The sequence below is a fragment of the Hemitrygon akajei genome, chromosome 13 (assembly GCF_048418815.1).
Source record: "Hemitrygon akajei chromosome 13, sHemAka1.3, whole genome shotgun sequence".
Lineage (NCBI taxonomy): Eukaryota > Metazoa > Chordata > Chondrichthyes > Myliobatiformes > Dasyatidae > Hemitrygon > Hemitrygon akajei.
The window spans coordinates 97,552,512-97,624,600 of record NC_133136.1 but is presented as its reverse complement, the minus strand read 5'-3'; the positions used below and the strand labels follow the sequence as shown (position 1 = coordinate 97,624,600).

At 41.7% G+C, this 72,089-nt stretch overlaps 1 long non-coding RNA gene across 1 annotated transcript; it reads left to right on the top strand.

Annotated features, from left to right (window-relative positions):
• Window positions 1–13,228: 13,228 nt before the first annotated feature.
• On the top strand, window positions 13,229–41,051 carry LOC140737526 (uncharacterized). The gene is made up of 3 exons (XR_012101188.1): window positions 13,229–13,314; window positions 36,101–36,204; window positions 39,585–41,051. It is a non-coding gene; the product is annotated as an uncharacterized lncRNA (long non-coding RNA).
• The last annotated feature ends 31,038 nt before the right edge of the window (window positions 41,052–72,089 follow it).

Genomic DNA, 72,089 nt, shown 5'->3' with positions numbered 1-72,089 from the left:
ACCTCAGATAAATACTATGTGGAGATTTGTGATATATATGATTATATGATGTATATGTACAATGTCTGAAATACATCTTATGGAAATGTTTGTTTGATGAACTTCAATAAAAAATAAATTACACAAATTACAAGGGTATCTTGATCAGCTAGGTAAATAAGCCAAGGAATGGCAAATGGTGTTCAATCCAGATAAATGATGTGTTGCATTTTGGAAAACCAAACTCTCACTGTGAACTGTAGGGCCCTGGGGAGAGTTATAGAACAGAATGACTTGTAGAACTAGGAGTATAAGTACATGCTTCCCTGAAAGTGGCACAACAGGTAGACAGGGTGGTGAGGAAGGCATTAACATACTGGTCAACATCAACTAAGGCACTGAGAATAGGAGTTGAGGTATTATGGTGCAATCATACAAGATATTGAATTGAATTGAATTGACTTTATTTCTTACATCCTTCACATACATGAGGAGTAAAAATCTTTACGTTACATCTTCATCTAAATGTGCAATCATAGTAATTTATAATAATTTATAATAAATAGAACAGTCAATGTAATATAGAGTACACTCAAGTCAGCGTGAGTTCATCAGTCTGATGGCCTGGTGGAAGAAGCTGTCCCGGAGCCTGTTGGTCCTGGCTTTTATGCTGTGGTTCCGCTTCCTGGATGGTAGCAGCTGGAACAGTTTGTGGTTGGGGTGACTCATGTTCCCAGTGATCTTACAGGCCCTTTTTTCACACCTGTCCTTGTAAATGTCCTGAATCATGGGAAGTTCACAACTATAGATGCGCTGGGCTGTCCGCACCACTCTCTGCAGAGTCCTGCGACTAAGGGAGGTCCAGTTTCCATACCAGGCAGTGATGCAGCCAGTCAGGATGCTCTCAATTGTGCCCCTGTAGAAAGTTCTTAGGATTTGGGGGCCCATAACAAACTTCCTCAACCGTCTGAGGTGAAAGAGGCACTGTTGTGCCTTTTTCCCCACACAGCTGAGGTCCTTGGTGATGTGGATGCTGTGGAGCTTGAAGCTGTTTACCCTCTCAACTACAGATCCATTGATGTTAATAGGGGTTAGCACATCTCCATTCCTTCTGTAATCCACAACCAGCTGCTTTGTTTTTGCAACATTGAGGAAGAGTTTGATGCTGCAGCTGGGGGACTGTGCATTGTTTTGTTTACCCTGTGATGATAAAGACTCAACTAAGCCTGAAAGAGTACAAAGAAGGTTCTTAAGAGTATTGTCAGGTCTTGAGGGCTTGAGTTATAGGGAGAAGTTGAGCAGGTTTGGAGTGTAGGACGCTGAGCAGTGACCATATAGAAGCATAAGATGCACAAGCTATTGACTGTAGATAGGTCAAATTCTCAGGGAAAGGGTGGAAGAAAACTAGAGGACATAAGTTTAGGTAAGAAAGGAAAGATCTAAAGAGGACTTGGCCTCTTCACATTCCGGGTGCTGTATATATGGAACAAGATGCTAGAGGAAATGGTTGAGGCAGGTGCAGATGGCACCAAGCTGCAACCTCTGTTTTAGTTTTGTTCCAAGTTTTTTTGGGTTCATGGGGATAATTTTGGGGACAGAGGGGTTTTAGGGTCAGCTTAGGGTTTTTAGGACAGGAATATGTGGGGATTAGAGAAATTAAGAGGTCAAGCCAGAGTCTTAATTCTTAAGTCTCCACTCATCATTCAAAGGACAGCAAGGTGTATGAGGGATATCTGGGGACCAGCCGGGTTGTCTGACCAACAGACCAGTGTGGATGAATGCCAATGGGTTTACCGGGTTTAGTGAGGTTTCAGTGGTTTCCAGGGTCCGAATTCCTTGCAACCAGAAGGAACAAGGTCCACTGGCATTCTGAATGTACAAATTGGTGAGATTGGAGCTCAAGGCCTAGTGTTGGTGCTCAATGAGTTCCGTAGTCAATGCCGAAGATCGAACCCCAAGGTCAAATCAGAACTCCGAAAGTCGAGATGTGTTTGTTGGCCAGAGCCTCAGGCCTGTGAATCTCCACAGGGGCAATCAAAGGCCAAATGCCTGCATGTCCACGTCTGGATACGAGTTCAAATCTGGGTCTGCTGAGGGGTGGAGGCCGAAAAATATGGACTGCCTTGTGGTCAGAGTGTATGTGCATGGGTGGGAGGAAGGAACAGAGGCTGGTTTTCCTGTTGTTGTTTTGAGGCTTGTTCATCTGCCAGGCATTGTGAGCGGGCTATGTTGGTGCCGGACTGTGTGGCGACGCTTGTGGGCTTCCCCCAGCACACTCTTGTGTTTGTTGGCCGCTCGTGCATTGATTAAATGAGGGGCATACGGGAAGGAGATAAGATCAGTGGGTTGAGTGGTGTTACTCAGTGTCAGAAAGACCAAGCGATTCATTGTGAACTTCAGAAAGGGGAAACTGGGAGAAAACACAACAGTTCTCATTGAGGAGTCAGCAGTGAAAAGGGTGTCAACATCTTTGAGAGTCTCTCCTGGCCCAAACGTATTGATGCAGCTACGAAGAAGGAATGCCAGTGGCTATTTTTCATTGGGAGTTAAAGTATATTTAGTACATTAGCAAAAACTCAGGCAAATTTCCATAGATGTACTTTGGAGAGCATTTTGACTGGTCTGGTATGGAACCATTGAAGAACAGGATTGGGAAAAACCTGCAGAGAATTGTAAACTCAGCCATCTCCATCGTGGACACACGCCTCCCCTCCATCACCAACATTTTCAAAATGCGATGCTTCAGAAAGGCAGCATCCATCGTGATGCCCTCACCATCCAGAATACACCATATTCCTATTTCTACCCTCAGGGAGAAGCTACACAGACTGATTTCTGGAACTTGCTTCCAGAGGAGATGGTAGAGTCATTGGCAATCATAATGTTTAAGGGACATTTGGAAAGCACTCAATTAGAGAAGGCATAGAATAATACAGATCTAATATGGGCAGATGAGATTAGTATGTATGGGTTAAAGGGCTGTGGAGGCGATTGGTTGAAGGTTCAGCTTCTATGTAGCACATCTCTATGACCCTGTGACTCTGGCATCTTCCACTTCATACAGAAAATATAATGTATAGCTTAGTTATTATAAAGAAACAGGGTGACAGACTCACCTACTTCATGGATATTGTTATTAGTAGCAATACTTCAATACAGTTATTCCACATTTTGACAGAATTATAGATACACAGGTTACATGCTGAATAAAATGAACACATCAGTGAATCTAGAGGATTCCTCATTTCATCCTCCTGTGTTAGAACAATGGCAATACAGGACAAATAATATATTACTTTTTTTCTCGTACTTTCCAGGCTACATTTTATCTATTCTTCTCAAAGGACGAAAGTTATCTATAAAATTAGTTTAAATTTGCCACTTTGGTTTTACTTGCTGCAGAGCAATCCATTGTAGTATGTGTTTCTTAGCTGCGTTTCTTTCAAAATTTGAAATTGTTGTTGCTTAGTAAAAATCATTATAAATCATGATATTCTGGATTATGGATGTGAAACCTGAGGTGTTTATTTAGGTGGTCTATTGTCTAATATTCAAACTTTTGAAATCCAAAATTTATTTTAAAATCTCACCTTTTCAATTTTCTCTTGTATGTCTACTAACTAAAAAATGAATTTATGGCAGAAAATTTGCCTTCTCTGCACTGTGGCAAAGGTAAATCAGCAAATTGAAGAAGTGGAATTCATGTTACCTGTCTGCTCTTGAGAATTGCAGTTCATGCACTGTGATAACACGAACCTCATTAGCCCATGTAATTTCTGATTTCATGGAATTTTGGAGAAGAACCTTGTTATCCAAGTGATTCTGAAACTTTCTATCACAAATACAGAAATATTGGAGATGACCTTTAGTACCTGAAGCAGACCTCACTGCCACAGATACTAATTCATTGGTGGTTGTCCTTAACTATTACTACCAGATCTTTTGTGTAGTTTAATAGTTGTCTTTTATGTTTTTTTTCTTTTGCTTACTTAACATCATACTTATATTGCTTGGAACTTGCACTCGATTGATTGATTACAAGCCTGTTTCTTGACATTTAAAGGGTGGTGACATCATTTTGGTGATGGATTTTCCCATTTTCAGATGTTTTCTATGTTGAACTGAGCTGTACTCAATATGGCCTCCTGTGCTTTTCCTATATTGTGTTCCATTTGTGACAAGAGAAACAGTTAATGTTTTAGGTTCTGGTGAAGGATACTAGGCTTAAGGTGTTAATTATTTTTCTTCCCACCGTTGCTGCCTGGCCTGCAGGGTATATCCAGCATTTGGGTTTCCTTTTTTATTGCTGACTCCTGCTGTCACTGCCCCAACCGTCACCAAGTAAATGATTGCAGTTCCAGTTTACTTTCTATTCATTGACAGTGAAATACACCAGGCATTTTCTCAAATCAGGATCTGTATCTGTCAGCATTAGTGCTCCACACAAATTCCAATTAACAAGCTGCAAGACCTTGACCTTGAATTGCAGGGATTAATAGGACTGAACTGCCAGATCTTCTGTAATGAGTAGTACATGACTGGCATGGACGTCAATACCAGCAACGGAAAATCACCACCGGTTAAGACATATTCCTGAACTCCCGAACAAAATATAAAAACCGTAAGGAGAATAATATTGTGAAAATACTCTGGCCAAAATATTTCCTTTAATAGTTAGAAAAATGCTGAAGAGTTGCTTTTATTACTTAAAAAGACACAGGTTTATAAGGGAGTTTAAAACACCTTCAAACATATCTCCTTTGTTCTATAACCTCTTAAAAAAAGTCTGTGATATATCATGACATCAGCTTTGGGTTGTTAAAGTACAGAAGATTGCCTATTTCTGGGAATCTTGCAGGTTGTAAGCAGATCCAGTGTGAATTAGGCAAGGAAAATCCTATTTTGTCATTTGAAGCAATCTGCTAAACATGCAAAAGATGCCAAGAAAGGAAGCAATGCTTGTAATATATCTGCTCCGAAAACAAAAAGAAAAATTGTCGCAGGCAGAGTTGGCCTATTTAAAATCCTTGTTATGCACCAAATGACAACATTCGAAAAAGGACATTGTTGTTCACTGCTCACTCTTACTTTCCACTTGAGAAGAACCAATTTTGAAATCTCTATCAATTATTTCTGTAAATACTTACATCAGCTGCATAGTTGAAACAAAATTTATTCCAACCTATCAAATATTCAAAATTAGAATCAGAATCAAGTTTATTATCCGTGACATATGCCATGAAATTTGTCACTTTGTGGAACAGTACAGTACAATACATGAAATACACTATAAATTATAATAAGAAATATTTTAAAAAATAAATAAGTAGAGCAAATAGCAATAATAGTGAGGTAGTGTTCATGGGTTCATTTTTCATTCAGAAATCTGATGGCAGAGGGGAAGGAGCTATCCCTAAAACACTGAGTGTGTATCTTTGGGCTCCCTTGCCTCCTCTCCGGTGTAGTAATGAGAGGGCATCCAGGGTGCTGGGGGTCCATAATGATGGATGTAGCCTTCCTGAGGTGCACATTTTGAAAACGTCCTTGATGATGGATAGGCTAGTGCCCATGATGGAGCTGACTGAGTTTACAGTGTTCTGCAGATTTTTCAGAATTTCAGAATTTATTCTAGAGTTTCTTGAAGGATGCTGCCTTTTAAAATCTGCTTATTTCCTACAACCACCACAGAGGAGGCCCCTGAACCCAAGACTGTAATCAATTGAACTATCATATGTAGAAAATGTAATGATCACATATGAGGAGTTTGGCCTCTTTTAACAAACCAGATGCCAATGCAAAAAATTTGTACTCATTAACAGCCCTTTCTGGCATTGACATGAAATGAGATTTTGACCAGCAGTATGTTAATTTGTAAGCATGCAAGATTAAAATGGGCTTCCTAAATTTTGAGTTTCAGATGGGACATACTGATAAATTGGACAAATCCCTCTGCCCAGATACTAAATACTTACAATAACTAGATGAATGGCTTGCTGTATGAATACAGATGAGGTTTGGGAGAGTCACGTCTCCTGAGATTGACTAATTTGAGCCATGCTTGCAGTCACAATTGCCTATCACTTGTTTTCGTTGCAGAAGCAGCAGTTGCCTTGCCTGTTTCTCAACTCAACTCAACCCAAATGAGGTTTGTTATGTTTTAGGACTCCAAAGCATAAAGCTAATTGAAAGGAAAAAGACAGGAGCCCAGGAGAATAGTTGTTTTTACTTCTAGGGAGATGCACACTTATCATGAGGTCATGACATATGCTATTTACATACTTTTATATATAACCCACAGTGTAAACAACAAAAGATTCATAAACAATATAGTTACAATAATGCTCAAATATTACTGAAATATTAAATACACAACACTCCTCCCTGATAAACTATAAACTCCAAGTCATTATAGAATACATATCACCTATATACATAATATACTATTTAATACAACTAATATACAAATATCCACAGCATAGTACATTTTAAATTGTCCCATTCGATCTATAGATTTAATCAGTGTAGAGGATTTCTTACACATTTGGGATAATGTCTTTCCTGACAAGGGATTCACTTTGCTTAGTAGGAAAGACAAACTAAATGATCTCTCAGTCAATGTTCCCCCTAAGTGTGCAAAAATCTTGTACTGTGGAATTTTTTGCTCAGCGACAACCAGTGTACACTGAATTTTATATAGCAAGGTGTTCATTTTAACAGCTAGCAAAACACTGTCAATAAGAACTTTGATCTCCTCTGGGTTTGATTGTTTTTGTTCTTGTTCATTTGCACTCTCACAAAACATACGTAGCAAGCTTGTAGTGAATAATGAAAGAATATTCTCACTGGAGATCTTGCACACCGTCCATGTGTGATTTGCTTGCTAAATGAGCTTTAAAAAGTCAAATTTCCAAATATCACTTTGCTTGTTCCCACTTTCGAATTCTCCAGCAACTTTTGCATCACGACGATACACATAGCTAACACCAGTTTCTGTATTGCACATAAATACTTCTTGTAGTTGCATATTCCTGACCTCATGAGCTTTTGATGTAGCAAATTCTACTGTTTCATTAAGCCATTCTGCTTTAAATGAACTAAAAGTTCTTTTGCACTTCGCAGCCTATGCTTCTTTGGAATTCAACATAGTGAATCAATAATTCCTTCAATTAAAAACAGAATAAAATACCCAACTCTAAAATCTGCAGACAACTTTGCATCAGAAACCAGAAAAGAAAATGTGATTGTGGCAACTTTTTGTGCACAGTTTCAATTCTTTTGTGTGCTAGTAGCAAAAGATGTGCGTGCACACACACACACACACACACACACACACACACACACACACACACACACACACACACACACACACACACACACACACACACACACACACCCTCCCCCGCTCCTTTACAGGGAACATTACACTCAGTACATCATAAACAACCTCAGGTTCTGGACCCTCTTCCATAGTGGTTGTAGGAGTTGACTCTCTCTGAGAATGCAGGAAATGGTTCTGACAGTGGTAGCCACCTTTCTTCTCCTTCCGTTTTGTTTGTCTAGTTTGTGCATCTTGATCTTGAGAAGGTGCATTAAGTTCACTGGTGTATTCTTTTATTAATCCTTCTACTGCTCCCTTTACAATCTGATCTCTCCTCTTGGTTTCCTCATGCACAACATCATCTAAGGAATCATCTGTTTTCATATCTCCACTCACTCCTTTCTTTTTAGCTTTTCATTCATCCAGCTGGGTTTTGGTCTTTGCATCTACTTTTACAAGCAGCTTTTTGTCTCCCACTTGAACATCATTCAATAACCTTAATGCACACACAGTAGATTCTGGTACTTCATACTCACAGAACCTGAAGGCTTGCAACTTTCCTGAAGCTCCTGGATCTCCTTTCCAGCCTAAATCCAAGCCAAGTTTTACAAGAGTATATTAATGAGGGCCTGATTAACAGATCAGAGGCTTTCTCAGATACGTTGCCTTCTAAAACTGTTGTTGTGGACCACTGCTTTTGTCACTTTCACTATTCCTCTGAGCAGCATGGTCCTTCTTTGCCCAAATGTGCTTTCCAGCCAGAGGCACAGAGGTGGGCCCTAACACCTGTTTACCTCTGTTGGGCAAGAGTTCATACTGTACAGTGTAGAGCCAGTTGTGGCATATTCCAATACCTTTCTTAATTCTCTTGCAGTTAACTCTATGACAGGAGATGTGGTATACAAATGGTAGCTGGATCTCTAATCAAGTTGTTGTTGCCTCAAACACTCATGTCTACACAATGCTGGACCTCCTGTTTTTACTATATACAAGCCCAATGCAGCTTATTGGTTGTTGTATTTCACTGTTACAAATATCATTCCCACAGGAGTTATCTTTTCTCCAGTATAAGTTCTTAGTTGGATATCTGCAGGCTTTAGTTTAGTATCCTTGAAGTACCATTCCAACTCATTTCATGGAATGATTGAAACAGCTGAGCCAGTGTCCCAATTCCATTTTAATTTATTTGTTATCCACTTCTAGTGGAGCCATATTACTCATCTTTTGTTAGTTTTCACATTGTAAGTCTCGAGGCTACCCAGTCTTGAGTTACTCTCATCGTTATCAGATTTTTAAATCAACAGCACCATTTGTGCTCTGTTTGTAACTTCAACTTGACTTTTTATCATTTTCTCTTCACTGTGTAGTCCATTTATTTTTGTCTGCCAACATGTTCTTTGTATGTGTCCTATTTTGTTGCATTTTCTGCAAGTTGTGCCTTTAAATCTGCATTGGGTCTGTTGCAATGAGCCCCTGCGGCAACAGTAACACAATTTGTTCAGCCAGGCAGGCCTCCAGTCTGCAATTTTGTTTGCTCGCTTTCATTCCTGACTGCAACCCAAATGCCTTATCCATTGATAGAGCTATTTTAACTGCTCTTTTAAATGTAAGTTGTGTTTCAGTTTGGAGTCATTTTTGAATGCTTTCTTGTAAGATTCCACAAACTAAATGATCTCTCAGTGCATTATTAAGTCTATCACTGAATTGACAATGCTAAGACAATCTCTTCAATTCAGCCATGTAGGCCAATATTGACTCCCCTTCATTTTGATTCTGCTTATGAAACCTAAAGCGTTCTGCAATCAACAATGGCTTTGGCTCTAAGTTTTCCTGTATTACTTTCATAATTCCAACAAGGCTCATTTCAGCTGGTTTGGTTAGAGCAGTTAAATTTCTAAGCAAACTGTATACTTTTAAACCCAATGCACTAAGTAAAACTGGCACTTGTTTCTCATTGCTTATTTCATTTGTTTTAAAATGCTGCTCAATCAGCTCATTATACAGTTATTTATCGAGCAATCAAATGTAGCCATCTTTCTGATGTGGCCAGTCATATCTGCCCTTTTTATTTATGATCACTATCACCTGGAACTCACTGTTTATAAACCTGTGAACTCATCCACTTTCTGTCTTTTTTAAAAACTCAACCGTTCTCCCTTGTGAAGAAAGCACACTGCACTTCACCAGGTAGGTAGTCATCCAGTGTTGGTTTAAAACTTACTTGTTGCAACTGTTATGTTTTGTAACTCTAAAGCAGAAAGCGAACTGAAAGGAAAAAGATGCAAGCCCAGGAGAACAGGTCTTAGTTTGTTTTTACTTTTAGTGAGGCACGCACTGATCACGTGGTAGTGTCATGACATATGCTGTTTAGAAACTTGTACATGTAACCCAAAATGCATTATGTAAACAAAGAGTGCTTCATCTGATAATATAATCACAATATTACCAAAATATTAAATACATTACAGGGTTTAGTCAGGCACTAACTGCTAAAACTGTGAAGTCTGATGGAAAATGGCTTTTGAAAATCATTGTCAGTGGGCTGAGTTAAGCTCAAAGGAATGTGAATGAACTCAAAACTCAGCAGGAAGAAAAGCTACAAATGGTTTAAACCAAACTCAGGAACTGTCACATCAACTGATAATTGGCTTCAATCAGGCCTTACAAACAAAATCATGTAAAAAAAAAAGCAAGATTTAATGTGCTAGGAACAGACTTTGCATGTAGGTATATTAAATTTTGCTCATTGTGTGGGAAACATTTTCTGTCCTATATAGTTTTTGGTGTCTGTCTATGTTTGAGTAAAATAAGCCTCAGTGACATCACACAAAATACTCGTGAGCTTACATTAAATGCAAAAATGCACGTTAAATATAATTTTTCTTCAGAAAATGCATTCTTCATATGGGTTAGCACCCATATCAGTGCCATCTGAGGGTAAATCTGCAGATGGGACTTAGCTGCATCTGTCAAAGACTCCATACTGAAAGAAGGCTTTAACCGCACATTTATGATAATAGGACTAAAGAGTCTGATTATTTTGCAGATGTTGGTGATAAGTGTCCGGTTAGTATTCATGCAAGGGAATCTCTTTGTATAAATCAAGAAGTACCCAGGAATTGCCTTCACTTGACAGTCTGCTGCTGGTCCTCTTGAGCTCCCTAGAAGTGCAAAATCCGGAATCACTTGTATTCAGCTACCAACAAGTTTGGGATTCACTCATTCATACAGGTGGAGAAATTCTTCAGTTTTCTGTGATTTATGAAGTGAAATGCCTAAAGCTACATGCAAAATTGCCATTATTTTCTGCACAAAGCCTCAATATTGCAAGTTCAATATTCTTTATACTGTATAACCATATCTTAATTTTTCCTAAAATGGTGTGGAATGAATTCCTCAGAAGTTAGAATCAGAGTTTGTGATAATCTGCTACATCAATCAAATCAAATTCAAATTTAATTATCAATTAACTATATATGAATAGAACCGAATGAAACAGCGTTCCTCTGGGGCCAAGGTATAAAACATACAATAAAGCAAGCACACATACAGTCTCGCAAAAATATGTATATACAGTCCCTGAGTGCCTTGTCCCGCACATTGATGGTGAGGTTCCCAGCAGTCTGTGGACAAACACAAGCATACAATCCAGCTTATCATTCCATTGAGGGCAGTACTGACAGGAGATGTCAGCCCCCAACCTGAGCACGGATGCCACGCTACACTGCTTCCAGCATCTCCTCATCCCAACTGCAGCAGCAGGCAAGCTCGTGGCTTGGGGCCTAATCCTCACTACAGCTGAGGTCACACAGCTCCCCTGCCATCTGTCATTCCATCAAACAGGAGAAACAGGCCTGCAGTATCTTACATTATCAATGTCCAGTGGAGACTTGCTCTTGCAAGAGCAACATCTAAGACAATCACCTGAAGTTACACTGCACACTGCCTTCACGCATCAACTACGATGCCTTTGATGTCTTGCTGCAGCAGGGAGCAACACGGTCTGCACCAAGTCCAGCTCCTCCGCCAATGAACAGCTCACTGATGGGCTACACCTGCAGTACCTGAAGTTCTTGGAGTCCAGCATTGTCTTGCAATCGCAAGGAAAAACATTTAAAAAACAAAAAGTACCTTTGGTTGGCTCTGAGAGGTCACTGCATCTGAATGTGCCACTATCTTGATGGAATTGTAACACAGATAATTGTTGTATTCACCAGCTTTCACCAGGAACATCTAACTCTAGATCTCATCACATCCATGTTCCTAAAATGAAGAAAATGGTTTAATTCCATCAATGAGATGAATCCTTTGCTTCATCTGCACAGGTGGGATTTCCTGGTGGCCACCATTTCAATTTGACTTCACATTCTCATTACAATAAGTTAGTCCACAATCTCCTCTACGGCCACAATTAGGTCCCACTCAGCTTGGAGGAGCAATGCCTTATATTTCAACTGCATAGCTTCTAACCTGATGACAGAAACATCTATTCTCTAGCTTGTGGTAATTTCTTCCCCTACCCCTTCCCTTCTCTCTTTCTCCATTCACCATTGTGGCTCCCCTCTTGCCCTTCTCTTTTCCACACCTGCCCATTACCATCCCTCCAGTGAACCTCTTCATTTCCTTTCTCCCATGGGCCACTATCCCCTCCTTTCAGATTCCATCTTCTTTATCCTTTCCTTCTTCCACCTATCACCTCCCAGCTTCTTACTTCTTTCCCCTTCCCCCTCACCTATTTTCACCTTTCACATTTCAGCTGTACTCCTGCCCCACCCCCAATTCCACATTCTGGCTTCTTCTCCCTTCCTCCCCTGTCTTGCCCCGAAATATCGACTGTTTATTCCTCTCTATAGATGCTGCCTGACCTGTTGAGTTCCTCCAGCACTTTTGTGTGTGTTCTGTGAGGTGAATCTGTCTGCCTTTGATATTAAGACAGCACTTGATCAAATGTTGCATCAAGTAAGTCTAATATCAGCAAATCAGCATCAAAAGGGAAAATGATCGGGAGTCCAGAATCCTTCCTCACACAAAGGGTGTTTGTCAATTACCCCAAAGCCTAGGAGGAGTTTGCCAGGGCAGAGTTCTAAGCTCATCAATGAACTTCCTTCCATTATAAGGTTGGAAGTGTAGATGTTCGATGGTGAATGCACAATGTTCAGTCTCATTTGCAAAGTCTCAGTAAATGAAGTAGTTCACACCTGAACGTAGGAAGACATGAAAGCAGGGGCTATGAAATTGCAAGTATGTAGCCGAGGGATATTCTAACCAAAATGCATTATAGTTACTTGCCAGGATGCTCAAAGACAGATCCTCTTAAACTAACAACGTCCACCATCAAGAAGCATAAGGCAGCAGATGAATGGAACCACTTCCAATTGCATGAGTCACATGTCATCCTGACTTGGAAATATTCCGGCATCAATCATGGGCCAAACTTCAGAGTTTCCAAACACCAGAAGAAGTTTAGTAGTTTTGGAGGGAGACTTTTCATCACCTTCTCAAGGACACTTAGAAATGGTTAATAAATGCTAGCATTGCTGGCATCACCAGATCCTGAAATCAAATTGAGGACACAAAGACCAAAAATATCCACTTTGGTTTTTAGTGCTAAGACACACGAATGAGCATAGGCACAAGCATGATAATCACATGCACCTTCAGTTCTACTGAAGTCATTGAAAATTAGAGTGCTGTATGCATTGCAACTACGAGCCATTACTCCTGTGTTCATTTCCTCATCTCGGTTACTGTGCTGCCTTTATGGCAGTTATTTAGTTTATAATATTTTCGTTTAGTAATTCGTTTGTTAGCATTTTTTAGTTAAAGTTAGGATTGTTTAAGTAAATTCATTTGTCTGTAATATATCGCGGCATGCGATGACGTCATATCCGGTTTCACCGCGTCTTGTGGGAAAATACTGGTTTGGGATAAACGCAAGGGTGGGGGCCAGACATGTGCCTGTTCAGCGCAAGCAGAGTTTTCTTTCTACGCACCAGAAACACAGTGAAAGCAACGCTGTAAGTCATGAGATAATCGATATGTTGAATTAAAATGTTAAAGCTGATTCTGTTAAAAGTAACGATGGTCGATAAGGTTTATGTTTTCGTTAGTTAAAGAGTCGGGATAGTTTGTGTTGAAGTGTATTTAAAGCAGTCAATGGAGTAGGTAGATTCTGACTGTATGCTGCACTTTAATGTAATGTAGTTGTTGTAGTTTTACCTTTGCAAGTATTCACGATGTAAATGTGATATCTAGAAGGAAACAAACACTGTACCAATCTTGTATTGTTTTATCAACAGTTTTCACCATACATTAATGTGGAAGAGTGAACAGTAAACAGTTAATCTTATTGTGATTCTGTCTTCATTGACAACGGTTTATCTCGACGTTTAACTCGGGTTCCGTTACACCCGAGCGAGAACGTTACAGTTACCTTTCATAAATGTTGAGCCGGACTGTTCTGATCCAGCTCCACTGCTCATGCACCTTCTCCACTCCACACTAATGCCAGCTGTGCAATTTGCAAGGCTCTGTTAATGTTACCATAACCACCCTTGTGTGAGGGGCAGTGGTCTGTCGGCACTGACAAGTTTGCAGGTAGCCAGAACAAAAACGCTCAAATAACTTGTTCCATCAAAAAGCCTCTCCACTATTTCAAAATGTTCCTGATGATCAGAGGCTTTTGCTAACAGCTGAAAGATCAGCAGCCCTGTTCAAACGAATGACAAGCTACATGCACCATCTGAAGATTAAGATACAAATTGAACATGGCCCTGCAGTTCAGCAGGTTGTGACATACCCCTGCGAGCTCAAAGTAAAGGAGGAGATCATTTGCACCTAACCTTACGTTCAATTTGTTCACAGCATCCTTACTGAAGTGTGTCCCTGTGGAAACATGCAATTGGAAGTGGTTCCATTCATCTGCTGCTTTATCCTTCTTGATGGTGGATGTTGTTAATTTGAGAGGATCTGTCTGAGCATCCTGGCAAGATACACACTTGCCATTTCTGAGCCCTTGCTTAAATCTTCCTACATTCGGGTGTGGAGTACTCAGGATTTGCAAATGAGAATGATCATTAAGCAATTGTCAGCAAACATCTGCAGTTTTGACTTTATGATGGAAGGAAGGTCAGTGATGAGGCAGTGCACATTGCAGTCTGCTGCTGGTTCTCCATACTTCACCAGGCAACTGTCAATATTTACATCAATATTTACATCAATCAGCAGCTTGGATAGTACAGAAGCTTCAATTATGGAGCCTTCATCGATAAAAATGAAGATCCTCAAAAACAGAAATCAAAAGCAAACCAGTACAATAGACAGGCAAGAACAAAGGACAGAGGCACTTGCAATTGCCTGCTGATGGATCCATGATGAGCACAGTGTCATTTTGGCAAGCTGCTGCTGCTACAACACCTATTTATGGAAGATCCACTCAAAGTCTGGAATAATGTCCTTTATTTTTCAAATGGAAGACAGCAAATAAGCTTGGATGAGTTGGCAAAGAACATTAACACCTGAAAGAATTTTCCAAGGACACAACAGAATTCTATAACCTTAGCCAAGCAGCAATAGGTTTTCTTTTGTTTTCTTATCAAAATGATGTATTACAACACCATAGTTATTCCCTCATTTCACCTGACACCCACTCAGAGCACATTCCTTTGCCACTGCAGGTGCTTTTTTAATCAGAGCACAAAACTAGAGCTCTCCTTCTGCTTCTAATCATGAAATATCCTCCTGTTATTGAGCTGAAACAACATGGCTGCAGTTGCCATGCTGGAAACTCCGGTATAAATCTGTGTATTTCCTAATAGATTTCAATACTGTGAGTACCTCCAGGTGACTCACCCTTTACACAAAACTTTCGATTACAGTCAGTACAACTCAGGAATATTGAGTGGGTGCCATTTCCAGAGGTCTCCTCCCTACTTTGGATGATTGAAGGTTTAATCATTCATTGGATGTCAGATTTTCAGTGATGATGAGCGTTGAGCCCATTTCTGACTGAATGCTGGCAATCAACGTTAAGGCCATTTTGAAAATCACAGGTCATTTTGCTTTTACTGATGCTGCCTCACCCAGAGATCACAACCAAAAGGAGCTGTTTGTTTGCAAAGCACAATTCCATGATCCTCTGCAATTGTTTTATTTCATAATTACTGAGTCCATTCTTGTTTGTGACTTGATGCAATTGGAAACAGATCAAAACCTAATTTTGTTAACTATTCCAGACAGAGAATAGCCATGTCAGGGAATGAAATGAATAGTCTCAGAGGCTGTTAATGTACTCACTGAAGGTTTCATTCACATGTAGACTGCAAAATGATATAACAGGCCCATTACCATTTGCACAACAACATTAAACAAAACAGGACAGCTCTAAAGAGTACAGTGTGCAGTTTGCAATCAATTATTTATCAGGCTTCAAGTACAGAGGTTGAAAGGATGCCTATTACTTTAATGCAATTAGGTTTATTTGTGTCGCATGGTCACTGAGACTGAGAGTAAATTGAACATTTTTTTATTGTATACTGAAGAGAATTGTCAGTTTATTATCAACAGAAGTCATAGAATATCTAATAACAATTATGTATTGGGACAAATCTACATAAATAATTTTCTAGCTTAGTACACAACAACTGCATATTTCAACTAGTACTCCAAATTTCTCCTTTCCACTTGTCCAGCCAGTCTGATTCAACACATTAATTAGAGCAGAGTCTTTGCATGCTTAGGATTCCAAATTTGATTTCCAGGAAGCTGCAACTGGGAATTTCAAACCTTACCAGCAAGGGGAAAAAAATTACATTACAATTAGAATTACACATGGTAATGTGATCCAGGAGAAAATAAAGAGCTGTTACTAGGAGATAAAATGTTAAATGGATTAAATGAAAGAATTCCTTGGGCAGAAGTGAATTTTAACACTTAAAGCACTGTAGAAAAAAATTACTCTGCAATCTTAATTGGAAGAAGTATTGTGTTAATGAAAGAAAGTAAAGCCTAATTTGGCTCTTTTTCAGATCCCCAGTGTTAGTTAATCTCTTTTCGGTGGAAAATGCGTTAAAGACTCACTAGGATAGATACTTGTCCCTTGTTATTTGTTTTAAACTCACAATACAGTATTTTCTGTGCTTTTACCTCTGTGGAAATTCTATACAAGTATAGAAAAATGTAGGATAAGGTATGGGGTTGGTAAATTGAAGGCCTGTAAGAGTTGACTGTATTGATCAAAGGTAATTGGCTGGATCATGCTTAATCCAATGTTCACATTCAATCCATGGCAGGGATGAAAAGAGCTTACATTTCTTATTGATACCATTGTGAGGCTAACATTCTGATTTAACCTATCGATTGCATCAGCCACTTGCTTATTGTACGGCTATACCAGACCACTTTCAATGTGACCCATATACTAATCCCTACTGCAGATTCTAAGGGATTCATTGTACATGAGACCTGCACTTTGTAGTTCTTCTTCAAGATGGAACAGAGGGCATGCAGCGATCAGGCTCTGGCTGTGTGACCTGAGGACCTAGATTGACTTCTATGTTACAAAAAATGAAAATAAAGGCATTATCATCTACTATAGATTAATTAGTAGCACAAATATATGATGCAATGGAGAAAATATTAATATGAAATTAATAGGAACTGACAATACTCTTTTTTAATGCAAACCAATTCAAATGAATGGGATTTCAGCTAGCAATCCAATATGGCTAAAGTGGCTAGTGTAACTGTGCCTTTCAAGTATTTGTATTACAGTGGACTAGTAAAGAAACACAGAAAATGGGATGGCACGGAGGCAGCAACTACCACAGTGTGCAGTCTACCCCGATATTACAGTATCTCTGTAATCTACTTAACTAAAGTTCAATAATGACACATTGCTGATGCTGGTGGTTAGTATAGACATCCCTTCCCAAGGCAATTGTGAGAAGAAGGTGAAGCAGTACATTTGTAGGCAAGCTTCAGGGAAAGTTGAGAGTAGAACAACATTCCATTATCAACTATTCTAAAGCAAAGCAGGAAAATCTGAGCAATGACCAAAGTAGGTGGAGAATTGCTGAAATCCGAAAGGGAGAACTTTTTAATCAATATACTCATAAAGGAATAAGGGATTGAAGCAGGTTCTGTTGAATGTGTGTTAGTGACAGCAAAATAAATATGTATAAAGTGCGCAGGAGCATCGACAAAAGTGTCCATTTGGAGGGGAATCGGTGTCAAGATTTGAACAGGGTTTGGATAGACGTAGAAAAACGATTCATCAATGGAGCTGATGAGCAACCACGGGCCTTCAGGCCAATTTAAACAAACATATTCCGTTGTAGGATGAAGCAAAAAGGTAAGCAAACTCTTTAGATGACAATGATGATAAAGCAGATTAATGAAGCCATTGAGAAATGTCAGATAAACAGTAAAGCAGGAAAACAAATGGAACAAAAAGACAGCTGGAGAAATTGAAAAAAGATATCAAGAGAGCAAAGGGAGTGGATTATTTAAGAAGGAACATAACAGAATCACACTAGCTTAAGGAATGGTCTGCCCAATAAGAAACTTTTGAGATAGGCAAAATGCATAAGTAGAAAATCTGTATTTTTACTCCTCTCCCCACAAAAGTGAAATTAATTACACGCCAGAGGATGAGACAAGAATACAAATAAGGCATGGTGATGATGGGTTGACATTAACCACTCTGCAACTGAAATGAAAAGAAGGTCCTATGAACACTCTCTTTCACACCTCCTTGGATGTGTCTTGTAACTGGAGAGTTGTCTTGGTCATTATAAATGATTCAGGTAGCAGCAATATGGACAATATTGCAGTAAATATTATCAAATATAAAATTAACTTGTTGTCTTGTAAACCATATAAACCATATAACAATTACAGCACGGAAACAGGCCATCTCGGCCCTTCTAGTCTGTGCCGAACACTTACACTCACCTAGTCCCACTGGCCTGCACTCAGTCCATAACGCTCCATTGCTTTCCTGTCCATATACATAGCCAATTTTACTTTAAATGACAATACCGAACCTACCTCTTCCACTTCTACTGGAAGCTCATTCCACACAGCTACCACTCTCTGAGTAAAGAAATTCCCCCTCGTGTTACCCTTAAACTTTTGCCCCCTAACTCTCAACTCATGTCCTCTTGTTTGAATCTCCCCTACTCTCAATGGAAAAAGCCTATCCATGTCAACTCTATCTATCCCCCTCATAATTTTAAATACCTCTATCAAGTTCCCCCTCAACCTTCTACGCTCCAAAGAATAAAGACCTAACTTGTTCAACCTTTCCCTGTAACTTAGGTGCTGAAACCCAGGTAACATTCTAGTAAATCTTCTCTGTACTCTCTCTATTTTGTTAACATCTTTCCTATAATTCGGTGACCAGAACGGTACACAATACTCCAAATTCGGCCTTACCAATGCCTTGTACAATTTTAACATTACATTCCAACTCCTATACTCAATGCTCTGATTTATAAAGGCCAACGTACCAAAAACTTTCTTCACCACCCTATCCACATGAGATTCCACCTTCAGGGAACTATGCACCATTATTCCGAGATCACTCTGTTCTACTGCATTCTTCAATGCCCTACCATTTACCATGGATTATTTGGATTTACCATTACCATTACCATTTGGATTATTCCTACCAAAATGCATCACTTCACACTTATCAGCATTAAACTCCATCTGCCATCATTCAGCCACTCTTCTAACTGGCCTCGATCTCTCTGCAAGCTTTGAAAACCTACTTCATTATCCACAACACCACCTACCTTAGTATCATCTGCATACTTACTATTATAATTTACCACACCATCCTTCAGATCATTAATATATATGACAAACAACACTGGACCCAGTACAGATCCCTGTACAAACACCACTAGTCACCGGCCTCCAACCTGACAAACAGTTATTCACCACTACTCTCTGGCATCTCCCATCCAGGCACTGTTGAATCCATTTTACTACTTCAATATTAATACCTAAAGATTGAATCTTCCGTGTGGAACTTTGTCAAAGGTCTTACTGAAGTCCATATAGACAACATCTACTACTTTACCCTCGTCAACTTTCCTCATGACCTCTTCAAAGAATTCAGTAAGATTTGTCAAACATGACCTTCCATGCATAAATCCATGTTGACTGTTCCTAATCAGACCCTGTCTATCCAGATAATTATATATACCATCTCTAAGAATGCTTTCCATTAACTTACCCACCACTGATGTCAAACTGACAGGCCTATAATTGCTAGGTTTAGTCTTAGAACCCTTTTTAAACAATGGAACCACATGAGCAATATGCCAATCCTCCAGCACCATCCCCATTTCTAATGACATTTGAAATATTTCTGTCAGAGCCCCTGCTATTTCTACACTAACTTCCCTCAAGGTCCTAGGGAATATCCTGTCAGGACCTAGAGATTTATTCACTTTTATATTCCTCAAAAGCGCCAGCACTACCTCCTCTTTAATCATCATAGTTTTCATAACTTCCCTACTTGTTTCCCTTACCTTACACAATTCAATATCCTTCTCCTTAGTGAATACTGAAGAAAAGAAATTGTTCAAAATCTCCATCATTTCCTTCGGCTCCACACATGGCTGTTCACTCTGATTCTCTAAGGGACCAATTTTATCCCTCACTATCCTTTTGCTATCAATATAACTGTAGAAACCCTTCGGATTTATTTTCACCTTACTTACCAAAGCAACCTCACATCTTCTTTTAGCTATTCTAATTTCTTTCCTAAGATTTTTCTTACATTCTTTATATTCCTCGAGCACCTCATTGACTCCATGCTGCCTATATTTATTGCAGATATCTCCCTTTTTCCAAACCAGGTTTCCATATCCCTTGAAAACCATGACTCTCTCAAACTTTTAACCTTTCCTTTCAACCTAACAGGAACATAAAGATTCTGTACCCTCAAAATTTCACCTTTAAATGACCTCCATTTCTCTATTACATCCTTCCCATAAAACAAATTGTGTCAATCCACTCCTTCTAAATCCTTTTGCATCTCCTCAAAGTTAGCCTTTCTCCAATCAAAAATCTCAACCCTGGGTCCAGTCCTATCCTTCTCCATAATTATATTGAAACTACTGGCATTGTGGTCACTGGACCCGAAGTGCTCCCCAACACATACCTCCATCACCTGGCCTATTTCATTCCCTAACAGAAGAACCAAAACTGCCACTTCTCTAGTTGGTACCTCTATGTATTGCTGCAAAAAACTATCCTGCACACATTTTACAAACTCCAAACCATCCAGCCCTTTTACAGTATGTGCTTCCTAGTCTATGTGTGGAAAACTAAAATCTCCCACAATCACAACCCTGTGCTTACTACAAATATCTGCTATCTCCTTGCAAATTTGCTCTTCCAAATCTCACTCCCCATTAGGTAGACTATAGTACATCCCTATAAGTGTTACTACACCTTTCCCATTCCTCAATTCCACCCAAATAGGCTCCTAGACGAGCCCTCTAATCTCTCCTGCCAGAGCACCACTGTAATATTTTCTCTGACAAGCAATGCAACACCTCCCTGTCTTGTCCCTCCGATTCTATCACACCTGAAGCAACGAAATCCAGAAATATTTAGTTGCCGATCACACCCCTCCTGCAACCATGTTTCACTAATAGCTACAACATCATATTTCCAGGTGTCAATCCATGCTCTAAGCTCATCCACCTTTCTTACAATGCTCCTAGCCTTAAAATAAATGCATTTAAGAAATTCTCCACCTCTTCCTCTCTGTTTATCTCTAACTGTTTATCTCTGTCCTTCTCCCATACATCTGTTCCTACACTCTGGTTCCCCTCCCTCCTCATATCTAGTTTAAATCCACTGGAGCCTCTCTAGCAAACCTAGCAAGAATATTTGTCTCCCTCCAGTTCAGATATAAACCTTCCCGCTGGAACAGGTTCCACCTTCCCTGGAAAACTGCCCAATTATCTATAAATCTGAAGCCCTCCCTCCTGCACCATGTCTTCAGCCACGTGTTGATCTGCACTATCTTACTATTTCTAAACCCACCTGCACATGGCACTGGTAGCAATCCTGAGATTGCTATCCTGGAGGTCCTGTCCTTTAACTTGGCGCCTAGCTCCCTAAACTCACCTTTCAGGACCTCCTCACTCTTCCTACCCACATCATTGGTCCCTACATGGACCATGACATCCGGCTGTTCACACCCCCTCTTGAGAATACTGAGAACTGGATCTGAGCTATCATGGACCCTGGCACCAGGGAGGCAACAGACCATCTGGGATTCTCGATCTCTTCCACAGAACCTCCTATCTGTCCCCCTAACTGTCAAATCCCCTATCACTACTGCTCTCCTCTTTTCCCTCCTTCCCTTCTGAGCTGAGGGTCCAGTCTCGGTGCCAGAGACGCAACCACTCCAACTTGTCCCTGGTAGGTCGTCCCCACCAGCAGTATCCAAAACGGTATACTTATTGTTGATGGGAACAGACACAGGGGTGCTCTGCTCTTCCTGTCTATTCCCCTTCCCTCTCCTAATGTTACAGGCTGCATTTGGTAAATTGAATTTTGTAACCATATAACCATATGACAATTACAGCACAGAAACAGGCCATCTCGGCCCTTCTAGTCCATGCCGAATGCTTACTCTCACCTAGTCCCACTGGCCTGCACTCAGCTCATAACCCTCCATTCCTTTCCTGTCCATATACCTATCCAATTTTACTTTAAATGACAATACTGAACCTGCCTCTACCACTTCTACTGGAAGCTCGTTCCACACAGCTACCACTCTCTGAGTAAAGAAATTCCCCCTCGTGTTACCCTTAAACTTTTGCCCATTAACTCTCAACTCATGTCCTCTTGTTTGAATCTCCCCTACTCTCAATGGAAAAAGCCCATCCACGTCAACTCTATCTATCCCCCTCATAATTTCAAATACCTCTATCAAGTCCCCCCTCAACCTTCTACGCTCCAAAGAATAAAGACCTAACTTGTTCAACCTTTTGGTAGCTTGAGTCCATAATTGACCAAAAGGATAAGCAAATATTAATGATTAATTAAATGACCAGAAGTTGTGAGTCTTAACGTCCAAGTCTATGCAGTATCTCAATGTGACTAACTGCACAAGTTGGAAGGGTGGTGAAGAAAGACACATGGCATTTTGTATTGAGTTCAAGGGTCAGGAAGTTATAAACTCCTGCCTAGGCTTCTGGAATATTTCATTCATTTCTGGTCACTCCATTATTGGAAAAATGAGGGTTCTATGCAGAAGAGGCTTACCAGGATGCTGCCTGGATTAGAGGCCCTAAAGAGAGGTTGAGCAAACTATTTTCTCTGAGGGGAGACCTGACAGAAGATTATGAAATTATAAGAGGCAGACACTGAATAGACAACCAGTATCTTTTGCTCAGAGCCAAAATATCTAATTCTGGAGGCATGAATTTAAGGTTATAGAGAGTAAGTTCAAATAAAATAGGAGGGGCAAGTATTTTTACAGAGAAAGAGTTGTCTGGGTGTACTCCCAGAGATGGTGATAGAGATGAATACACAGAAATGCTTAAGAAGCTCTTAGATAGGCACATGAATATGCAGGCAATAGAGTGATGTGGACAATATTAGGCAGAAGGGATATGGAGCAATGAGCATAATTGGCTTGGCACAACTTCATGAGCCTTATGGTCCGTTCCTGCTCCTGTACTATACTCTTCTGTGTTCTATGTTCTATAACAATAGAAGGTGATGGAATATTCAGCAGATTGGCAGTATCAAAGGACAGAGAAACAGGGAGATTCAGATTTAATATCACTGACTTAACTAATACGAAATTTGTTTTGCAGCAACAGTACTGTGCAGTTTAGTACAATAAATAAAAAAATCTGAAAAGAAAATAACAAGGTGGGTTTATGGGTTCATGAATCTGATGGTGGAGGGGAAGAAGCTGTTTCTGAATTGTTAAATGTGGATTAGACGGTGAGGATATTTAGTGATGGGTGTCGCCTTTTCAAGACATTGCTTCTTGATGATATCTCAGTGGTAGGAAGGGTTGTGCCTGTAATGGAGCTCGTTGAGTCTACAACCCACTGCAGCTTCTTGTGAATGCACCTTGGAGCATCCATACAGACTGTGATGCAGCCAGTCAGATGCTCTTCAGTGTACATCCAGAGAAATCTCTAGGTGACTTAGTTCAAAGTTCAAAGTACACTTGTTATCAAAGTATGTATAACTTATACAACATTGAGATTTGACTGCTTACAGGCTGCCACAAAGCAAGAAACCTCACATAACTCAAAAAAGACCAACACCCAATGCAGAGAGAGAGAAAAAGAAACAAAAATTGTGCAAATGGTAAGAGCAAGCAACAGCATTCAGAACCAAACTGAGTCCATAGACGCGAAGCCAGGAGCAGCTTCGGGATAATCTCTGTGAAACTCACAGATACGAAGCCCAGAGCAGCTGGAATAGGCTTGTAACTTCAGTCTCAGTTCTCCACACAGTGGGGAAAATCGCTGTGAAACTGGCAGATACGAAGCGTGGAGCGCCTGGAGCAATCTCCCAGCCTCAGCACCATGGAGAGAGGAATAACCTTCACAAAGCAGTGAGCAGAATCGGCCTGACCCTTGCCTCTGGTCCCAATACCCTGCCTTATCAGTCTATCTGGGCCAGTGTTTCAATTATCGGAACACCAGTTTGTGTCCTACACTAGGACCCAGGCCCTGCTGCAATGATATCCTCACCGCCCAGCCCACAACCACAGCCTTGCCCAGCCACCTCTCCTTGACCATGCCATGTTCCACCTTTGCATCGCTCCCTAGTGCCTCAACCCTCAAGTCAGCCTCATCTTCACTCGCCTCATTATTATTTGCAGTGATAGTTTACCACAACTTACCACATTAAAAGTGTTAGTAATAAAGTATTCAGTCATAATTCTTACCTTATGAACCACCTACAAGCTGTCGCCCAACTTTCAGCAATGCCATCTGAAACCTGAATTTAGGTGATGTACTTTAAACACCTTCATATTCTTAATGAAGTAGCAGCACTCACGCACCGTCTTCATGGTTACATTAAAGTGTTGGGCTGGGATGGATCTTCTGAGATGTTACTGCTCAGACTTTAGAGTTTGGAGTCCAATTTCAGCAGCTTCTGTAAGGAGTTTGTACGTTCTCCGCATGACTACGTGTGTTTCTTCTGCCTGCTTCTGTTTCCTCCCACCGTCCAAAGACACTCTGGTTGGTAGGTGACTTGGTCATTGTAAATTGTCCCATGATTAGGCTGGGATTAAAGAGGCTGGTTGTTGGGTGGTGCAGCTCATTGTGCCAGACGGGCTGTTCTGCTTTGTACCTCTGAATGAATGAATAAATAAAATATGAAGCTGACCAAAGCTACCATTTCAGTTTGATGTCCTTTATTTTCCATAGCTGCTTCCAAATCTGATAATTATTTCTACCAATTTCGTATTTTCGGCATCTGATGAGTGGTGAGGGAAAACTGCAGTAGGTTCCTCCTGAGTTCAGGATTATGACTTGTGTTTTCCTTCTTATGCACAAGTAACTGGGCAACATAATTTCAAAGTCTGCAAACAATACAGAAAACCTTGCTGTGTAGAATGAAATGAGAGTTACAGTAGTCATGTCCAAGAGGACATGGACTGATACTGACACAATAGAACAAAAAAATGAGAAATCTTCCCTCACGGAGATATTAAAGTAATAAAATAAAAAATAAATAAAAGTCTTGCAAAAACAGATTTCTTGAGAATTTTCCCCTGTGATGGGGGAACAGCAATTGCAGGAGAGGTTGAAAATGGTGTTTGTGTTACGGATAAAAAGAGCTGGCATAGGAATAATGAACTAAATGGTCTACTGTATTTTGTAAAATTCAATGAAACAATGTAATAATTACTCCAATATGCAGCACAGAATGAATAACCAACTTTGTTTTCTGTTCTCTCTTAACAAACATTTGTGTGGAACTAACAGGACACATGAGATAAAATAGATGCCTGTCAGCAAGGTAGATTTAAAAAACATCATTTTAACGAGTAAGCAGATGACGCCCATCTCTACTGCCTCTGACTAATCAGACTTTTTGAGTGACATCCAGTGGTGGAAAAGCAAACAACATACACTGTTGTAAACTGTGAAGAGGGCAATGAACATTTTCAGCAGGATTTCAACAGACTTCTGGAATGGGCAGATGCAGAGCAGATGAAGTTTAATTTAGAGAAATGCAAGTGTGCATTTTGGTAGAAAAACACAGCCTGTCATGGGGCAATATTGAATAAAGGATGACATTCTAATAGGGGTGCAGTTGCATTGGAACCTGAATAAGCTTCAAGCCCTCCTGATGGTATAGCTGAAAGGGCTCTGAAAACCTGTGCCAACCAAATGCCGTTTTCTTTTTAAATTACAGGTCAGTATTCAACACAATTATACCCTCAGTTCTATTCAAACAGCTCCAAAACCTGGGCCCCAGTACCCACCTCTGCAACTGGATCTTTGACTTCCTTACTGAGAAATCACTATCTGTGTGGATCGGAATTAGCATCTCCTCCTTGCTGACAATCAAAACTGGCAAACTGAAGAATGCTTTGTCCATCTTTATCTGGAGTATTGAGCTCATTTCTGGTTATCACATTGTAGGAAAAGTAGTAAGGCAATGGAGAAATCCCAGATTTATATCAATGGTTCTTGGAATGATGGACCATATTTACAAGGATAGATTGGTAAATCTGTTTTCTTTGCTTGCATCATACACTGTGGTGCTCTCTACAGTTACCTGATGAGGTAACCATAGCCTTTGGCCAGGAGCAGATGTCGATTGGTGGTGCCCAACCTTCATAGAGTGTTTTGACCCTTAACCACTACACTCTCCAGTTGGTGAGTCTGCGGTGGTGTCCCACTGCCCATCTGCTCCTGACTTCCAGCTCTAATCTTCCTGCCCGCTCCTTATCCAGCAAGAGACTCTTTCTGCTTCCTCCCCCATCCTGTGAGCTATTTGGTTTTTGCTCTTTTCATCAAGGCCCAGCGCAGACAGCAACCTCCAGGCCGACCTTGGCGGGAATCATCTCCAGCCGATCTCCACAGGGAATACCCATGTCTGCCATCCTTGGTCCCTGCACTCCTGGACCTAGGACTGGTACTTCAGGGCCTTCCTCCTGTGAGCCTTCCCGCATCCTTCCTCCCATGGTACTATGAGCTCCACCAGGACGATCTTCTTGCCTTCGGTAGAACACAGTACGATGTCTGGTCGAAGTGTGGTTTGCACCACCTCTGAGAACTATACCTTGCTCCCCACACTGACCCTTAACTCCCCTGATTAGAGTTTGCAGCAGATTGGATTTAGGCCTCTTTGATATGACTGGTGTGGCCCTCCTTGATGAAAATGACTGCTGTTTGCCTCTCTGCCAGCTTGTCTGTTTTTACACCTCTCCTGCTCCAGTGTGTCAGCAAGGGACAGCAGGACCTTGTTGTGGTGTCTTATGCTAAAAGTGTTTTGCATCCTGACAGTATGTGTGCCAGTGAACCTTGCTGACCACAAAACTTGCAGCTGGAGTCCTCTCTCAGTCCAAATGTGTGCAGCTGTGATGGGGTGGGGAGGGTTTCATAGAGAAGGGCTCCAATGGGATACAATATATAAAATGGGGAGTGAGAGGCAGTGCTCTCTGCGGGTGGTGTTGACAGGATTAAGGACTAGAAATCCAAGGTATAAATACAAAGTAGAAGAGCATTAAGAGTTTTATATAGACAGACATTACTGTTTTATATGGACAGACATTGAGAGTTTTATACAGACAGACATTATTGTTTTACATAGACATTGTGAGTTTTATATAGACAGACATTACTGGTTTATAAAGATATTGAGAGTTTTATACAGACGGGCATCACAGGAACAGGATTTTTGGTCCAAGTTCTCTGTGTCAGCCAAGGTGGCACTGAGGCTAGTCTCATTTGGATGGAAGATGACGACACATGCAAACACATCAGCTTCTATGGTGTCAACTAAAGGTGTTATTGTCCTTTTTGAAATGTACTCTTTTACAGTCACCGGACCCTGCTGAACATTAAAGTACTGCAGGTCTACTCCATCAGTGGGTTGCTGGTTGGTGGAGAAGTTGAAGGAGCTGGACTTGGCACGAATCGTGCTGCTGCTTTTGTTGAAGAGCTGTCTGTGGTGCTGTCTAATAGCAAGTGATCATCTTAGTTGCTTTCCTTATCGCAAGACCCTGCTGGACATCGTTAACGTCGAATACTGCAGGTCTGATTCACTGATTTATTGGCCGACGGCAGAGGCAGGCAGTGGGTGTGCTGTGTGGCCTTGGTCATCGCGAGGACCAGCCTCAAGCCACCCAGGAGAGGTGGCAGAGTCCGTGCTTTCCGCTGGAGGCAGAGGGCCGCAGCAGCCAAACTACAGTCAGTGCTGCTCCCCGCTGTTTGCTCAGCAGAAGGCAAGCTGTATTGTGTGCAACTGCAAACTGCAGCAACATTCATGCACTCTTGGTCTTGGAATATCTTTTTGTACGACTGTATTTTATTGATATTCTAAATGGCCTTGCTATCTTATATATGCTATATGTGCTTTGCACTGTGTATGACTGTTGGTACCGTGTTGTGCATCTTGGTCCCAGAGTAACGTTGTCTCATGGGTATTTACATATGGTTGAAAGACAATCACATATGAACTGGAATTTATCCCTCTAAACTTCCAATTCTTGTACGTATTCAAATGCCTTGTAAATGTTATTTTTGCACCTGCCTCAACCACTTCCTCTGGCAGCTTGTTTTGCTGTACACACTCCCCTCTGTATGACAAAGTTGCGCCTCAGGTTCCCTTTAAATATTTTCCCTCTCACTATGAACCTCTGCCTTCCTTTCCCCTGGGAAGTGACTTGAAACCTTTCTTTTCTATTCAGTGTGCAGCAGAAATTTGAAATGCATTTCTAGATTCATTTTGGTAGTGAAAAGTAATCTCACCCTGGTTGTTTAAGGCTGACATTTCACATTTGACTGTGTTAATGATAAGGTTTCTGTTTCTGACATCCTACCCATTAATGGAGGCCACGAAAAGGACAATGAAACTGTGGAGTTCAATTCTCAATCATGGTAATTTCATTGAGAGGTTTTCATATTTTTAATACAGGGTTTGTTCCCTATAGTATATCACCCAATGAAATTAAATCTGTTGTGGGCTGGAGTATTGGAAATAAAGTCAGTTTAGTCAGTGACAGTCTACTTCAAAAGCAAGCAAACAAATTAGACACAAGAGAGAGTACAAATGCTGGGAATCTGATCAACACACACTGATTTGCAACAACTTTCCCCAGTAAAAGGAGGCAATTATCCCAGAATAGTATAATGAGACCTCCAAGAGGACTACAACCTTGTCATAGGCTTTTTAAGCTTGCATGATCAATGACCCGGAGAGTTAGGCCTTATGCTTTGTTTCTTGGTATAGTAGGGTCATCCATGACAAACAGGTCAAAGGGTAGAGACTAGACTAAGAGTGGTCCACCAGTCCTCCAGGTTTAGGGGTCCAGCCCAAGGCTAACGATCCTGACTGTTAGAACAAAACTGCTATGTAAGCAGCAATGAAGAATTCTCCTTATCTGTGTGCGATGGTATGGACATATAGAAACGGATGACCTTCTTTGCTGCCCAAAATGTCATTGGTGTAATGGGCTGAAAGTAAATAAGTATAATGAGAAGCCATATATAAACGTGGTGTTTAAGGCAATTCTGCTCACTTGCATATTCACACGATTGACACAAAAATTACCCAATCATGTTGATATTGGTTGCTATAGCATTGTCACTATGTGTAGCATGTTATCAGTCTTGTTTGTCATAACATTCTTAACACAGCTACAATCATTATTTTTGGATCCAAGGCCATTATGTTTTTTAACTTCAAAACATTAAACTAATTCAAAGCAAGACATGGGAGTCCAGGAATGTGGGTCTAGCTGCGAGTTTACTTTAAACGAGGCATGCACATATCACGTGGTAGCGTGGTAACTTATGCAATGCTCTTATTTAAACATATAACCTGTAATGAATTATTTAAGTGAACAAGAATGCTTAATCAACCTCTCTCTCTCTCTCTCTCTCTCTCTCTATACATATATATATACATACACAAACGTTTGTGTATATATATACACACACAACACACACACATATATACATATACATATATACGTATATATACAGAGACAGATGTAAATTTATTCAAATATAACTGGAATATTAAATATACAGCAAAGAATGCTTCAACATTCAAAACTAACCACTTGAAAACAAAATACAGGCGTCCCCCACTTTACAAAAGTTCGATTTACTTTGAGCCTTTGAAGTTTAAACTAATGTTTGCCAAAGCTTTTCACCACTAAGGCTTTATTTACCTCTGTCCAGGTTGGCTGCTGACTAATTGATAACAGACTCTTCACAGTGATTTAACAAATCCTCATAATTGATAACAGACTCTTTACAGTGTTTTGTGTGGTGATGGACAGTCGAGAGGGACCTTAGCTTAATTCACCTGGTACTTCCTACAGCCTCTATAAAGCAAATCCAGCATTCCTGATTAAGTTCAATATTTTTTGAATACATTATTCACAACTACGCTGATATTTGTATAACTTCTTAAGGACTAAAAAAAAGCAACAAGCTTACAACTAAGCTACAGTGTCTCCTTTCATTTAAAGAAAAAAATCTTTCTTATTGCTTTATTCCTGCTTTGAACCTGATTGAATCATAGACTACTGTACCAAAGGAGACCCTTTGCCCTATTTAGTCCATGCTGACCTGATCTTCTGCACAGTCCCATCTACCTGCACATGACCATGCCCCTCTAGGTTCTCCTCATCCATATACCTCTCCCAAACTCTCTTAAATGTTAGAGTTCAGCAAGATCCACCACTTACTTCCACTACACACTGGCTTATGACATCCTGGGCAAGTCTCTCAACTGGGACTTCCAGCGGGCTCAAGTCTCCAGAGCCTTGGGAGCACATGGACACAACCTGAACATCCCTGTTACCTGGTGCCCTTCAAGTTCAGGTGTAACCCGTCCTTTTTTGTACTGGTCATACACTCCCTAGTAGAGATCCCAATGATTCTGAAATCTGAAAACCTGCCCTGCACCAGTTTCTCAGCCACACATTTATCTGCCATATCATCCCATTCTGACCCTCACTGGCACGTGGCACAGGCAGCAATCCAGAGATTGCTACTCTTGAGGTCCTGGTTTTCAGCTTTCTACCTAGCATCCTTTATTCTTTCTTCAGGACCACATCCTGCCTATGCTGTTGGTACCAGGTATCATGATTCCCAGCTGCTCACCCTCCCCTTTCAGGATGCAGCGGATCCATTGCAGGACATCCCCAGCCCTGGCACTTTGGTGGCAAAACTCAAGTCAAGTCAAGTCAAGTCAACTTTTATTGTCATTTTGACCATAACTGCTGGTATAGTGCATAGTAAAAATGAGACAACATTTTTCAGGACCATGGTGTTACATGACACAGTACAAAAACTAGACTGAACTATGTAATAAAAAAAACAACACAGAGAAAGCTATACTAGACTACAGACCTACACTGGACTGCATAAAGTGCACAAAAACAGTACCGGCATTACAATAAATAATAAACAGGACAGTAGGGCAAGGTGTCAGTCCAGGCTTTGGGTATTGAGGAGTCTGATAGCTTGGGGGAAGAAACTGTTATATAGCCTGGTCGTAAGAGCCCGAATGCTTCAGAGCCTTTTCCCAGATGGCAGGAGGGAGAAGAGATTGTATGAGGGGTGCATGGGGTCCTTCATAATGCTGTTTCCTTTGCGGATGCAGCGTGTAGTGTAAATGTCCGTGATTCCGTGAAGAGAGACCCCAATTATCTTCTCAGCTGACCTCACTATCCGCTGCAGGATCTTGTGATCCGAGATGGTACAATTTCTGAACCGGGCAGTGATACAGCTGCTCAGGACGCTCTCAATACAACCCCTGTAGAATGTGATGAGGATAGGGGGTGGGAGATGGACTTTCCTCAGCCTTCGCAAAAAGTAGAGACGCTGCTGGGCTTTCTTTGCTATGGAGCTTGTGTTGAGGGACCAGGTGAGATTTTCTGCCAGGTGAACACTAAGAAATTTGGTGCTCTTAACAATCTCTACCGAGGAGCCGTCGATGTTCAGCGGGGAGTGGTCGCTCCGTGCCCTCCTGAAGTCAACAACCATCTCTTTTGTTTTGTTCACATTAAGAGACAGGTTGTTGGCTCTGCACTAGTCTGTTAGCCACTGCATCTCCTCTCTGCAAGCTGACGTCATTCTTGCTGATGAGACCCACCACGGTTGTGTCATCGGCGAACTTGATGATGTGGTTCGAGCTGTGTGTTGCAGCACAGTCGTGGGTCAGCAGAGTGAACAGCAGTGGACTGAGCACGCAGCCCTGGGGAACCCCCGTGCTCGGTGTGATGGTGTTGGAGATGCTGCTCCCGATCCGAACTGACTGAGATCTCCCAGTCAGGAAGTCTAGAATCCAGTTGCAGAGGGAGGTGTTCAGGCCCAATAGGCTCAGCTTTCCAATCAGTTTCTGAGGGATGATTGTGTTGAATGCTGAACTAAAGTCTATGAACTCCATCTGGGTGTCTCTTTCCTGTACACAGAATGTGCCGTCTGCTCCTCCATTGGATCCTCTTCTCTCCTTTCCTTTCTGAGCTAGAAACAGTGCCAGAAACCTGGTTGCTATGACTTCCCCTGGTAGGTCACCCTCACCCCCCAAATGTATACTTGGGAGGAGGGGTGCAACTTAGGGGAGACTACCAGTCTGTAGTTCTTATCTATCATGTTCTCATTCTCCCATATGAGCTAAAGGTCATCCAGGTGCAGCTCCAGACCCCCAACACGGCTTATATAGAACTGCGACTGGACGCACTTTATGCAGATATAGTTATCAGGGAGATTGGAGGCCTCTTAGAATTCCCACATATGACACAAAGAACACACCAATGGCCCTGGACCCATTCCCTCTGAACTAGCTATCTACTAATAGTAAAAGAAAGAAAAAAAAACAGAAACTTATTTACAGCCTTCACATTTCTATGTCTGTTTCTTCAGTCCATTCCCACAATGGTCACACTTACTTAAACCTAATTTCTTTAAATTGCCTTTGTCAATTGCCTGACAAATTGTGATGACTGAAGATGTCCCGAAAGGCCCCACTCACTTTTTAAATCTGGTACTGTCTCACCAGAATCAGCAACTGCTCATGATTACTGAATTCTGCCAAAAAGATGATAAACCATCGGAACCAGCACCAACCTCTGTGACACACCATTAGTCAAGGACCTCCAGTCAGAGAGAGACAACCATCTAAAACCTATCTCTAGCTTGACCTTCTGAGTTGATGTTGAATTTAATTAGCTACTTCTTCCTGAATGCCAAGTGATTTACCCTCCCATACGAGACTTTGTCAAAGGCCTTGCTAAAGTCCACATAGACAATGCCCACAGCCTGTGAACTGGAAAAATGGATCAGCTATGAAGAAATGGAGGAGCATACTCGGTGGATGAAATACCCTAATTCTGTTCCTATATATTATGGTCTTACTGTCTCCATGCTTGTATTGCTCTGGTCAAGAAGGCATTTTTAACATTCATAAGGTTGCACTCCATCAGTTTGCTTTCCCAGCAATCTGAATGTAAATGCAAAATAATCAGAATGGTGGAGACAATAATCCTGTTCACATTCCTCAGCATGAGATGCAAAAAGTGTCATTGTAATACTTAAATATTCAGGGCTTCCTGACACTTCACAGAGATGTTGCTTCTAAAAAAATAGTTAACAAACCTACCATCTGTGCCGATTAACTGTGAATATGTACTGAACCCTGTATCACCCTGTTAGTTAAACACAATGATTTTATGATAATTAAAATAGAGTTATTCTTAGGATACAGAAGATGCAGACAAAATTGCGTTCCTTGTCTATCATAGGAGTGAACTCTCATACTCGTTACTATTGGTAAAATAAAGGAAAGACCACAGGACTGACTCACCAGTGAAGAAAGAAGGTGTTGGCTTAATAAATTGCAATAGTCTAATGCCTCCTTAATGGTGTTGGATAATGTCATTTGTGATAGTTCACTCTGGTCACAAGGGTAGCAGGAGAATTATTGCTTCTGAAGAACATCACCCAAAACACAAGAATCAAAAATTCAAGTGCACTCTGCAGTGATAATGTCCAGAATATCAGCAGGTTTCCCACGTGCACAGATCGAAGTGTTGATTGTTAAATTACCCTCTCTGTGCGAATTAATTGCATTGATATTTCTACTAAATGACTGACAGAAGAATCAGATGAATGTATTATTTTTATTATATAAGCTGCCACCATGCTAATTTTTCCCTAAAGCCCAGCCTCAATAAAGACTTATCCAAATGCTTGCACTACTCTTTCAGGTAGTGCACATCAGACCATAGCAACTCCATGTATAAAACTTAAACTCTCATCAACCATCTGGTACTTTTGTATAAATTTATGTATCTTGGTCTCTGACCATGGTGTCAAAGGAAATATTATGATAATTCAATTCTTCTGCACTAAGCTCCACTAGATATTAAAATTGGCTGTAGTGCTAACGTATTCCATTGGCAAGACACCACTCTGGGATATCTTGAGTAAAAATCTGATACCTAAATAAAATCTTTCTTCTTCTTTTGCATGCATTGTTTAATTTATATTATTGAACAATATAAGTACATTAGCTTGAAAAATGTACTAAGGAGATGATTGCTAATAACACACATTGTAGATCGAATATTACAATTAAAATGCAAATATATCCTGTTTAATAAACCCTACTGCATTAAAATGTGACCTCATAAGTAGTTACTCATCAGGAGTGTTTCTGTTACTTGTGTAAAAATACATAAAATAGCTTAGGATTGATCGGTTTAGTCTTATAAAAATAAAGGTCAAAAAATCATTCATTTAGCCTTAGACTGGTTAGTCCTTCAGCTAAGACAAGAACAACTTCCCTTTTCCCCATAAACACAAGAGATTCTGCAGATACTGGAAGTCCTACGCAACACACATAAAATGCTGGAGGAACTCAACAGGTCAGGCAGCATCTATGGAGGGGAATAAACAGTTGACATTTCAGGCCAAGACTAAAACTGAGGAAACATAAGATACTATGGACAAGTATAAGTCTGTGGAAGGTTATGGAGGTATGCTCAGATAGGGTAAGAGGTAAAGAAGGGAAAAGCCATAAAGGAATTTGAAAACAGACATATTAAAAGATAGGCAGTAGCTGAGGAGAGAGAATCGGGAATAGGGAGAGATTGTTGATAGTTCCCCTATTCTCAGTGAATTTTACAGAATGATTAGTAAATTCTTTCAGACAAAGATCTTGAATAGGATTGAAAAGGTAGAGGCTACTTCTTTATGCTGGAGAGTCTTGAATCAGGAAATGTAGCGCTAGGCTGCACTAGATGAGAATCAAATTATTTATTCAGAGGATTATAAATCATAGGAATGCTCAGTTGCTTAGTTTATTTAAAGCTAACAATTAGAGGTTTTTACTCTCTTATGGTATCAAGGAGGAAGGGCACCCTCAGGAAACACACCTTCAGGTTCAGGGATGGTAACTAACCCTCAGCCATCCAGCTCTTGAACCAAAGGGGTAACTTCACTCACCCCATCACTGAATTGTTCCCACAACCTATGGACTCATTTTCAAGGGCCCTTTCTTTCATGGTGTCAATATTTATTGCTTATTTAATTATTATTATTATTTACTTATTTATTTTGTTTTTGCACAATTTGCTGTATTTCGCATTGGTTGTTTTCCGTCCTGTTGGGTGCAGCTTTTCATCGATTCTATTATGGTTCTTATGTATGCCCACAAGAAAACAAATTTCAGGATTGTATATGGTGACATATATGTACTTTGATAATAAATTTACTGTGAATTTTGAAAAGTGGAATTGGTGTGTAGGATTTACCATGATCTTATGGATCAGCACAAGAGGCACAAGTATAGCTACTCCTAGTGACATTGCTGTGTTTTTAACTATTAGCAATTTCAACCAACATGGGGATTGAGGAGCACTTACGTGGGAATGAGTTGAATGTGTTTCCTTTAATGGTCAAAATGAGCTGGGATATAGCACCCAATGAAGTGGCAGAAAAACTAGAGAAAGGTACAAGTTCAGGTCTAGAGCAGTGAATTAAAATTACTTCCAGCATCAGATATTTCAATCTTTTTACAGCTCATTTCTGAGCTGTCACTATTTTTCCAGTCATTTCTGCTTCAGAGCAAAATAAAATGCATCACTTGTTTGGAATTTCAAGATTCAGTATGTGGCGATCAGACACACGCGCACACGCACACGCACACACACACACACCCACCCATCCAGTGCATCAAAACTTCAAAACTTTGTGTTTTCATCCCTCTAAGATATTAGAAGTATGTTATTCCTTCTGTAGTAGAGATAGAGTAGAGAGTGCGAATGCTCCCATTTTAAAACTGCAGCTTTGAAATTCATGTGGATGAGACACACAGCAGCATGGAGGGGTATTGTTTGAAGGAGGCTAGGAAATCTTCCAGTCTTACAATTAGAAGCTGGGAGGCAGTGGCTATGTGGAGTAGAACACCTCAAAAATCTACAAAAGTACTGCAAGAAATACCATGACCTGAGAAGGTATGGCAAGGTAAGACATGCAATATTTCAAACTGCTCCGAAGTAGCTGCAACTTCAGACCTCCTTTCCCTTTATCACTTCAGAGGGACCCACAAAGCCCCACTTTATGCAACAACTAAGACTGAAGGAGGAGGAAGAGGAGGATCAGAATGCGATGAGGTTGAAGGCTGAGGAGAGAAGATGGCAGGTACCTGACGGTGTACATAAGACCATAAGACAAAAGAGCAGAAGTCGGCCATTCAGCCCATCGAGTCTGCTCCGCCATTTCATCATGAGCTGATCCAATCTCCCCTTTATTCCCATTTCCCCACCTTCGCACCATAACCTTTGATGCCCTGACTACTCAGATACCCATCAATCTCTGCCTTAAGTACACCCAATGACTTGGCCTCCACTGCCGCCCGTGGCAATAAATTCCATAGATTCACCACCCTCTGGCTAAAAAATTTTTTTTGCGTCTGTTCTGAATGGGTGCCCTGCAATCCTCAAGTCATGTCCTCTCGTACTAGACTCCCCCACCATGGGAAACAACTTTGCCACATCCACTCTGTCCATGCCTTTCAACATTCGAAATGTTTCTATGAGGTTCCCCCCTCATTCTTCTAAACTCCAAGGAGTACAGTCCAAGAGCGGTCAAACATTCCTCATATGTTAACCCTCTCATTCCCGGAATCATTCTAGTGAATCTTCTCTGAACCATCTCCAATGTCAGCACATCCTTTCTTAAATAAGGAGCCCAAAACTGCACACAGTATTCCAAGTGAGGTCTTACCAGTGCCTTATAGAGCCTTACCAGTGCCTTATCACATCCCTGCTCCGATACTCTATTCCTCTAGAAATGAATGCCAACATTGCATTCGCCTTCTTCACCACCGACTCAACCTGAAGGTTAACCTTAAGGGTATCCTGCACGAGGACTCCCAAGTCCCGTTGCATCTCAGAACTTTGAATTCTCTCCCCATTTAAATAATATTCTGCCCATTTATTTCTTTTACCAAAGTGCATGACCATACACTTTCCAACATTGTAATTCATTTGCCACTTCTTTGCCCATTCTCCCAATCTATCCAAGTCTCTCTGCAGACTCTCTGTTTCCTCAGCACTACCGGAACCTCCACCTATCTTTGTATCATCAGCAAACTTAGCCACAAAGACAGCTATTCCATTATCCAAATCGTTGATATACAACGTTAAAAGAAGCGGCCCCAGCACGGACCCCTGTGGAACACTACTGGTAACCGGCAGCCAACCATAATGGGATCCCTTTATTCCCACTCTCTGTTTCCTGCCAATCAACCAACGCTCTATCCACGTATGTGACTTTCCCGTAATTCCATGGGCTCTTATCTTGTTTAGCAGCTTCATGTGCGGCATCTTGTCAAAGGCCTTCTGAAAATCCAAATACACAACATCCACTGCATCTCCCTTGTCTAGCCTACTTGTAATTTCCTCAAAAAATTGCACTAGGTTTGTCAGGCAGGATTTTCCTTTAAGGAAACCATGCTGAGTTCTGCCTATCTTGTCATATGCCTCCAGCTACACCATAACCTCATCCTTGACAATCGACTCCAACAACTTCCCAACCACCGATGTCAAGCTAACAGGTCTATAAATTCCTTTTTGCTTCCTTGCCCCCTTCTTAAATAGCAGAGTGACATTTGCAATCTTCCAGTCCTCCGGAACCAGGCCAGAATCTATCGACTTTAGAAAGATCATTGCTAATGCCTCCGCAATCTCCACTGCTACTTCCTTCAGAACATGAGGGTGTATTCCATCTGGTCCCGGAGATTTATCTACCCTTAGACTATTCAGCTTCCTGAGTACTTTCTCTGTTGTAATTGTGACTGTGCATATTTCTCTTCCCTGACACCCCTGAATGTCTGGTATATTGCTGATATCTTCCTCAGTGAAGACGGATGCAAAATACTTGTTCAGTTCCTCTGCCATCTCCTTATCTCCCATTACAATTTCTCCAGCATCATTTTCTATCGGTTCTATATCTACTCTCACCTGTCTTTTACTCTTTATATACTTGAAAAAGCTTTTAGTATCCTCTTTGATATTATTTGCTAGATTCCTTTCATAGTTCATCTTTTCCCTCTTAATGACCTTCTTAGTTTCCTTTTGTAAGCTTTTAAAAACTTTCCAATCCTCTGTCTTCTCACTAATTTTTGCTTCCTTGTATGCCCTCTGCTTTGCTTTTACTTTGGCTTTGACTTCTCTTGTCAGCCACGGTTGCATCCTTTTTCCATTCGAAAATTTCTTCTTCTTTGGAATATATCTGTCTTGCACCTTCCTCACTTCTCGCATAAACTCCAGCCACTGCTGCTCTACCATCCTTCCTGCTAGTGTCCCTTTCCAGTCAACCTTGGCCAGTTCCTCTCTCATGCCACTGTAGTTTCCTTTACTCCACTGAAATACCGACACATCGGATTTTGGCTTCTCTTTCTCAAATTTCACAGTGAACTCAATCATGTTATGATCACTGCCTCCTAAGGGTTCCTTCACTTCAATCTCTCTAATCACCTCTGGTTCATTATACAATACCCAATCCAGTTCAGCCAATCCCCTAGTGGGCTCAACAATAACCTGTTCTCAAAAGCCATCTTGTAGACATTCTACAAATTCTCTCTCTTGAGATCCAGTGCCGACCTGATTTTCCCAATTCACTCGTATGTTAAAATCCCCTACAATTATCATAACACTGCCCTTCTGGCAAGCCTTTTCTATTCCTGCTGTAATTTGTAGTCCACATCACTGCAGCTATTTGGAGGCCTGTAGATAACTGCCATCAGGGTCCTTTTACCCCTGTGATTTCTTAGTTCAACCCATAAAGATTCTGTACCTTCCGATCCTATGTCAACTCTTTCTAATGATTTAATATCATTTCTTACCATTAAAGCCACACCACCCCCTCTACCTACCTGCCTATCCTTCCGATACACCGTGTATCCTTGGACGTTCATCTCCCAGAGACATGCATCCTTTAGCCACGTCTCAGTGATGGCCACAATATCATACCTGCCAATCTGTAACTATACAACAAGATCATCCACCTTATTCCTTATGCTGCGTGCATTTAAGTATAACACCTTAAGTCCAGTATTTGCTACTTTTTGCATTGATTGCACTGCAACTCATCCCAATGGCTGCAAATTTGCTCCATCACCTGCCTGTCCTTCCTGACATCCTTACTGCTCACTACCTTAGATCTACTTCTGTTTTCCCTCTCCTCCACTCCATCATTCCGGCTCCCATCCCCCTGCCAAATTAGTTTAAACGCTCCCTAACAGCTCTATTAAACCTTCCCGCCAGGATATTGGTCCCCCTGGGATTCAAGTGTAACCCATCCTTTTTGTACAGGTCACACCAGCCCCAAAAGAGGTCCCAATGATCCAGAAACTTTAATCCCTGCCCCTTGCTCCAATCCCTCAGCCACGCATTTATCCTCCACCTCATTCCATTCCTACTCTCACTGTTGCTTGGCACAGGAAGTAATCCCGAGATTACTACCTTTGCAGTCCTTCTTCTCAACTCCCTTCCTAACTCGCTATATTCTCCTTTCAGGACCTCTTCCCTGTACCTGTCAGTGTAATGAAAACAAATGCCAACGAACCTGCTGGTGTGTTTAAGGACATCTTCAACCTCTCACTGCTGCAGTTGGAGGTTGCCGCCTGCTTCAAAAGGGCATCAATCATACTGGTGCCCAGGAAGAGCAGGCTGAGCTTCTTCAACAACTACCACCCAGTGGCACCTCATCTCTACTGTGATTAAGTGTTTTGACAGGTTGGTTATGGCTAGACTTATTTCCTGCCTGTGCACTAAACTGACTGTAATGTGCCTACTGTCACAATAGATCTACAGCAGAAGCAATCTCATTAGGTCTCCATTCTGCCTTGGACCATCTGGGCACCAGCAGTAACTTTGTCAGGTTACTGCTTGATAATTATAGCTAAGCATACAGCACCATCGTCCCTCATTAGTAATCAACAAACTTCAAACCCTGGGCCTCTGCACCTCACTCTGCAATTGGATCCTTGACTTTCATATCGGGAGACCACAGTCAGGACAGATCAGAAATAACATCTCCTTTTTGCTGACAATCAACACAGCTGCACCTCAAGGATGTATGATTGCCCTGCTGATCTATTCTCTCTGTACTCATAACTGTGTGGCTAAGCACAGCTCAGACTGTTGTTAGCAGAACCTCAGACGGTGGTGAGGAGGCGTGCAGGAATGAGACAGATTGTCTGGTTGGACGGTGTCGCGACGACAAACTTGCACTCAATGTCAGAAAAACTGAGCAATTCATTGCGGACTTCAAGGGGGCATAGTTTTAAAGTGTTTGGAAGTAGGTCCAGAGGAGATGTCAAGGATAGGTTTTCACACAGAGTGGTGAGTGCGTGGAATGGGCTGCCAGCAAAGGTGGTGGAGGCAGATACAATAGGGTCTTTTAAGAGACTCTTAGATAGGTACATGGACTTTAGAAAAATAGAGATCTATGCAGTGGGGAAATTCTAGGCAGCTTCAAGGTTACATGGTCAGCACAACATTGTGGACTGAAGGGCCTATAATGTAGATTTCTATGTTCAAAAAGGGGAAATTAGGAGGACACACAGTAGTTCTCATAGATGAGTCAGCAGCTCTGAAGAAAATATCAATGCAATTACGAAGAAGACATGACAGCAACCATATTTCATTAGGTGTCTTATGTCACCAAATAATCTTGCCAATTTGTACAGAAGTATCATGAAGAACCTTCTGACTTGTGTCACCTTCTGGATTAGAGGCACCAATGCAGAGAAATGGAAAAATAAGCTCAGGCAGCTCCATCACAGGCACTAGCCTGCCCATCGTCTTCAAAAGGCGAAGCGTCAACGAGGCAGGATCCCCGCCATCCAGGACAAGCCTTCTCATTACCACTGTCAATGAGAAGCTTCAATCAAAGTCTCAGGAACACTTTCTTTCCTCCACTATCAGATTTCTTCCTTGAGCATTGAACACTAGCTCACCAATTGGTCTCTTTCTGCACTTTTTTTGTATATTCTTACTGTAATTATAGCAATGTTTATCTATTACTCTGTCCTGCTGCTGTAAAACAATTTCATGACATACAGTGTATCTATGATAATAAACTTGATTCTGAATTTTAGGTGCAAAGACCAATTGTTTAGTTGGGACTGACAGTGCCCTCAGGCACTGACACCACAATGTAAGCCAAAACCAGAGGAGAATAATATTTTTATGAGGAGTGACACCAAGCATGACGAAATTGTGGTTTCCAGAAAGAAAATTCTCACTGTGGTGATCCCAAGGAGGATCATTTCACAGAGCTGCTAACACACAGAAACAGGCTCTTTGGTCCACTATCTCCATGCCCACCAAATTTTGGCAGGCTGCAATTACTGTGAGAAATCGTTTAATGGTGAGGCAGCTCAAGGTTTAAAAAGAGCCTGGGCTACAAGCATTGCAAAATTTTATGCACTCAGCAGAGGGTAATGAAATGAAGCAAGGTGTAAGTGGAGCTGCCATTGTTGGAGTGGGCCAGTGTTAGAGTGGCCAGGCTTGAGTGAGAACAAGCAAAGGCTAGAACTTAAGCTTGCAAAGTTAGAGGTATAGCAAATGTGGGCAGGATGGTAGTTCAAGCAGTGGATTCCTCCTCCTGTGAGATGTAAGACTTCATGGTACCTAACTGATGGCTACATCTGCAGGATGTGCACCCAACATCATCTCCAGACTGACAAGGTCAAGCAACAGGAGTTGGGGTAAATGTACTCATGATCATCCAGGAGAGTGTAGACCTCATAGGTGGACTTCTACTGAGGCAGTCACATCCATAGTAGATGATGGGTAAAAAATGAAATCAAACCCTTAGAATGGGATGATGTATATCAGAAGGTGTAAAAACTTTGTGGGTAGAGTTAAGATAATGCAAGGGTAAAAAGACCCTGATGGGAGTTAGGCCCCTGAACAGTAGCCAGGATGTATAAAGTACAATGGGAGGTAGAAAAGATAAGTAAGAAGGACAATGTTATGATAGTCATAGTAGATTTCAATATGTAGATAGTTTGGTATCAGGATGTCAAAGGTAATGCGGAGAAGGCGGAAGAATGGGGGTGAGAAGGTTAATAAATCAGCCATGATGGAATGGCAGAACAAACTTGATGGGCCAAATGGCCTAATTCTGCTCCTCTGTCTTATGTTCTTAACTTTTGTCATCTGCATTCATCTCATTCGCTCACACTGTGTTCATATCCTCCAATGCTTTGTCTGTTTAAGTGACTATCCAAATGACCCACAAGCATCACAACACACACAAAGTGCTGGAGGAACTTAGCAGGCCAGGCAGCATCTATGGAAAAAAGTACAGTCGACGTTTCAGTTCGAGACCCTTTGGCAGGACTGGAGAGAAAAGATGAGTATATCTAAAAGGTGGGGGAGGGAAGAGAGAAACACAAGGTGAATGGTGAAACTGGGAGGGGGAGGGTTGAAGTAAAGATCTGGGAAGTTGATTGGTGAAAGAGATACAGGGCTGGAAAAGTGGGAGTCTGACAGGAGAGGACAGAAGGCCATGGAAGAAAGAAAATGGGGGAAGGAGCACCAGAGAGAGGCGATGGGCAGGCAGTCTATATTTCAAGCCTACACTGGTGTCCATCCCCCTGCTGGACTCATCAACTTCATCCACTTTGCCTGCAACACCACCCCCCCCCCCCAACCCTCAAATCTACCTGTTCCATTTCTGACAGCTCGCTCCCCTTTCTTGATCTCACTGTTTCTATCTCTGGAGACAGCTTGTGTACTGATGTCTATTATAACCCACTTGTTCTCACAGCTACCTGGACTATACCTCATCCCACTCTGCTACATGTAAAAACACTATTCCCTTCTCTCAATTCCTCCATCTCCGCCACATCTGCTCTCAGGATGAGGCTTTTCATTCTAGAATGAAGGAGATGCCCTCCTTTTTCAAGGAAAGGGGCTTCTCTTCCTCCACCATCAGTCCTGTCCTCAGCTGCATCTCTTCCATTTCACGCCCATCCTTCCACCACCTTACCAGGGATAGGGCTCCTTTTGTCTTTACCTACCAACTCTCCCAGCCTCCATGTCTAGCACATAATTCTCTGAAACTTCCGCCTACTCCAACGAGATCCCGCTACCAAGCACATCATTCCCTCCCCCCAGATTTCTACTTTCTGCAGGGATCACTCCTTATGTGACTCACTTGTCTATTCATCTCTCTCCACTGATCCCCCTCCTGGCATTTATCCCTGTAAGCAGAACAAGTGTTGCATTTGGCCCCACACCTCCTCCCTCACTCCCATTCAGGCCCCCAAACAGTCCTTCCAGGTGAAAGACACTTCACCTGTGAGTCTATTGGGGTCATTTACTGTGTCCGATGCTCCCGGTGTGGCCTCCTGTATGTCGGCAAGACCCGACGTAGACTGGGAGACCACTTCACTGAGCACCTACGCCAGAAGAAGCAGAATCTTCCAGTGGCCACTCATTTTAATTCCACTTCCCATTCCCATTCCGATATGTCAATCCGTGGCCTCCTCTACTGTTGTGATGAGGCCACACTCAGGTTGGAGGAACAACACCTTATATACCGGCTGGGTAGCCTCCAACCTGATGGCATGAACATTGACTTCTCTGACTTCCGTAATGCAGCTCCCACTTCACCATTCTCCATCCCCTTTTCCCTCTCTCACCTCATCTCCTTGCCTGCCCATCACCTCATCTCCTTGCCTGCCCATCACCTCCCTTTGATGCCCCTTCCCCCTTTTCTTTCTTCCATGGCCTTCTGTCCTCTTCTATCAGACTCCCCCTCCTCCAACCCTGCATCTCTTTCACTAATTGACTTCCCAGCTCTTTACTTCATCCCTCCTCCTTCTGGTTTTACATATCACCTTGTGTTTTTCTCTCTCCCCTCCCCCAGCTTTTAAATCTACTCTTCATCTTTTTTTTCTCCAGTCCTGCCAAAGGGCCTTAGCCCAAGACATCGACTGTACTTTTTTCAGTAAATGCTGCCTGGCCTGCTGAGTTCCTCCAGCATTTTGTGTGTGTTACTCAGATTTCCAGCATCTGCAGATTTTCTCTCATTCTTAAACATGGTGATTATATCTGACTCTACCACCTCCTCAGGCAGCAAGATTCAGACTTTGAACAAAAATAATTCCTCTTTAATCCCCTTTAAAACTCCTTTCTCTCATCTTAAATCTCTGCTCTCATCTTTTTGATCCCTCTACCAAGGGAAAATTTTAGGACCTTACCCATGCTGCATATAATTTTATATATCTCTATCAAAGCTCCCCTTGATTTCCTTCAGGAAAACAAACTCAGCCTTTCTCATGTCTCTCCAAAACCTAAAATTCTTCATGTCCTCCAATCCAGATAATATCCTGAGAAATCTCTTGTGTTTTGCTGGTTACAATAGGGAAACAGACATGAAAGGATAGAGCAAATAGAGCAAACACGAGAAAATCTGCAGATGCTGGAAATTCAAACAACAACACACACAAAATGCTGATGGAACACAGCAGGCCAGGCAGCATCTATAGGGAGAAGCACTGTGGACATTTTGAGCCGAGACCCTTCGTCAGGATGAAAGGATAGAGATAGCAGCAAGAATGGAGGAGCCTATCTTTTACCTCCATTTGTTTAGAACCATGAGCTGGAATTGGGATGCAAAATTCTGCCTTACAGCAGCTAATATTTCTGTTTCTATGGAGACACAAAATGGATGCTATTTAGAGCCATTTTTTCTGCCATGGCATTTGAGGCTGCTCTCAGCAGAGCTTTGCTAATTATCATTCAGAGACAGAGAATGCAGAGATGCCATCTGGAATAGAATGCTTTCCACTGACAGAAGACAGCAGTTCTGTGTAACCATGAGGTTTCTACCAGAAAAACATTACTTGCCAAGAGGAGTGTTGTTATGTTTGACACTAGCAGAGCTGTAACAGCAGGTTATCCACAGACTTCTGACTGCCCAGTTCTGGGTGATCCCATTGGCATTCCAAAAACACTGATTTTCCAGGCTAAAACTGCTAGGATTATGCAGAGGAATTTCTAGGCAGACTAACTTTGGCTTTTTATTACTAACATTTCTATGATCTAAACATTCATGAATCGTTCATTCCCCTTTTAAGCATTTAAACACGAAGGCAGTGTAACTTCATTACTTCTTCTGTAATACAATTCTCAGTCATCAACTAGAGATCAATAGAAAACCAGATGCAAAGATATGATCGTTAATTCTGGCTTCTGCCCCTTTTCTTTCCAGTCCTGATGAATGCCATAAAGAATATAAGACCATCAGACAAAGGAACCGAACTATACCATTTGGCCCATCGAGTCTTCTCCACTATGGCTGATTTATTATCCCTCTCCAGTTTCCTGCTTTTTCTCTGTAACCTTTAACACCCTGACTAATCAAGAACCTATCCGCCACTTTTAATATACCCAATGACTTGACCTCCATAGCTGTCGCCCTTTGCTAATGAAATTCCTCCTGATCTCTGTTCTAATGAGACATCTTTATACTCTGAGGCTGTTCCCTCTGGCTCTACAGTCACCCACTATAGGAAACATTATTTACATGTCCTCACTATATGGAGTTTATACTCTATATAGCATTTCAATATTCAATAGGATTCAGTAAGATTCCCCCTTCATTCTTCTGACTTCAACTGAGTACAAACCCAGAGCCATCAAACACTCTTCATACATTAATCCTTTAGTTCCTGGGATCGTTCTTGTGAACCACCTCTCGACCCTCTCCAATGCCAGCACATCCTTTCTTAGATTAGGAGCCCAAAACTGCTCACAATAATCAAGTGTGGTCTGACTAACACCTTATAAAGCCTCAGAATTACATCCTTGCTATTATATTCTAGTCCTTTTGAAAGTAATGCTAACATTGCATTTGCTTGTTTTACACCGACTTAACCTACAAGTTAACTTTTAGGGGATCCTGCACAATGAACCCCAAGTCCTTTTACATCTCTGATTATGAATTTGCTTCCCATTTACAAAATAGTCTATGCCTTCATTCCTTCTATCAAAATGCATGAACATTCGCTTCCTTACACTCTAATGGGTAACATCTTTGCACATTCTCCAAATCTGTCCAAGTTCTTCTGCAGAGTCCCAGCTTCCACAACACTTCCAGTCCCTCCTCCTATCTGCAATCTTGGCCAAAAGGCTATCAATTCCATCATACACATCATTAATATATAATGTGAAAAGAAGCACTTCCAGCACCATTGATTGGGACAACACTAGTCACTGGCAGCTAACTCTTTTCATTCTGTCAGTCAGCTAATTTTCTATCCAAGCTATTACCTCTCCTGTAAAACCATGGGCTCCTTTAAACATTCCTTCAGCATCTTCCTTAGCATCCCTTATGTATGGCACCTTGTCAAAGGTCTTCTTAAAGTCCAAGTAAGCAAAATCCATGGACTTTCTATAAGACCATAAGACATAAGAGCAGAATTAGGCCATTCAGCCCATCGAGTTTACACTGTCGAGTCTACATTTCCCTCTCAAACCTATTCTGCCTTCTTCCCATAACATTTCATACCCTAACTAATCAAAAACCTATCAATCTCCACCTTAAATACACCCAGAGACCTCTCCTCTGCAGCCATTTGTGGCAATGAATTCCACAGATTCACCGCTCTCTGGTTAAAGAAATTCCTCCTCAACTAAAAGCGCATTCTTCTATTTTGAGTCTGTGCCCTCTAGTCCTAGACTCCACACCAAACCAAACACATCCACTCTGTATAAGCCTTTCAACATTGTATAGGTTTCAATGGGATTCCCCCCTCATTCTTATAAATTTCAGCGAGTACAGGCCCAGAACCTTCACTTGCTGCTCATATGATAACTCAGGAAACCATGCAGACTTTGGCCTATCTGTCATGTGCCTCCACATACCCCAAAATCACATCCTTAACAATCGAGTCCAACATATTTCCGATCACTGAGGTCAGGTAAACTGGCCAATAATTTCCTTTCTTCTATCTTCCTCCATTTTTGAAGGGTGGAGTGACATTTGCAATTTTCCAGTCCTCTGGGCCATTCCAGAATCTAGTGATTCTTAAAGGTCATTAGGGTGAAGAATATAGGATTGAAGATGCTGTATTTAAATCTGCATAGCATTCAGAATAAGGTGAACAAACTCGTGGCACAATTACAGATTGGTCAGTATGGTGGTGAAGGCATCCCTGAGTCGTGACTGAAAGATGCCCATAGTTGGGAGCCTAAGAGCAAAAGATATACATTGTATTGAAAGGACAGGCAGGAAGACATAGGCAGTGGTGTGGCTCTGCTGGTAAGAGATTGGAATTATATCTTCAGAAAGAGGTGACATAGGGTCAGAGAATGTTGAATCTTTGTGGGTGGAGTGAAGAAACTGCAAAAGTAAAGAAAAAGCCTTTATAGAACTATAGAACATTCCAGCACAGAAATAGCCTTTTGGCCCTTCTTGACTGTGCCAAATCATTTTTCTGCCTAGTCCCACTGACCTGCACCTGGCCCATATCCCTCCATACACCTCTCATCCATGTACCTGTCCAAGTTTTTCTTAAATGTTAAAAGTATTTACCACTTCATCTGGCAACTCATTCCACACTCCCACCACTCTCTGTGTGAAGAAGCCCCCCCCCCCCCCATGGGAATCATATACAGACCATTAAATAGTAGCCAAGATGGGAGGCTGAGATTGCAAAGGGAGCCGAAGAGCCATGTAATAAGGATAATGACACAATTGTAATGGGGTCTTCAATATGCCAGGGGATTGGGAAAATCAGGTTGGTGTCGGATCAAAAAGATGGGATTTGTTGAATGCCTATGCGATGCCTTTTTAGAAAAACTTACCCCTGACATTCCCTCAGTATCTGTTTCCAAGCACTTAAAACTATGCCCTCTTGTGTTAGCCATTTCAGCTCTGGAAAAAGCCTCTCACTATCCACACAATAAATGCCTCTCATCATCTTATACACCTCTGTCAGGTCACCTCTCATCCTCGGTTGCTCCAAGGAGAAAAAGCCAAGTTCACTCAACCTATTCTCATAAAGTATGCCCTCCAATCCAGGCAACATCCTTGTAAGTCTCCTCTGCACTCTCTCTATAGTAACCACATTCTATAGTGAAGTGAGCACGGTACTCCAAGTGGGGTCTGTCCAAGGTCTTATATAGAGTGTTGAATCTTTGTGGATGGAGTTAAGAAAGTGCAAGGGTAAAAAAAAACCTTTATGGGAATCATATACAGGCCTCCAAATAGTAGCCAAGATGTGGGGTTGAGATTGCAAAGGGAGCTGGAAAAGCCATTTAATAAGGGTAATGACAGATTTGCAATGGGTGTCTTCAACATGCCAGGGGATTGGGAAAGTCAGGTGGGTGTCAGATCAAAAGAGAGGGAATTTGTTGAATATCTACAAGATGGCTTTTTAGAACAGTTTGGGCTTCAGCCAACTCAGCGAAAGGCTATCTTAGATTGGGTGTTGTGTAATAACCCAGATCTTATTAGGGAGCCTAATGTAAAGGAACCATTAAGAGACAGCGATCAAAATATGATTGAATTCATACTGCAACTTGAGAGGGAAAAGCATAAGTCACATGTATCAGTATCACAATGGAATAAGGGGAATTACAGAGGCACGAGAGAGGAGCTTGCACAGATGGACTAGAGGAGGTTACTGGTGAGGATGACACCAGAACAGATATGGCTGAAATTTCGGAGCAGGATAGATGTGTCCCACAAGAAGTAGTTCTCAAATGGCCGAGCTAGGCAATTGTGGCTGACGAGAGGTAAAGAACTGCATAATAGCCAAGGGAAGAGCATATAAGGTAGCAAAACATCCCTGGTAGAGTGCTCAGAGGATGTGCAGACCAGCTAGCAGATGTTCTCACTGACATCTTCAACATCTCCCTGAGCAGCGCCACCATTCCAATGTGCTTCAAGGCCGCCACCATCGTCCCTGTGCTGAAGAAGTCTTCAGTGTTCTGCCTAGATGACTACCGTCCTGTTGCACTTACATCCATCATCATGTAGTGTTTCGAGAGGCTCATCATGAGGCATATCAAGTCCCTCACTGGACCCCCTGCAGTTTGCGTACCGTCCCAACCGCTCAACAGATGACGCCAGTGCCGCCACCCTCCACCTGGCCCTAACCCACCTGGACAAAAAAGACACATACGTTCGGATGCTGTTCATAGACTTTAGTTCAGCATTCAACACAATTATCCCTCAGAAACTGATTGGAAAGCTGAGCCTATTGGGCCTGAACACCTCCCTCTGCAACTGGATCCTAGACTTCCTGACTGAGAGATCTCAGTCAGTCCGGATCAGGAGCAGCATCTCCAACACCATCACACTGAGCACGGGGGCTCCCCAGGGCTGTGTGCTCAGTCCACTGCTGTTCACTCTGCTGACCCACAACTGTGCTGCAACACACAGCTCGAACCACATCATCAAGTTCGCCGATGACACCACCGTGGTGGGTCTCATCAGCAAGAACGACGAGTCAGCTTACAGAGAGGAGGTGCAGCGGCTAACGGACTGGTGCAGAGCCAACAACCTGTCTCTTAATGTGAACAAAAGAGATGGTTGTTGACTTCAGGAGGGCACAGAGCGACCACTCCCCGCTGAACATCGACGGCTCCTCGGTAGAGATCGTAAAGAGCACCAAATTTCTTGGTGTTCACCTGGCGGAGAATCTCACCTGGTCCCTCAACACCAGCTCCATAGCAAAGAAAGCCCAGCAGCATCTCTACTTTTTACGAAGGCTGAGGAAAGTCCATCTCCCACCCCACATCCTCATCACATTCTACAGGGGTTACATTGAGAGCGTCCTGAGCAACTGCATCACTGTCTGGTTCGGAAATTGTACCATCTCGGATTGCAAGACCCTGCAGCGGATAGTGAGGTCAGCTAAGAAGATCATCGGGGTCTCTCTTCCCCCCATCTCAGACATTTCCACTATATGCTGCATCCACAAAGGAAAAAGCATTATGAAGGACCCCATGCACCCCTCATACAATCTCTTCTCCCTCCTGCTGTCTGGGAAAAGGCTCCGAAGCATTCGGGCTCTTACGACCAGACTACATAACAGTTTCTTCCCCCAAGCTATCAGACTCCTCAATACCCGAAGCCTGGACTGACACCTTGCCCTACTGTCCTGTTTATTATTTATTGTAATGCCGGTACTGTTTTTGTGCACTTTATGCAGTCCAGTGTAGGTCTGTAGTCTAGTATAGCTTTCTCTGTGTTTTTTTTATTATGTAGTTCAGTCTAGTTTTTTGTACTGTGTCATGTAAACCATGGTCCTGAAAAACATTGTCTCATTTTTACTATGTACTGTACCAGCAGTTATGGTCGAAATGACAATAAAAGTTGACTTGACTTGACTTGACTTGAAAAGTGGGTGGGAAGTTGGATGATTGGGAAGCTTTTAAAATCCACTAAAAGGCAACTAAAAAAACAATAAGAAGGGAAAAGATTAAATAGGAGGGCAAACTAGCCAATAATATAAAGCAGGATACTAAAAGCTTTTTCAGTTATATAAAGAATAAAGGAAGGTGAGAGTTGATATTGGACCTCTGAAAAATGATGCTGGTGAGGTAGTACAGTAATGGACGACAAAGAAATTTTAGATGAACTTAATGGGTACTTTGTTTCAGTCTTCACTAGCAGTATGCCATAGGCCCGTTGAGTGTCAGGGAGCAGGAGTGAGTACCATTGCTATTGCAAAGGAAAAAGAGGTAGGCAAATTCAAAGATCTTAAGGTGGATAAGTCACTTGGACTAGATAGACTACATCCCAGTGTTCTGAGAGAGGTTGCTGAAGTGATAATAGATGCATTGGTCATGATCTTTCAAGAATCAATTGATTCCCAGAGAACCCACAGGACTAGAAAACTGCAAATATCACTCTACTTTTTAAGAGAGGAAGACAAAAGAAAGGAAATTATAGGTTAGCATAACCTCAGAATGTACTGGAGTCTATTATTAAGGAAGAGATTTTGGAGGTACTTGGAGTATTATGATAAATTAAGTCAAAGTCAGTACGGTTGCTGTGAAGGGAAATCAACCTAACAAATTTGTTAGAGTTCTTTGAGGAAGCAACATTCAGGGTGGACAAAGAAGAGGTAGTGGATGTCATTTACTTGGATTTTCAGAAGGCTTTTGATAAGGTGTCACACATGAGGCTGCTTAACAAGATAAAATCCTATGGCATTACAGGAAAGATACTGGCATGGATAGAGGAATGGCTGACTGGCAGGAGGTAGCGAGTGGGAATAAAGGGGGCCTTTTCTGGTTGGCTGCCGGTGATTAGTGGTGTTTCTCAGGGGTCAGTATTGGGACCGCTGCTTTTCACATTGTTTGTCAATTATTCAGATAATGAAATTGATGGCTTTATGGCAAAGTTTGTGGATGGTATGAAGATAGGTTGAGAGGTAGGTAGTGCTGAGGAAGCAGTGCAATTGCAGCAGGACTTAGACATACTGGAATAATGGGCAAGGAAGTGGGAGATGGAATACAGTGTTGGGAAATGTACAATAATGTATTTTGGTAAAAGGAACAATAGTGCGGGCTGTTATATAAATGGCAAGAATATTCAAACATCAGAGGTGCAGAGAGACTTAGGAGTCCTCGTGCAAGACTCCCAGAAGGTTAATTTACAGATTGAGTCTATGGTAAAGAAGGCAAATGCAATGTTGCCATTTATAGAAACATGGAAAACCTACAACACAATATGGGCCCTTCGGCCCACAAAGTTGTGCTGAACATATCCCTACCTTAGAAATTACTAAGCTTATCCATAGCCATCTATTTTTCTAAGCTCCATGTACCTATCCAAAACACTATTAAAAGACCCTATCGTATCCACCTCCACCATCGTTGCCGCCAACCCATTCCACGTGCTCACCAGTCTCTGAGTAAAAAACTTAACCCTGATATCTCCTCTGCAGCTACTCCCCAGCACCTCAAACTTGTGTGCTCTTGTGGCAACCATTTCAGCCCTGGGGAAAAACCTCTGTCTATCCACACGATCAATGCCTCTCATCATCTTATACACCTCTGTCAGGTCACCTCTCATCTTCCATCGCTCCAAGGAGAAAAGGCCGAGTTCACTCAACCTATTCTCATAAGGCATGCTCTCCAATCCAGGCAACACCCTTGTAAATCTATGTATTTCAAGGGGAATGGACTATTAAAAAAAAAGGAGATAATGCTAAACCTTTATAAGACACTAGTCAGGCCACATTTGTACTTGTTGACAGTTTTGGGCTCTGTATCTCAGAAAGGATGTGTTGTCATTGGAGAGAGTCCAGTGGAGGTTCACGAGGATAATTCTGGGAACAAAGGGGTTAATATATGAGGAGTGTTCCTGTATTCATCGGAATTTAGAAGAATTCGGGGTGATCTCATTAAAACCTACCAAATGCAGAAAGGACTAGATAGGGTTTGATGTGGAAAGGTTGTTTCCTGAGGTGGGGGTATCCAGAACTAGAGGGCACAGCCTTCCAGTGGGGTGACCCTTTAGAACAGAGATAAAGAGGATTTTTTTTAGTTGGAGTAGTGAATCTGTGGAATGCTCTGCCACAGATTGCTGCGGGGGCTATTCCGTGGGTAGATCTAAGGCAGAATTTGATAGTTTCCTCATCGGTCAGGGCATCAAAGGGTATGGCAAGAAAGCAGGTGTATGGGTTTGAGTGGGATCTGGGATCAGCCATGATGAAATGGTGGAGCAGACTGGATGGACTGAATAGCCTAATTCTGCTTCTGTATTTTATGGTCTATCATTACTAATGTCTCCACAATCTCTTCAAATACTTCTTTAAGAACTCTGGGATGTAGTCCATCTGTTTCAGGTGATTTATCTATATTCAGACCTTTCATAATAGCAACTAACTTCTGTCCCCCACCCTGAAACACTCTAACCTCCAGCATACTGCTAGTGTCTTCCACAGTAAAGACTGATGTAAAATACTGATTCAGTTTGTTTCCCATTTCCTTGTTCCCCCATGATATCTCTCCAGCATTATTTTCCAGCAGTCCAATATCTACTCTCGCCTCTGTCTTACTCTTTATATATCTGAAAATTACCTTTGGCATCATTTTTGACATTATTTGCTAGCTTATTTTCATATTTCATCTCCCCCATAGCTTTTTAGTTACCTTCTGTTGGTTGTTTAAAAATTCCTATTCCTCTAACTTCCCACTACGGTTGCATCATCCTGCCTTTAGAAAACTTCCTCTTCTTTGGGATGCATCCCTCCTTTGTCTATTCTGCCTGCTATTATCTCAAAGAATGGCCACAGAATGATCAGGCAAGATTTCCCTTTAAGGAAAGCATGCTAGCTTCAGCCTGTTCTATCATGTGCCTCCAAGTACCCCAATCTCAGCCTTAGTAATGGACATCTTGCCAACCTCTCAAGTCATGCTAACTGGTCTATAATTTCCTGTCTTTTGCCTCCCTCTTTCCTTAAAGAGTAGAGTGGCCTTAGTGATTTTCCAGTCCTCTGGAACCATTCCAGAATCTAGTGATTCTTGAAAAATCACTACTAAAGCCTCCACAATCTCCTCAGTTTCCTCTTTCAGAAACTTGGGATGTAGTCCGTCTGGTCCAGGTGACTTATCTACCTTCAGACCTTTCAGCTTCCCAAGGACTTTCTAACAGAAGAACATGAGTTTACTAAAATCATTGTTCTGGAGTTTTTGGGAAGAGGCAGCAAGGGCAGTAATGCTGCCCAGTAAGACCGAGATGCAGCAGCCAAAATGTAGGTTGTCCCATCAATTCCCGTTGGCTGAAAGAAGCTATCCTGAGTTGTGGCCAAAGAAACAGCACCGTGCAAACATTTAATTTCAAAGGTCCAGGGCTCAGATCTTCTATTCCAGGTGAGAAACAATATCATTCTAGGCCACTGCTCATCAATTGCAGAGAAATATTGTTGCTGCTTCCAGCAGGCTAATGTACAAACAGAAAGAAGAGGAGCATGAGTGGGTCACATGGACCCTGAAATTCAGTGTCCTGCTTGACTAAATTTTCCTTAACATTGAACTCATCTATAGAACACAAGCCTTTGGATGTATTCCATGGATCAGTCCCCACACTCTCTTAAATCGTGAACACTCCTCCCTATACAGAAGGAAACTCCTCCTCATCTCTATCTTTAATGGACAATGTGTATTCTGAAACTACCTGCCCCTTCTCACACCCCCAAATGTAAAGATATTGTCTCAGTGTATGCCCGCTCAATGAAAATTAAAAAATAAAAACTGCAAATGCTGTAGATCCTGAAACAAAAAAAAACTGCTGGTAAAGTTCATCAGTTCAGTCAAGATTCAAGTTTGTTTATTATCAAAGATTGGTTAAGGTATGCTACCTTTAGATTTGCTTGCTTGCTACAGTGATGAGATCTGAAGGATTATTAAATATGGACTGTTCCTTTAAAGAGAGAGAGCAGAGAGTGTTTGTGCTATTTCAGAGATGAGAGAGAGCAACAAAAGCCTGTGAGTTGCCTTGGAAATGGCAAGGCGGAGCTATATGATGGACAGCTGGTGTTCAGCAGTTGTGGAATATATACAAGGTCAACGGGCTTTGTAATCAGACACACCAGAGACACGGAAGACTCTAATACTGGCTGAGCTTTGCGTGCCCATGACAAAGGTGGGGTTTTTGCTCACAGTGTGGACAAAGGGGTGACTGGTGGAAAGCTATCAGTGTGTTTAACCCTAGCCTGGGTTGATAGCTATACCACATGAAAACGGCACTCTCTTTTGTGTGGTCACAGTCGGTGACTTTAATAAGTTTCGGGAACAGGAAGACGACATGGAAGATTCGACGGCATCGGCACTGGGAAGACAAAACATCTCTCTCTCTCTCTCTCTCTCTCTCTCTCTCTCTCTCTCTCTCTCTCTCTCTCTCTCTCTCTCTCTCTCTCTCTCTCTCTTCAATCTACTCAATTCAATATCCAGAACTGAACTGACTTCATACCTATACCATCATAAGACTGTATCAGTTATCACCTGAGCTGGGAGAAGTTTGGGAACTTTATTTACTCACTTATATATGCATATACTCTGCTAACCTGTTTGCCTTATATGGTTTTATATTACTTTATTCACGTAGTTACTAATAAAATAGTGTTTATAATGGAAGACTCAGACTCCAGGTGTGTCCATTTCTGCTGGTCCTTTTTAACCCATTACGGGGTACATAACAAATTGTGGGCTCATCCGGGATATGAACAAATTGGTGGGAGCCATTCCAAAACATTATTGGGAGCTTGATTGAATAGTTGATCTGATTGGGAAAAATCCCTTCCACTTTGCATGAGTGGAATTTCAGCAGAAATGGAGTTTGAGGTTAATAATTTGTGGCAGAACCAACTTCAGAGGCATTGGATGATGCTAAGGGGGATGTGCTGTTGGCAATTGCTCATAAGTTAAAAGTTAAGGTGACTACTAAAATGAAGAGGGTTCAGATGCAGATGTTAATAGCACAGCATTATGTATCTAAGGGAACATTTGAAGAGGAGGTGTTGGAAATGTTTGCTGAAGGTAAAGTACTTACTGAGACTGAGGTTCAGCTTCAGGCAGCAAAAATGAAATATGAGTATGAGTTGCATGTAAAACAGCTCGAGGCTGATGAAGCAAAAAAGCAGAGGCGGTTCAAGCTGGAAAAGGTGAGGCTACAGCAAGGAGGTCAAGTGCCAGGTCGTGGTGATGAGCTGGTGGTACCGTTTAATATCAGCCAAGAAATTAAGTTAGTACTGCCATTTGATGAAGCCGATGTTGATAGGTATTTCTTGCACTTCGAAAAGGTGGCCCAGACTCGCAAGTGGCCGAGGGATCAGTGGGCTGTCCTGTTACAAAGTGTGTTGAAGGGGAAGGCTCAGCAGGCGTATTCTGCCCTGACCCTTGAACAGTCAAAGGATTATGATACAGTGAAAGATGCAGTGCTTAAGGTTCATGAGTTGGTTCTGGAGGTGTATAGACAAAAGTTCAGAGATTTGAGGAAGTCTTGGAACCAAACCTATGTGGAGATTTCCCATGAAAAACAGGTGTATTTCGATCATTGGTGTACCTCAAAAAGGGTGAGTGAGGATATGAATGCCTTAATGGAGTTCATGCTGATTGAAGAATTTAAAAACAGTGTCCCTGATAACATAAAGACGTACTTGAATGAAAAAGAGGCTGAGACCTGCTAGGATAGCAGATGAGTATGCTTTAACCCACAAGGTCAAGTTTTTCCCGAGCAAAAGCTACCAAAGGAGTAGCAGAGAAAACAAAGATACCCCACAGGTTAAACCAGAGAGTAAGTTGGGAACTAGTGACAAGACTAAGGAAGAAGGAAAGCAGTCAAAAGGGAAGTTTCCCAGTTTTACCTGTCACTATTGTAAGAAGCCAGGTCATATGGCAGTGAATTGTTTTGCTATGAAAAGGGGAAAAGGAAGGGGAAAGGAGACAATCCCAACTGGTTGTGTTCAGTCGGTTGAGACACCGTGGAGAAAGAAAGGGTCTGACCAAGTGCAAGAGGAATTTAAGCAGTTTATCTCAAAGGGGTTTGTGTCTGTAAAAGAGAGGTCAACCTCGGTTCCAGTGAAAATCTGCAGAGATACTGGGGCTTTTCAGTCACTGATATTGGACAGTGTTTTGGACTTCGATAATGAGACGAAAACTGATGAAGTCAGTATTATTAAAGGAATTGGAAAGGGGACTGAGTCCATGCCTTTGCATAAGGTAATTTTGAAATGCAAACTGGTATCGGGACCTGTTAAGATAGGGGTACGATCTGAATTACCGATAGACAATGTGGATGTCTTGCTGGGTAATGACATTGCAGGTGGGGATGTTTACTCAACAGTGCAGCTAACCAGCAAGCCTGTAGCTGATGACCCACCCATGGATACTGATGTTTACCCCGCATGCGCCGTAACCCAAACCATGTCTAAAAGGTCTGCTGATGCAGATAGTTTGGGGAAGGGGGATTCTGAGGCCCATGATAGCAAAACCAGGGGTTCAAATCATGATGATTTGTCACAGACTTCTCTAACTTCCATGTTACAAAAGGATTTGGGTAGTAAGGAGGATGAGAAAGGTTGAAAGGGATGAATTTATAGCAGAACAAAGCCGAGATTCAGAAATTGCTGCATTAAAGGAGACAGCTCTCACAGAAGAGGAGGTTCAGAGAGAGTCAGTAGGATATTATCTTAAGGATGGGGTGTTAATTTGAAAGTGGAGACTGCCTACTGTTCCTGCAAGTGAGGATTGGGCCATTGAAGATCAAGTTGTCCTGAAAGTTTACAGGGCTGAGATTTTAAGCATGGCTTATAGTATGCCTTTTGGTGGATACTTTGGAGTGAGAAAGATAGTGAACAGAATTATGAAGGAATTCTACTGGCCTAATTTGAGAAAGGATGTTGTGAATTTTTGAAGGACCTGCCAGGTTGTGGAGAAACCTATTCAGGTGATCCCTGCAGCACCACTTAAACCCATACCTGCTTTTGGTGAACTTTTTTCTAGGGTCAGAGTGGATTGTGTTGGCCCATTGCCAAAGACTGCAGCAGGTCATCAGTATTTGTTAACAATTATGTGTTCTGCATCTAGGTTCCCTGAAGCAGTGCCTCTCAGAAACATTCAGGCCAAGACTGTGATAAAAGCGCTCATTGGGTTTTTCACACTGGTAGGTCTTCCCAAAGAAATTCAATCTGACCAGAGTAGTAACTTTACTTCGAGAACATTCCAGGGGATAGTTAGAGAACTGGGTGCTAAGCACATTGTGTTATCTGCATATCACCCAGAGTCCCAGGGAGCCTTGGATCAGTTCCACTCCTCTCTTAAGACCATGATTAAAACATATTGTGTGGAAAATGGAAAAAACTGGAATGAAGTTTTTACTCTTATTTGCTGTTAGAGATACGATTCAAGAATCATTAGGGTTTGGTCCGTTTGAACTTGATTTTGATCATAAAGGGACCTTTGACCCTACTCAGAGAACAGTGGTGTGAGTGTGCTTAATTGTGTTTTGGAATTCAGAGACAGACTTAACAAGGCTTGTGACGTTGCAAAGCATAATTTACAGCACTCTTAGATAAGAATGAAGCTTTGGTATGACTGGAAAGCTAGAGAACAGAGATAGCAAGTTGGAGATAAGGTCCTGGTGCTGTTCTCCCTCCTTACCAACCCTCTTCAAGCGAGATGTAGTGGACCATACCAGATAATTAAGAACATTGATTCTTTGAATTACGTTATTAGAACTCATGACTGAAGGAAGGCTACTCAAGTTGTGCACGTAAACATAATCAAGCCTTATCATGACACGGAGACATCACCTGTGAGTACTGTTATGAAAACAAGTGAAGTTGTGGAGCCTGGTACCGGATACCAGATAATTTTAACAAGCTCAGTGCAGTCTCCAGAGGGTTCAAAAACGCTGTTGTTTTGGAAGACCTTGACCATAAAATCCATCATTTGGAGCCTGAGCAACAAAAATACTTGAAAGGCTTAATTAGCAAGTATAAAGATGTATTCCCTGACATTCCAAGACAGTGCAAAGCTGCAGTGGATGACGTGATTGTAGATAACGTTGATCTGATTAAGCAGCACCCTTTTCGAATGAACCAAGACAAAAATAAAACAGCCGGCATTATTAGGCCATCCACTTCAGACTGGGCGTCGCCCTGAGTTATTGTCCCTAAGCCGGGCGGAAGCATGAGATTCTGTACTGACTACAGGAAAGTTAATGCAGTAACCAAGACAGATGCTTATCCTATCCCAAGAGTGGATGACTGTATTGATAGAGTGGGGAAGGCTAAATATCTTACAAAAATTGACCTGTTGAAAGGATACTGGTGTGTTCCTTTGACAGAAAGGGCTAAAGAAATATCTGCATTTGTGACACCATCTGGATGGTTTGAGTACAATATTTTACCCTTTGGAATGAAAAATGCTCCAGGAACTAAGGATGATGAATTCAGTAATTTGGGGTTTAGAAAATACAGGGACTTATATTGATGAGTTGGTTGTAAGGAATGACATATGGTAAGAGCATATCTCAACAGTAGAGAAACTGTTTGAAAGGCTGTCCAAGGTGAATCTTACTGTAAACCTCACTAAAAGTGAATTTGGCCACACCACTGTCACATATCTTGGCTATGTAGTAGGCCAGGGCCAACTGGCTCCTGTTCAGGCCAAGGTTCAGGCTATTGCTGAGGTTCCCGTTCTGACGGGAAAGAAAGCATTAAGAAAGTTTTTAGGAATGGCTGGGCATTACTGTAAGTTTTGTAAGAACTTCGCAGGCATCACTGTCCCCCTAACGAAACTCCTAGGGAAGAGTGAAAGATTTGTATAGAGTGACCTTTGCCAGGAGTCATTTGAATGCCTGAAAACCATTCTGTGTTATCGTCCAGTGCTCAAAGCATCTGATTTTAATAAACCATTTTCAATCGCAGTAGATGCTAGTGATGAAACTGCTGGGGCAGTATTGTTGTGAAAGGATGATGATGAAATTGAACATCCAGTAGCTAATTTCTCTAAGAAATTTAATGTGCATCAGAAAAATTACTGTACTGTTGAAAGAGAGTTGCTAGCACTCATTTTAGCATTGCAACATTTTGATGTCTACATATGTCCTGCGCAGAAACCACATGTGGTTTAGACGGACCATAATCCATTAGTGTTTCTGAGGAAAATGAAGGATAAGAATAGAAGGTTACTTAACTGGAGTCTGATCTTGCAAGAATATGACATGGAAATAAAACACGTGAAAGGTACTGACGACTTTATAGCAGACTGTTTGCCTAGATGTTAAGTTCAAGTTTGTATATGCTTTACTATAACCATATAACAATTACAGCACGGAAACAGGTCATCTCAGCCCTTCTAGTCCGTGCCGAACGATTACTCTCACCTAGTCCCACTGACCTGCACTCAGCCCATAACCTTCCATTCCTTTCCTGTACATATACCTATCCAATTCTTTTTGCTATGTTACTAATTGCACATGTATTGCTTTAAGTTGTGTAATCGATAGTAAGACAAAAATTTTGCTCCTTGATCAAAATTTTTCCAAAAGGAGGGACATGTGACGAGATCTGAAGGATTATTAAATATGGACTGTTCCTCTAAAGAGAGAGAGAGAGAGAGAGAGAGAGAGAGAGAGAGAGAGAGAGAGAGAGAGAGAGAGAGCAGAGAGTGTTTGTGCTATTTCAGAGATGAGAGAGAGCAACGAAAGCCTGTGAGTTGCCTTGGAAATGGCAAGGCGGAGCTATGTGATGAAAAGCTGGTGTTCAGCAGTTGTGGAATATATACAAGGTCAACGGGCTTTGTAATCAGACACACCAGAGACATGGAAGACACTGACACTGGTTGAGCTTTGTGTGCCCACGACAAGGGTGGGTTTTGCTCACAGTGAGGTCAAAGGGGTGGAAAGCTATTGGTGTGTTTAACCCTGGCCTGAGTTGATAGCTTTACCGCGTGGAAACGGCACTCTCTTTTGTGTGGTCACAGTCGGTGATTTTAATAAGTTTCGGGAATAGGAGGATGACGTGGAAGATTCAACAGCATTGGCACTGAGAAGACAAAACATCTCTCTCTCTCTCTCTCTCTCTCTCTTCAATCTACTCAATTCAATATCCAGAACTGAACTGACTTCATACCTATACCATCGTAAGACTGTATCAGTTATCACCTGAGCTGGGAGAAGTTTGGGAACTTTATTTACTCACTTATATATGCATATACTCTGCTAACCTATTTGCCTTATCTGGTTTAATATTACTTTATCACGTAGTTACTAATAAAATAGAGTTTATAACGGAAGACTCAGTCTCCAGGTGTGCACATTTCTACTGGTCCTTTTTAACCCATTATGGGGTACATAACACTACGGGTAGCCACAAACCAAGAAACCCAAAGAAACCCAACTAAAGAAAAAAATAAAAATGAAAATAAAAAAAACCAATGAGCAAGAGAAAGAAAAAGAACACAAATCATCCAAACCATTGAAAGAAACAACAACACTCTGACCCAAAACTGAGCCCTCAGATCTGAACCCCAGAGTAGGCCCAAGGATTCGCTTTTCAGTTCATCATTTTAGCTGGCATGAGCACAGCAGCTGGGGCAATCTTCATAGTCTCAGTGCCATGGAGGGAGAAGTGATCATCACGGAGAGCAAGCAAAATCAGCTCTCATCTCAGATCCAAGCACCTTGTCTTTTCTGTCTATCTGGGCCGAACAACTGCAAAAGGAGAAATATTCAACATTTTTGGTCTACAAACCTTCATTAGCCCCTCGAAGTCAAACCCTACATATGTCCCTGTCGTGAGAGGTAGAAACGGGAAAGGTCGGCCAAGAGGGCTCTGGCGAAGCTATATAGGCCAATCCCCTGTACAGTGGATGCAATGGATTAAAAAACTTTGAACTCCAACCATGCCTTCAACTTTGGATGATGGAGATAGGAGGCCATCAATGGGAGCTAAAGGCCCAAGAAGAAGTGGGAAGAATTGGGAAGCAAGAGATGCAAGTTAGCTTTCAGTGGAGAGAAATGGGGGTGGGATGTGTAAAACTAAGGGAATGTCCGTGATAGGATGATATGAAATGGACTAATTGTTGAGTTTACGAGCACATTAAGCCCTTCTCAGTCTTTGTAAATGAAAAATGATGGCAACACACTATGAAGTCTCTTAAGAATTTTGTTTCAAAGAGACCGCCTCTGTTAAATAATTTTAAACCCTATACTAGAGTTAATTAGTAAATTTGCAGACAATGGATAGTTTGGTTGACAGTGAAGAAGGTTGTCCAAGGTTACAAGATATTCTAGTTCGATTTGCAAAATGAGAAAGAGAATGACAGATGGAACTTAACTTGGATTAGACAACAGTGTGTGCAATTCTGGTCCAGGTGACTTAACTAGCTTCAGACCTTGCAGCCTCCCAAACACCTTATCCTTATTAATAGCAACTAAACTCACATGTGCCTCTGAATTGTCTTCCACAGTGAAGAGTGATGCAAAATATTTATTCAGTTCAGCTGCCATTTCTTTGTTTCCAATTATGATCTCTCCAGTGTCATTCTCCAGCTGCCCGATATTCTCTCTTGCCTCTTGTTTACTCTTCATTTATCAAAAAAATAATGCTCTTGATTATAACAAAAGTACGTACAATCTACAAATCTAAAGCAGTTTTAACCTAACCAAGGGAGGTGAAATGTAATTTATGTCTATGGCCACTTATTTTAATTAGCTTTTACAAAACAAGCAAAAATTTAATAATAAAGCAATACAAATTTTGATTAATACAAAGCATGATTTTTAATTAATAGATCAGGAGTCAATTAGGAAAATAACTGGAGTTGCTTAAGGTGCAATGGAATAATGTGTACGTGATATTCCTTTGATAATAAACAAGAGTTGGGTGTAAATGGATGCTGAAACAAAAATGCTTTCGGTTCACATCCAGTTATCACACCTTCATTTTCTTGGTATTGAAATTCAGCAATTTCTGCACAAGATTAAGTTGAGAAAACACACTTTCAGAGATGCAGAAGCTTGACCTCTATTGAAAATGCTCATGTAGAATACCATAATCTCAACTGTCATTTTTTATTGTAATTGCATAAAGTACACTGTGATGTGGTGCAATGTAACCTTGTCCAGTTAAATATATACACATTCACAACACCAGATGTTTTTAAAAGGAGTGAGATTTAGAGGGTGAACCACTTTCAATTAACTTTCTCTCCAAACTACTCTTATCATTCTGAATGAGTGTGCAGTATGGAGATAAGTAATCAAGAGATATGCATGTAGAAAATGATAAATTATTGCATTTGCTTTATATTAAATTATGAATCTTCCATTATTAAAATAAACTGTGACATAAACTATAACGAATTGCACGTTTCCTGTAAAACTATTCCAGCAGGACAGATAAAATTTCTACTGAAGTAACAGCAGCAGTTTGCTCTTACTGTATCGAGTGGTGCAATGTTGATTTGTTGCCTAATAAGAAAATGGGTTAAATTTAAAAATTCAGAATGGATTCTAGAAAGAATTAAGTTTTTCAATGTTACTAACATTTCAGATATAACTGTATGGCAGCTGTTAAAGACAGAGAATTTTGTTCTATTATGATGTCAAGACTAAGCCATTCTTTTTTTCAGCTATTTGTTCTACAAATATGTCTTACTTAAACAAGTCATCAGTCCATATTTAATCTCTCCAATGATGGTAGTGTTGACGCGATGATGCACATTTTGTATTAGAGATGGCAATAGCCAAGGATAAACATTTTCCAGCTCATTCAAAATGAAACAATTCTAAGCTTTGTAGGAGTCATTGAAATGTGAAATAGAATAGCTATTGGATGTAAAAAAGGTAGATTTAGGTAGATTACTTACCCTTAAGTGCACCAGTCATTATTCTTTGAAGAAGACACTTCCTGTACAGAGCCAGAGAGTCATGCAGCAGAATAAAAGGACCTTCAATCTAAGTCATCCATGCCAACAAGTTTCCCTCCTCAGCTTGTCCCATTTGTCACTTTTCAACCCACCAAAAACTTCAGTAACCTTCGTCACTTGGCTGCTGGACCAGACAATATCCCTGGAAGAGTGCTTAGAGGATGTGCAAACCAGCTAGCAGATGTTCTCAATGACATCTTCAACATCTCCCTGAGCAGCACCATCGTTACAACATGCTTCAGGGCCACCATCATGGTCCCCGTGCCGAAGAAGTCTTCAGTGTCCTGCCTCAATGACTACCGTCCCGTTGCACTCACATCCATCATCATGAAGTGTTTTGAGAGGCTCATCATGAGGCACATCAAGACCCTGCTGTCCCCCCACTGGACCCCCTGTAGTTTGTGTACCATCCCAAACATTTAACAGATGGTGCCATTGCCATTACTCTCCACCTGGCCCTAACCCACCTGGACAAATAAGACACATACGTTCGAATGCCGTTCATAGACTTCAGTTCAGCATTCAACACAATCATCCCTCAGAAACTGATTAGAAAGCTGAGCCTACTGGGCCTCAACACCTCCCTCTGCAACTGGATACTAGAATTCCTGACTGGGAGACCTCCGTCAGTCCGGATCGGGAGCAGCATCTCCAACATCATCACACTGAGCACGGGGTTCCCCCAGGGCTGTGTGCTCAGTCCACTGCTGTTCACTCTGCTGACCCACAACTATGCTGACACACACGGCTCGAACCACATCATCAAGTTTGCCAATGACACAACCGTGGTGGGTCTCATCAGCAAGAACAATGAGTCAGCATAGAGAGTGGAGGTGCGCGGCTAACGGACTGGTGCAGAGCCACCAACCTGTCTCTGAATGTGAACAAAACAAAAGAGATCGTTGTTGACTTCAGGAGAGCACGGACCGACCACTCTCTGCTGAACATCAACGGCTCCTCGGTAGAGATTGTTAAGAGCACCAGATTTCTTGGTGTTCACCTGGTAGAGAATGGTCCCTCAACACCAGCTCCATAGCAAAGAAAGCCCAGCAGCATCTAAGCCCAGCAGCATCTCTACTTTCTGCGAAGTCTGAGGAAAGTCCATCTCCCACTCCCCATCGTCACCCCATTCTGCAGAGGTTGTTTTAAGAGCATCCTGAGCAGCTGCATCACTGCCTGGTTTGGAAATTGCACCATCTCGGATCACAAAACCCTGCAGTGGATAGTGAGATCAGCTGAGAAGATCATCGGGGTCTCTCTTTCTGCCATTACAGACATTTACACCACACGCTGCATCTGCAAAGCAAACGGCATTATGAAGGACCCCACTCACCCCTCATATAAACTCTTCTCCCTCCTGCCATCTGGGAAAAGGCACCGAAGCATTTAGGCTCTCACGACCAGACTATGTAACAGTTTCTTCCCCCAAGCCATCAGACTCAATGCCCAGACCCTGGACTGACACCAACTTACTGCCCTCTACTGTACCTATTGTCTTGTTTATTATTTATTGTAATGCCTGCTCTGTTTTGTGCACTTTTTGCAGTCCTGTAGTCTAGTGTAGTTTTTCTGTTGTTTTACATAGTTCAGTGTAGTTTTTGTATTGTTTCATGTAGCACCATGGTCCTGAAAAACATTGCTTCGTTTTTACTGTGTATTGTACCAGCAGTTATAGTCAAAATGACAATAAAAAGTGACTTGACTTGACTTTGAGAGATTTTCAAGTTAAAAGTTTACATTTGTTTATATTGAATTGTTATATAACATAGAACACTAAAGCAAAGTACAGGCCCTTCAGTTCATAATATTCTGCTGACCTACTAATCCACTCTAAGATCAATCTAACCATTCCTTCCTCCCTTTGCCTAGCAAACAGCAAACAGATTGTCCCTAATGTATCTGCCTCTACCACCGCCCCTGGCAGGGCATTCCATGCACCCACCACTCTGAAAAACATTATCTCTGACAACCTCCCCCCCCAACATACATTCGTCTGATCATCTTTTAATTTTGCCCCCCTCATATTAGCCATTTCCATCCAGGGAAAAAGTCTCTGTCTATCCACTTGAGCTAAGTCTCTTATCATCTTGTACCTCCCTATCAAGTCTCCTCTCATCCTCCTTCTCTCCAGATAGAAAATCCCTGGATCACTCAGACTGTCCTCTTAAGACATGCACACTAGTTCAGGCAGCGTCCTGGTAAATCTCCTCTGCACCCTCTCTAAAGCTTCCACATCCTTCCTATAATGAGATGACCAGAACTGAACACAATATTCCAAATATGGTCCAACCAGGTTTTATAGTGTTGCAGCATTATCTCATGGATCTTGAACTCTATCCCCTGACTAATAAAGGCCAACGCATCATACACCTCCTTAATAATCCTATCAACTTTGAGGGGTCGATGAACATCAACTCCAAGATACTTTGTGCCTTGACACTAGCAAGAATCCTGCCATTAACCCCTTATCCTGCCTTCAGATTTAACCTTCCAAAGTAAATTATTGCACACTTTTCTAGATCTGTCACTTCTCAGTCCAGCTCTGCATTTTGTTAACGTCATGTTATAACTTACAAAAACTTTCAACAAAGCATAAAAGCTTGAAAGTAGCATCGATCATCAAGGACCCCCACCATCCAGCCCATACTCTCTTCTCACTGTTTTCAGGAAGGAAGTACAGGGACCTTAGGTTCCACACCACCAGATTCAGGAACAGCTACTATACCTCAACTATGGAATCATCAATGGGGACAGGAGAGGTTCTGGAGAATTGGAGGGCTGCAGATGTTGTTCCCTTATTCAAGTAAGGGAGTAGAGATAGTCCTGGAAATTATAGACCAATGAGTCTTACTTCAGTGGTTGTTAAGTTGATGGAGCAGATCCTGAGAGGCAGGATTTATGAACATTTGGAGAGGCGTAATATGATTAGGAAGTCAGCATTGCTTTGTCAAAGGCAGGTCACGCTTTATGAGCCTGATTGAATTTTTTGAGGATGTGACTGAACACATTGATGAAGGTAGAGCAGTAGGTGTAGTGTATATGGATTTCAGCAAGGCATTTGATAAGATACCCCATGCAAGGCTTATTGAGAAAGTAAGGAGGCATGGTGTCCAAGGGGACATTGCTTTGTGGATCCAGAACTGGTCTGCCCACAGAAGGGAAAGAGTGGTTGTAGATTGGTCATATTCTGCACGGAGGTCAGTGACCAGTGGTGTGCCTCAGGGATCTGTTCTGGGACCCCTACTCTTTGTGATTTTTATAAATGACCTGGATGAGGTAGTGGAAGAAAATTTGCTGATGACGCAAAGGTTGGGGGTGTTGTGGATAGTGTGGAGGGCTGTCAGAGGTTACAGCGGGACATTGATAGAATGCAAAACTGGGCTGAGAAGTGGCAGATGGAGTTCAACCCAGATAAGTGTGAGGTGGTTCATTTTGGAAGGTCAAATATGATGGCAGAATATAGCATTAATGGTAAGACTGTTGGCAGTGTGGAGGATCAGAGGGATCTTGGGGTCCGAGTCGATAGGACACCCAAAGCTGCTGCGCAGGTTGACTCTGTGGTTAAGAAGGCATATGGTGTATTGGCCTTCATCAATCATGGAATTGAATTTAGGAGCCAAGAGGTAATGTTGCAGCTATATAGGACCATGGTCAGACCCCACTTGGAGTACTGTGCTCAGTTCTGGTCACCTCACTACACGAATGACATGGAAACCATAGAAAGGGTGCAGAGGAGATTTACAAGGATGTTGAATGGTTTGGGGAGCATGCCTTATGAGAATAGGTTGAGTGATCTTGGCCTTTTCTCCTTGGAGCGATAGAGGATGAGAGGTGACCTGATAGAGGTGTATAAGATGATGAGAGGCATTGACCATGTGGATAACCGGAGCCTTTTTCCCAGGGCTGAAATGGCTAACACGAGAGGGCACAGTTTTAAAGTGCTTGGAAGTAGGATACAGAGGAAATGTCAGGGGTAAGTTTTTGACGCAGAGTGGTGAGTGCATGAAATGGGCTGCTGGCAATGGTGGTGGAGGGGGATACGATAGGGTCTTTCAAGAGACTATTGGATAGGTACATGGAGCTTAGAAAAATAGAGGGCTATAGGTAAGCCTAGTAATTTCTAAGGTAGGGATATGTTTGGCACAGCTTTGTAGGCCGAAGGGCCTGTATTGTGCTGTAGGTTTTCTATGTTTCTATCAGGCTCCTGAACCAGAGTGAGTAACTATATTCATTCCATCACAGAACTGACTCCACAACCTATGGACTCCCTTCCAAGGACTCGTGTTCTCAACATTTATTATTTATTTATTTATTTATTATTATTATTATTTTTGCATCTTCTGTTTACACAATTTGTGTCTTTTGCACATAGGTTATTTTTCCTTGTACTTACTGGGAATGCCCACAAGGAAATGAAAATCATATGTAGTATATGGTGACATATATGTACTTAGATAATAAATTTACTTCGTACTTGGGGTGAAATTTGATCCTTCCACGTTATCCACAGCTCCACCAATTCTCCTCCATTCTGAAACTACCCAGCCCTCCCTTCCTCATCCAAGTCACATAAAAATCACAAAGAGCAGCAGTCCCAGAGAGATTCCTACAGAACACCATTGGTCATCAACATTCAAGCAGAAAATGCTCAATCTACAATGACATCTACCTTCTTTGGGCAATTCAGAAACCACACAGCCATTTCACTGGATTCCATGCCTCCTCTCTTTCCTAATGAGCCTACCATGAAGAACCTTAGCAAATGGCTTATTAAAATTCATATACACCACGCCATAGGCAAGGCAGAGTTATGATAACAATTCCTACGAGTTTATCTACAAAAACAGCTTAACTTCTACCTTTGATGTCTCTCTTTTTCCTTTCCAGGATGGATGGGGTTTTGTTGAAGACCCTGACCTGTAGTTTCTCTCAGACTTCAGTTCTTTGTGGTGGTGAGACCTACTCCTGGGGGCTCACAACTAGCTGCCGTATCCCAAGGACATGGCCTAGAAGACGAACATGCCTTTGGGGTTCTGAGGCTTTGTGTCCCTGTGGCTAGTGCTGCTGGGATAAAACAGAACATCAGGGGTTGGCATCAGAAACTTCTCTAATAATTTGTCCAGAACCGAAGTAAGATTCACTCTCTATAATGCCCAGGGTTATCCCTGCTGCCTTTTTTGAACAAAGGAATAACATTTGCCATCCTTCAGTCATCTGATCCTACTGCTGTGGCAGTGAGGACACACAGACCATTGCCAAAGGCACAGTAATCTCCTTCTTAGTTCCCACAGTAACCTGGGGTATATCCTGCCCGTCCCTATTATACAACTTTGAGATTCATCTGCTTACAGGCCACCGCAAAACAAAACATGCGGAAGAACCCAATTTAAAAAATAAAGACCAATGCCCAATGTGCAGAGAAGAGGAAAAAACACAAACCATGCAAACAATAAAAACAAGCAACAGCATTCAGAATGAAAGTGAGTCCATAGACCCGAAGCCCAGAACAGGACATGGATTCAGCCTTAGTGCTGAAGAGAGTGGAGTAAACACCACATAGTAGCAAGCAGAACCCTTGCCTCCAGTCCCAACAGCCTACCTTTTCCGTCCATCCAGCCCAGTAGTTAAATTGTCCAAACACCAGGCCATTCCCTGCACTAAGACCTGGGCCCCACAGCATTAATACTCTTTGGTACTTTTCCAAATCAGACTGGTGCTTAGATCAATCCCACCTCGCTCTTGGTTTAGGTGGACAGGCTCCGAAACTCTTCCACACTGACTTTTCTTTGCTCCCTCATTCCAACTCCAACTCCGTCTTGAACCATGCCTTGACCTTGCTCTGACTACTCACCTCCACCATGCCTCAACCTCACCCTACTTGGCATCACTCCCGTATGCCTTAACCCTCGAGTCAGCAACAGTTTAACTCACCTCTTTATTTTTTGTGGTGATAGTTTACCATAAATTTCCATACAAGTATTATTAATTAAGTATAGCATTGAATTTCTTGCTTTATGAACTGCCAGTAACCTGTCACCTATCTTCAGTTGTGCCACCTTAAACTGGAAGATCTCGAGAGCCTTGTCAGTTAGTAGAGCTATCGGCACACAGCTCCAAGACCTCAGTTCAATCATAACCTTGGATGCAGTTTGTGTACATTCTTCCTGTGACCATGTGAGGATCTTCCCTGTGTTCCTGTGTCCTTCTACAATCCAGAAACCTAGTACTAGTAAATGAATTGACCAATGCAAATTGACTTGAGTGTGGAGATACAGTGGCGTGCAAAAGTTTGGGCACCCCACGTCAAAATTTCTGTTACTTTGAATAGCTAAGCAAGTAAAAGATGACCTGATTTCCAAATGGCATAAAGTTAAAGATGACACATTTCTGTAATATTTTAGGCAAGATTACTTTTTTATTTCCATCTTTTACAGTTTCAACATAACAAAAAAGGAAAAGGGCCCGAAGCAAAAGTTTGGGCACCCTGCATGGTTAGCACTTAGTAACAACACCTTTGGCAAAAATTACAGCTTGTAAATGCTTTCTGTAGCCAGCTAAGAGTCATTCAATTCTTCTTTGGGGGATTTTTGCCCAATCTTCCTTGCAAAAGACTCCTAGTTCTGTGAGGTTCTTGTGACATCTTGCATGCACTGCTCTTTTGAGGTCTATCCACAGATTTTCAATGATGTTTAGATTGGGGGACTGTGAGGGCCATGGCAAAACCTTCAGCTTGCGCCTCTTGAACTAGTCTATTGTGGATTTTGAGGTATGTTTAGAATCATTGTCCTGTTGTAGAAGCCATCCTCTTTTCATCAGCAGCTTTTTTACAGACCGTGTGATGTTTGCTTCCAGAATTTGCTGGTATTTAATTGAATTCATTCTTCCCTCTATCAGTGAAATGTTCCCTGTGCCACTGGCTGCAACACAAACCCAAAGCATGATCGATCCACCCCAGTGCTTAACAGTTGGAGAGGTGTACTTTTCATGAAATTCTGCACCCTTTTTTTCTCCAAACATGCCTTTGCTCATTGTGGCCAAAAAGTTCTAATTTAACTTCATCAGTCCACAGGACTTGTTTCCAAAATGCATCAAGCTTGTTTAGATGTTCCTTTGCAAACTTTTGATGCTGAGTTTTGTGGTGAGGATGCAGGAAAGCTTTTCTTCTAATGACTCTTCCATGAAGGTCATATTTGTGCAGGTGTCACTGCACAGTAGAACAGTGCACCACCACTCCAGAGTCTGTTAAATCTTCCTGCAAGTCTTTTGCAGTCAAACGGGGGTTTTGATATGCCCTTCTAGCAATCCTACGAGCAGTTCTCTTGGAAAGTTTTCTTGGTCTTCCAGACCTCAACTTGACCTTCATCATTCCTGTTAACTGCCATTTCTTAATTACATTACGAACTGAGGAAACGGCTACCTGAAAATGCTTTGCTATCTTATAGCCTTCTCCTGCTTTGTGCTTTGTTTTAATTTTCAGAGAACTAGGCAGCTACTTAGAGGAGCCCGTGACTGCTAATTGTTGGGATGAGGTTTGAGGAGTCAAGGTATTTATAAAGCTTTGAAATTTGCATCACCTGGCCTTTCCTAACCATGACTGTGAACAAGCCATAGCCCTAACAAGCTAATTAATGTCTGAGACCTTGGTAAATGTTATCTGAGAGCTCAAATCTCTTGGGGTGCCCAAATTTTTGCACTTGTTTCACTCAAATATTGTACAAAACAAAAATAATACACTAATCTTGCTTAAAATGTTGAAAAGAATGTTTCATCTTTAACTTTATGCCTTTTGGAAATCAGGTAATCTTTTACTTGCTTAGTTATTCACAGTAACAGAAATTTTGACCGGGGTGCCCAAACTTTTGCATGCCACTGTACATGGTAAAGTCTAGGAAGAGTTAACAATGTAAGGAGAATTTAGAATTAGTGTAGGTGGGTTCTGGGTTATTGAACACAAAGTCTGTGACTGATGTGGGAGATACTGAAGAAAAGAAATAGCTTGGAAGGTAAAGTAATGAGTCCCATTAGTGGTTAACTGCTAAAAATAGAGTTCTCACTCTTCACACAGGTACTGCCCTTGGTTACTGTCACTTAATGCTCTGTGTTGAGTTAGTTTGCACCAATTGCCCTGGGGGAATCATAATTAGAGGAGAGGCCTACACTGTGAATACAGCTATGGTATAATTTCACTGCACTTCTTATCTCTTCAGATGGTCTACAAAGTAAACATAAAGACAGAAATTATGCAAAAATCATTTTCAACTTTTCAGATAACCTCAAGAAATGCTTTTATTATTCCACTCTCAGTGTGGGTATGCTAGGCAATGCCAGGGTTTACTGCCTTTTTCAAATTGCCATTGAGAAAAGGGTGGTGAGACCTTTCTTGAATCAGTGCAGTTCCTCTGGTGAAATTACTTGCAACAAGTTATAGATCTACTGATATTGAAATATTTCCAAGTTAGAATGGAGATTTATTGGAGGTGACCCCTCATATTTCCATTCACCAGCTACCCCTTTTTATTTTGATTTTGATTTGAGACATGTTATCGGAGCAACCTTGGTAAATAACTGCAGTACATTTTGTAGATAATATGACTGTGCCCG